Source organism: Panicum virgatum, chromosome 8K (genome assembly GCF_016808335.1).
Source record: "Panicum virgatum strain AP13 chromosome 8K, P.virgatum_v5, whole genome shotgun sequence".
Lineage (NCBI taxonomy): Eukaryota > Viridiplantae > Streptophyta > Magnoliopsida > Poales > Poaceae > Panicum > Panicum virgatum.
The window spans coordinates 38562572-38633599 of record NC_053143.1 but is presented as its reverse complement, the minus strand read 5'-3'; the positions used below and the strand labels follow the sequence as shown (position 1 = coordinate 38633599).

Genomic DNA, 71028 nt, shown 5'->3' with positions numbered 1-71028 from the left:
TCTCTAGTTGACTCTCAACTTCCGCTTTATAGATTTTAAAGTAGTCTAACGCTTCGTCCTTAGTTCGCAACAAATAAACATAGCAAAATCTAGTCGCATCGTCAATTAACGTCATGAAGTATCTTTTCCCACCTTTTGTCAACACACCATTCATCTCACATAGATCAGAATGTATGAGTTCTAGAGGTGCCAAGTGTCTCTCCTCAGCAGCCTTGTGAGGCTTTCGAGGTTGCTTTGATTGCACACAACTATGGCACTTAGAACCTTTGGCAATGGTGAATTTCGGAATTAAACACATGCTGGAAAGCCGAGACATCAAACCAAAATTAACATGACACAAACGTGAATGCCAAACACTCGCATCATCGCTAACGTTGCCACAAATATGGTTCACCGACTTATTACAAAATTCAGCAAGAGAAAAGCGGAACAAGCCTCCGCAATCATAGCCTTTACCAACGAATTGTCCATGTTTTGACACGACAAATTTATTGGACTCTAACACTACCTTAAACCCGTCCTTGCATAGGACTGACCCGCTAACCAGATTCTTGTTGATAGTGGGCACATGCGGCACGTTCCTCAGCTGCACGATCTTCCCCGAAGTAAACTTCAGATCTACCGTGCCAACACCATGAACAGAAGCATGTGAGCCGTTCCCCATCAGCACGGAGAAGTCCCGGACGGTCTGGTAAGAAGAAAACATAGAGATGTCAGCACACACATGAACATTAGCACCCGTATCAAGCCACCAACTCGTGAATTAAAAAAACTGAAAGAACTGTAGGTAAATTACCGTACACATCTCCAGTGTTGCTTATGGTCACCATGTTGACATCCTTGGACTCATTTGCTTTCTTGGCCCTGCGGTCTGCCCAATCTGGGCACTCCTTGGAGAAGTGTCCAAGCTTACCACATGCATATCACTTTTCCAAAGCCTTGTTCTTCTTCTTTTTGAAGGTAGTGGTCTTGTTAGGCTTGTTGTTCCCTTTGTTCTTGCCATGTGGGAACTTTTGGACCAGGTTGGCGCTGGACTGGCCTTGATCTCCTTTCTCAGGCACATCCTTCTTCCGAGCCTTCTCCTCAACATCAAGAGTCGCTATCAGATTTTCAACTGATATCTCCTGTCTCTTGTGTTTCAGAGTTGTGGCGAAGTTCCTCCACTGGGAAGGCAACTTTGCAATAATGCATCCAGTCACAAACTTGTCGGGAATAGGACACTTAAGGAGATCAAGATCCTTGACAATGCACTGCACCTCATGCGCCTGTTCCACTACAGAACGGTTATTCACCATCTTGTAGTCATGGAAACTCTCCATGAGGTACAGTTCATTGCCCGCATCTGTTGCATCATATTTTGCAAACAGAGCATCCCATAGCGTCTTCGCCTCTGTCTCATTAATGTACACACGGACTAATCCGTCTGATAGGTTACTAATGATACATCCGACAAAGAGATTATTGGCCTCATCGTACTTCTTCTGCTCTTCAGCAGTAAGTACGCCCTCAGGCTTGCCAAGTCTCATCTCCCAGATGTGCATAGCAGTAAACCAGAGGCGAACCTTGGACTTCCAGATTTTAAAGTTCACGCCAGTAAACTTTTTTGGCCTCAGTGAATCAGCGAAACCAGCCATTGTTAAATCAACAGATTGCCTATAATAAGGTTTTTGGATTGTTGGAAAAATAGACAACTATAAGTTTAAATTCCGAACTAGATTTATCATGACAAGAATTAAACCTAGCATGCATGACTCTAACATACTAGATAGTACGTATATCATAAACATGATCTCAGAAAACATGATTATGAAACAGATCTGATCACAAAATATGTACTGTGCGGGAGCCGCCGGGAAGACGAAATGCGCAGACGAGACGAAGATGGTCCTTCGAACGGAGCGCAGCAACCGGCGTTGCAGACGACGGTATGCTGCAGCTCCTGACTTGGACGGAGGACGAGCCGTGGCAAAGAAGATGAGCAGTCGCGCTTAGCGCTTCCCAAAAACCTTATTTGCCCTCTCCCGGTGCAGGATCACAAGAGCGAGCGGTTCCGGAGACCTGCTCTCCCATTCGCCGGTGCACGCCGGCGCTCGGGATGGAGAAGACTACGGTGGCGGCGCAGCAATGAGAGGAGGCAAAACCCTAACTCAGATTAGATCTTCTTATGAATTCCCAAACCTTGGGGACTCCACGTATAGCGATCTATGGTGCACTTTTTCCATGAGGGAGGTGGTCCGTATTTAAAGGGAGAAAACCCCCTACACCCTCGTCCATTAGCAATACGGGACTAATAGATGGTGTACCTCCTCTTAGCGCTAATGGGCCTTTGAGATTTATTAGGATTATTTATATGGGCCAAGCCCATAAATCTAACAATTGGTTGCCCTATGCATTAGTTATTTAGACATGATGGCTGAACCTTTTAGATCTGATGGTGACTGAACTCTTGAATAGTAATCATTGAGGTTGATGATGGCTGTAATTTTGGAGCTGATAGCAGCCAAGTAACATCAATATGTTGAAGAATGTTTGCTGAAATGAATTAATATTTTTTTGTTGTCAATATGTTGGTTAATTACTCTTTATGGTCAAATTTAAAATTTGGATTCAAACTCTGTATTATAATGTATGCTCTGCTTTGATAGGTTTGCTTTGACAAGTTCCTTAGGGCGTCCGCAACGGGAGCCCAAATCGCCAGCATATATATATTATTTTATGCCACCTGGATGAGAGAGAATGCAAAGAATGGACTCGCTAGCGAGTCCTAAACAGGGTTCTCCTTTTCGTTTGTTAACCGAATCCCGCCATCCGCCGGAAACGGAATTTCGGCCGAAATTTCGGTAAATTTCGCTAATTCCGAACGAAAAGGGATTTTGAATTCAAAAACCGAAATTCCGTTTCATTCCGACCGAAATTTCGGTTATATTGACCGAAATTTCGGTGATTTGGACAGAAATTTGGTTTTTGTCGACCGGAAAATGATGCAAATTAACAAAAAATGATGTCACTGTACTGTATATATGGAAAAATTAAAAATTTTGGCAAAATTTCCCCTGATTATGAGTATATTGACAGTTTATAATGCATAACATATATATAACTCCACAAAACAATGACAAATACACCATTTAACACATAACTCATGTCCAAAGTCCACACATACAATGCAATACATCCAAAGTCCATTAGAATTATTACAATCCAAAGATACAACAGAGGCAAAGGCATAGTCCATAATAATCCATGTAGCATATTCTCTGCATTTAAATATTTATGTGAAATGAATTGAATAAGTAGAGGAAGCAAAACGTATAGATAAATTCTGTTGATAGGATAAGTATCTGCATTCTTCAGTCCTCATATCTCTCTCCCGGTGGTCCCTCATACGGCTCGTCTGTTGGTGGCAAATACACGTACGTAGATGGGTGATATTGCAACTATGGAGCTCCATATGGTAGGTAGCCGTGATAATCCAAATAAGGCAATGCTGCAACTGCCTGCGGAAGTGGCGGGTTCACCACCCCTGGTGGTGGCCACAGAAAGTCCCCTGCAGGGGGAGAAGTACTGTACGGGTTGTAGTACTGACCACTGGAGGCAGAGTTTGAGCTATCTTCATCATATGCAAGTGGGGCCTGTCGACCATGTCGATGTGTCGATGTTGTTTGTCGTTGTGAAGTAGGTGCTCCATGATCTGTATCTTGTGTTGCATGGGTGAAGTCCTCCTCCCCAGTGAACCTTATAGTAGGAGCTATACGATAACCTGAAGTATCAGCTCCTCCACCCTCGTCGCCATCACTACCACCATTGTCGTTGCCATCATCGCCATCATTGGCATCACTGTCACTGCCATCATTGCCATCACCTTCACTGCTACTGGAATCATCATCATCATCATCATCATCATCATCATCACCAATCTCTTCACCAGCACTAGGCTCAGGTGTGGTTTCGTCACTACCTAACTCCTCCTCAGTGCGTGTTTTCTTCCCTTTTCTCATTTCGGGACCAATCTTAGTCTTCCTTTTTCCCAGATGTGTGTCCCCAATTGTTTCTTCGGCCCATGCCTCCACATCTTCATCGTGACCATGAGCAGAGCCTATGTCAGTGAACATCTGGCTCGGCAATGGAGTGTCAGTGAAGTCTGAGTCTTCATCAAATGTTGGGTCTCCATTGGATCTTGATTGCTTCATCCAATCTTGAATTGCTGATGACTGTCGGTACAAAGAAAGATCCATGAAACTGCTAACTGGATCATAGTCATATGGATCGACCCCTCTAGTAGCACGTTGCAGACGCAAGCGGAGGTTGTAGTTCACAAAGACCAATTTGTCCAATTTCTGGTGGCTCAACCTATTGCGCAGTTTGGTGTGGATGTATGCAAAGGTGCTCCAGTTCCTTTCACATTCACTAGAGGCTGCACACTGCGACAACAAGCATCGGGCGACCCTTTGCAACACTGTGTATCTCCCCCAAATGTAGCCCACCAAGCAGCTGGTGAAGTTCTCCGGCCAATGGCCATTCGCCTAGCAATGTCACTAGAGAACTCACCTTGCTTCGTCCTGAATATTTCAAATTCCTGCAATGCAATTGCTGCTGAATTAGTATTCAACATTTTCTCCAGACCATTGCGCATTACTGCCATGACTGTCTGTGATGTGCCCAAACTATACTGCACGTAAGGGTTAATAGCACAAGCAGTGGGCATATATGTGCCTGACATCAATGTGTTCATCCTTGCATCTATCACAGCCATGATCCTTTCAAACCGGGGGTAGTCACTACTGAACTTGCTGGCATATGTCTGCCTCATGCTTTGATACTCCATTGTCACCTCACTCAAATTAGGTGTCTTGTCTGAGTCAGCAAATCTCAGAAACATGTACAGAGGCTCAACATCATTGATCACAAACTCCATATTCGCCCACCATTCAAGACTTGTGATGCATTCGTAAATGTACCTTCCAGTTTCACTTTTGAAGTGGCGGGACCGTCGGAACTCAGGTGACACTAACCATGTCATGAACTGGTCCTTCTTCTTATACATGCTTTCAAGGAACATGTAGTTGGTCCCAAATCTTGTTACATTCCACTTGACCAACTCCCCACCAATGGCTTCCCTCATCATGCTGTGTAGATTGTTGGAGTTGTAGAGCCAGCTGCAAATTCGTTGCGCGCTTCAAATACAAGCATCATGCTCCGGCCACTTCCCTATGTCCTTCAGCATAAGGTTGATGGTATGGGCAAGGCAAGGCTGCCATGCAATGGTAGGGAACTCGTGACAGAGAATTTTGCGGGCTTTTTTTGTAGTTCGAACCATTATCCGTGACAAGCTGAACCACATTGTGAGGCTCCACTTTCATGACCACTGCTCTGATCTCCTGCACAACAATGCCAATGTGATATGCGTATGGTCCTATATTTTCTGCCAAGGTGAGAACAATGCATCGATACATCGACTTACCTTCAACAAGTATTGATGGTCCTGTATTTTGTCGGACGCATTGATGGACTTCAAGAAATACATGGTGCCACCGCTATACACCAAGAAATTAATGACCGAGTTACGCATTGGCCCCGTCCACGAATCACACATGACCGTGACTCCACATTCATCCCACTCGTTCTTCCACTTCTCTATCTCCTTCACATTCTCATCCAAATATTTTCCATCTATCTCCCTCCCTGATGGTATTTTGATTCCAACACCTGCGGTCATAGAAGAGAAAGCATTGAGATCACAATGAAGAATATGTAATGTAGCTCAAAATATACATTGTTACCTTGTTTCTGGGTCTCCACGATCGCAGCTTTAAAGTATGGGTCATCGACTTTCCGGCCGGGAATACCGACAGCATGGCACGCCTTCGCCCATGCCCTCCCTAGAAGCTCTCTTGATGTCCTCCCCTTGACAGTCCATGGGCCGGTATCAATCTTTTGCTGCCGTGGAGCACTGCTCAAACCTAGGTGGTAGTCTCTAACCCTCTCGGGGACTTGTGACTGGCTCCTTCTGAACATCGAAGGCTGCGGTCCACCACTGGCTCCAACACCACGACTTCTAGATCCAGAAGCAGCTCCAGATCCGCCACCCCTCTCGTATCGTGGACCAGCTTGCTGCATAAAGTCATACTCTTGGCGGGACTGGTGTAAGGCAGCCTGTAGCTCTGCATCCTCGTCGTGCCCCTGGCCACCCTCCTCCTCTAGGTCAATGTGCCCCCCCCCCCCCTTGCTGCTTGGTCCCTCAGCACCCTATCTCGTGCCCTTGCTTTTGCTCTAACATTGTTCCTGTCCAACTGCTCCCTAAAGAATTCCTTAACTTCGGTCGGAACCGAAGGGCAGTCCTTCACATCTTTACCCCTATGTGCCAGATGTTGTTTGAACCGCGTTGCCCCTCCCCCACCCTTCTCCTCCTTGCAATACTTGCATTTGAAACCACCCCGGGCCTTTTGACCATGCTCCCACACTAGGTCTGGCATTGTCCTACAATTACAGAAAAATAGCATGGTGTAAGTTCATGAATATCACATAGTATCTACAATTCGTGCTCTTTTTCATCATACAAACTAGCATAATGCAAGTCAATATATACAAATACTTTTAGGGTTACATACTATTCTATATCACATAGTACCTAGGGGACATGAATGAATCGGCTCTTAAATTCATCACTAATATTCAATACAACTCATATCCAAAATGTTGGAATGATTTTTTTCTATACATTCCATGCCAAATCAACTAACAAATCCTAACATTTCCTCTAACCCTAGCTTCCCCATTGCAAAAACAGCATGAAGTTCATCACATATCACCAGTAACTAACTTAGATCAACATCAACAAGCATCACCATCGCAAAATAACCTCTCATACCTTTCTTTCCCGGAGCCAGCGCCGAAATCCGACCCCAGTAGCGGTTTTTCGCCGGTAAAACAGCGAAATCCGGTCAGGATGCCGCGGTAAGCCGCCGCGCCTTCCCAGCAGCGGGATCCGCTACATACTAGTCGGAATCTGGTGATATTCCGCCGAAATTTCGGTTCCCGGAGGCGAAATCAGCTGCTGGCGGCGGCGGTTGGAAGGGGAACAGAGAGGAGAGCGAGGAGGGGATTGGACAAGTGACGAGCTGCGTCGGGGCGGACCCAGGTGAGTTGGGTAGGTTAAAATGCTTAACGGGTTTCTTAGTGGTTAACGGGTCCGAACCCATTTAGTGATTTTAACCAACCAAATCAACTTATTTTCCAATTATTTCAAGTGTTAATTGCTCAGAAAACACCTAGTTTTTTTATCATATTTTATACATTTTTTTTACTTTTTTTTTTGAATTTTTGAATTTTGAAACGAAATTTACCGAAATATACCTGTTATCGCCATAAATTAACAAGATTAATTTATGGGCCGAAAGCAAGATGGGATTAAAGCAGAAGACTAAGAAGACATGTAAATCGGCTCCTACGTAAGCATCTGGGCCACATGGGCCATGTATCCTTTGATTTAGTTTAAGATTAGAGATAGAGTCCGATCGGGACAAGATTAGTTTAGATTGTTTCCCAAGTCTCCGGACTATAAATATGTATCCTTTGTTATTCGTAAAGGAGAGCATCATCACGTCTCGCAAACAACAACTCTCAGCACATCCCCGCTGCCGTCGTCGTCGTTGTCGTCGTCGCTGCTGAAGCCGCCTTCAGACCCGGAGTCGCTCCAGCCGTTGCCGTCGCCATTGTTCTCCTCCTCGCTGTCCTCCTCGGAGGACCCGAGGAACCGGAAGGGCTTTCCGCCCATCGGCTCGTCGTCATCGGAGGGGGAGTCGATCTCCTCTTCTGAGGAAGAGTCGACTCCGTCCGAAGAGGGGTCTTCTTCCTCGTCCTTCTCCGACTCCTCCTGGAACAGGAGCCAGAGGTCTTCTCCTTCAGTTTCGGGCTCGTCCTCCTCGGAGGCGACCCCGAAGTTGAACTCCTCTGCATCCCAGTGCAGAGGAGCCAGCGCTTCGTACGCTGCGGTTGGGTCCCACTCTGGCGTCGGCTCCCGACTTTCTGGGATGGAGTCGACGGAAGAAGCAGGAAGGGGGGAAGAAGAAGGGGAAGAGGAAGAAGAAGGAGAGTCTCCGAAGGAGTTGGAGTCGGAGGAGGAAGAAATCGCCATTGCTGGTGCTGGAGGATTGGGGTTTCTGCGCTACTGGCTGTGGGAGGAAGAAGGAGTTTTGCTGTGAAGAAGAGCCGATTCGGGGTGAAGTTAAATAGTAAAAGATGGAAGATGGATCAGCAGTTTTCACGTTCTACGAGGAGCCAGTTGCAGAGACGTTGCGTCTTCCTTGGTGGTTGCAGTGTGTTTAATGAGCATTAACGGGAAGATGAAGCGACGGATTGGTTTTGGAACTATCATTGCCAAAACCAGGGGGCATGTGTTATCGCCATATATTAACAGGATTAATTTATGGGCCGAAAGCAAGATGGGCTTAAAGCAGAAGACTAAGAAGACTTGTAAATCGGCTCCTGCGTAAGCATCTGGGCCACATGGGCCATGTATCCTTAGATTTAGTTTAAGATTAGAGATAGAGTCCGATCGGGACAAGATTAGTTTAGATTGTTTCCCAAGTCTCCGGACTATAAATATTTATCATTTGTTATTCGTAAAGGATAGCGTCATCACGTCTCGCAAACAACAACTCTCGGCGCATCGCCACCCCTAATCCTAGAGTTTCATCCAAGTAAGTGTCATGCTGCCCCGATCGCTTCTTGCGATCAGGGCAGTATTGTTCTTGCTTTTACCTTGGTATTACTCGTACTGAAGCATTTTTTATGGCGAGTAGTACTAGTTATCCTGATGTTCGTAGCATGGCTTTTAGTAGATCTGTTATGCTTCGTTGCTTATCATCTACGAATATCATATTGTCTCTGTGCAGTCACGTTTCAATCTCATGCTAGTTCTTGTCGCATAGAATTAGTTGCACAGAGGCAATACCCTGCTTCTTTTATGTCTAGTAGATCTGATCTGTTATGGTTTGCTCTTATCTTAAGAGTTGGCGTAATATCTGCTAGGTTAGGCCTTGCAAACGGATTGGATGATCCGGTGGTGTAATAGATGCTTTATCTTAGCCTTGATAGGGATTGTTCCGAGAATCAACTCTTGCTAGTTCTTAGGCCTCTGTTTTGGGTTGTGGTTTAGTTGTCTGTTGTGTTCATTAGGCCTAGTCACGTGTAGGATGTTCCGATCTAGCAGTGAAGTTGTTACCATCGTGGATTAGATCAATTAGATTTAATTGAAGCAGTTTTATAGTTATTTGCTTTATTTATCATATCTGGATACAATCAGATCCCATCTGACACCGGGACTTGATCGGCTCTTTAAAGTCGATGCAAGAGTCGTCCCGGAGAGCCGACCACGGCTCGGATTTACATTTACACGTGTCTTTGTATGCAGGAAACTGTTTGGAGCACGTCTGCACCCTCCTGATCGGGTATAGGTCAGGTGGCACGCCCGGCTTTCACACATCCTCTGGGCACGTGACGTAATTGCGGGCCGTCGACGAGGGAGCAGTGCCTGCCAGCGCCCCAGCAACCTCCCGGCTCTTCGTGTTGCCCATCGCTGCTCGCCGGTGGGTTTCGACTGACAACAATACCGAAATTCCACTTCCCGGTAATTAGCGAAAACAAAAAAAACCCGAAATTTCGGCGAAATTCCACCGAAATTGTAAACACGGGTCCTGAAGCAGCTAGCTCGCACGGAAACCAAAAAGCTCTGAGTCTCTGATCCTCGGTCCCATCTCATCTAATCAGACTAGGGTATCGTATTCTTCAATATTTTAACTTTCTTTCCGTTCTCGTCGCTAGCGATTTCAACCGGTCCGTTGCGGAAGCCGCTATTTCCAGCAGCTACGGTATCTCGTTGCGGATGTGCATTTTGCGTGCTCGCGTGCTACTGTAGCTACTCTAGCAGGTGTCGTATCCCGCATCGTATTTTAGGATAGTATAAGCGAGGCAGCGGAAACTCACGGACTCTCTCTCCTCTGCGCATCTAGCTCACCAGGGCTCCAACTCAGACTGTTGGTTGAGGAGAGAGAGAAACGAGGGGGAAGTTGGTTGATGAGATAAGGCTGAGGTAGGGTCCACAAATATTTTTTATTTAGATGCGTACACGAGCGGCTGGATATGACCTCTTTTTGCGTTGCAAGAATGATTCGCATATAGCTGAGAATATGCATGCGCATCCGTTAACCTGCTGGAAATAGCGTAAGGGCATCACTAGTGTTGGGAATAAGGGGGTCGTAAGACCGACGTGGCTTACTTGAGGTCGCCCTTAAACATTACAGCATGGGTCGTAGCACAGAAAAACATGGGAGCGGGCCTTATGCTTGAGGTTGGACCTCAAGGAATAAACAAAACATAAAACTTGCGTACGGGATAGTAAACGAGCTGCAGCCCCTCTGCTTCCAAACTGACAGCAATAAAGAGTATATTTTTTCACTGTAAGTGGGGTCCACCTTAAGGCCGGCCAAGGTCTTAAACGTTGTAGAGGTTGGTCTTTAGAATACGCGGGACCCACCTTAAGGTCGCCTCCGTCACAAACACTACGGATGCCCTTAGAAAACTCAAAATTATAGGGAAAGAAGCTTTACACCTAAGATACACTGCCATGTCACTTGTTTCCCTAGGAGACCAGTTTCCTAGGGAAACTAAGGTTCCCTATGGTTTTCGCCAGAAAAATGTAGGCCGCAACTGGTTCCCGTCAAAGTGGACCCTAGAAATCTTTCCCCATGAAAATTCCTAGAGATAATGTCTCTATGGTTTCTAAGGCTTTCCCTAGGATGCCAAGTTACGTAGTAGGGAAAGGTGTGGTTTCCTGTAGTGATTAGACGACTCCAATGAACTTGCCCGCTTATTGGTTTCTTTAGACAAGAAAAGCATTTGACCAACAATCCACTACGAGTCAATAAATTACTCTCATAGTTTTTCAGGATTTATTTGTTATATCCCATGGCATGACAAATATTAATCAATCAAGGAGTACTGCGCCCGATCATCAAGTACAACAGCAACATGTCTCTAGAGCCTGCCTGCCTGCTTGTAGTTCTTGTGTAGTACAACCCTCTCCAAAGTCAGCAGCAACCACTTGTACTGCATCTGCATACCTCCATATAGCTAGTTTTTTTATACATACCTGATCATATCTATCTGTTAGTTTACAAATATATATAAATGCTGTCACCTACATGCACTAGTTTAATTTGTTAGAAGTTAATTTTAGCATCATGCATTCAGCAGACTTGAGCAATCCTCTAATTAATTAACAGATGATAAATTCTTTAGATCGATATGATTATTAATCCCCCAATCGATTGATTATATGTATATATACACTCACCCGCACTTGAATCAATCAATCTATTCTGCTAATAATAAGCAAAGTAAGCCTCTGAATTCATTCCATTCATTCTGATGAGGAGGGCATCGGTGCTCCTTTGCACCCTGCTCCTCCTCCTCCTCGGCTCCCTGCTGCTGCAGGCGAGCGCCCATGGCGGGATCGACGACGGGGACGGCGAGGTCGACACGCCGCCGCGGCCGGATTCCTCTTCCTCCAGAAAGGGCCTCATCGCCGTCAAGGTGTGGTGCCTGGTCATCCTGTTCGTCTTCACCTTCCTCGGCGGGGTGTCGCCCTACTTCTACCGCTGGAGCGAGGCCTTCCTCGTGCTGGGCACCCAGTTCGCCGCCGGCGTCTTCCTGGGCACGGCGCTGATGCACTTCCTCGCCGACTCGGCCAGCACCTTCCACGGGCTCACCAAGAACCGCTACCCCTTCTCCTACATGCTCGCCTGCGCCGGCTTCCTGCTCACCATGCTCGCCGACTGCGTCATCGCCGGCGTCACCAGGAGAAGCCGCGACCGCGACGAGAGGGTGGTCAACGACGTCGGCGAGGCCGAGCAGCAGCAGGAGGAGGAGGATGGACGTGATGTCCATGCCCATCAGGGCCAAGAACAGCACCACCGCGACCGGAAGGATCATCAGTACCCGATGCTGGTCGTCCGGACGTCGTCCTTGGAGGACGCCATCCTGCTCGTCTTGGCGCTCTGCTTCCACTCCATCTTCGAAGGGATCGCCATCGGCGTGTCGGCAACGAAGGGCGATGCGTGGCGCAACCTGTGGACGATCGGGCTGCACAAGGTGTTCGCGGCGGTGGCCATGGGCATCGCGCTGCTGCGCATCGTCCCGAAGCGGCCCTTGGTGGCGACGGTGGCCTACTCGGTGGCGTTCGCCGCGTCGAGCCCCGTGGGCGTGGGCATCGGCATCGGCATCGACGCCACGGCGGAGGGGCGCGCGGCGGACTGGAGCTACGCCATCGCCATGGGCTTCGCGACGGGGGTGTTCGTGTACGTGGCCATCAACCACCTCATCGCCAAGGGGTACCGCCCCCAGGAGCCCACCCGGGCGGACCGACCCTTGCTGCGGTTCCTCGCCGTGCTCCTCGGCGTCGCCATCATGGCCGTCGTCATGATCTGGGACTAGCATACTGATGGATCGATAATCGATGCATCAGTTTATTTGGTCGATCTCATGCGCGCATCTTTATTTGCTACATACCTCTCCACACACACACACATCATGCATCATGCATGTCTGTATCTATTTTTATTTCTTGTTACCTTTGTGAGTGTGAATGAATAAGAGCATCATCAGTTTATTTCATTTCATCTGAGATGCTGTACGGATCACTGTGTTGTGTATGCACATGTTACCCTTGGTTTCGTCGCTCCTCCTAGGGGCGGCTCGGGCGGAACTCGCCCCCCAGCGCTGCCGGTCCCCAGCCCTGGCCCCGTCTCGCAGCCGCCCGAGTGGCCGGAGGAGTGTGGCTGGGCTGGCGCAGCCCGGTGGTGCACTGGTGCCTGTGGCTGCCTCGGTCCGGCTTCGCGTCAGCGGCTGGCGCGGCATGGTGGCCGCTTCGACTTGCTGGTGGGGGCTAGGCCTCGAAGGTGGACCGCCAGCAGGCGCAGCCGTGCAGAGGTGACTTCGGAGAGCGCATGGAGAAATCTGGCTCGGCTTCACGTCGATGGCAATGGCGACGCTTTTTGTGCTAGTTCCCTCGTTGGAGGCATTGCTAATGCGCTTTCTTCTACCATGTGGTGCCATCGGGTAAATACGGGAAACCGTTCGAGGGGATCTTTGTACGGCATTACGCTGGTGTTGACATTGGTGACACCTCATGGAGCCACTCCCTTCTTGAAGGCGATGTCTGACATCCCCTGATACCTATGCGCAAGCCGTAAATTGACGAGAAGCCGTAAATTGATGAGCAGTGACAATCCAAGCATTAAGTTTCTAAGCACATGTGATTAAGTTTCTAAGCACATGTGATGTGTTGGATTGATGCCGCATGAAGACTCTACAAGGATGAAGCAGAACGAAGGAGAGGGTTGAAGCTTAGTCTTCTAGCTTTTCTTTGTTTTATGGCTTTACTTCTTGTTTGGGTGAAATCTCTTGTTTGAGATTTAGAGTCTAAGAACTCTTGTAACTTGTGGCTCTAGACATTCACTTGTGAATGTTCAAGGCTTGGTTTTTCCTATATCTAAAAAAAAGCTAGTTTTTTTTTCTTTCATGTCCAGTTTCTTAAATGCATACATGCATTTATTTTATTTTATACTTGCGATGATAACATGCACAAGTGTGAGAGTATACTTAACATAAATAATGAACATATATGTGTTTCCGATTTGATCCCTTGCACGCATCTCATATTTCTCGATCGCCTTCTCTTACGTTCTACAAACTCACCGGATGACCACGTCCCACGTCTCCGACATCTTTATCTTCGGTTGGGATAGCCAGATGTTGACGCCACCACCTCTGTTCTATTTGTTTGGCACTGTCATCTAGGTATTCTAGAAGTAGCTAGCACTGATGTTATTCCTTCTATCTAACGACAAAAGTGAGCTACAATAATCTTAATATCATGCTTATCTTTATAATAACGTTCCTCATCATAGGTATCTAGAATTTTTTATTTTTGATTTATTTTTTACTAATCGTATTCGGTATGGACCCTTTGTTCATATAACCTAGTTTTTTGCTATTTTAAAATCTCGAAACTAGCTCTTTAGTAATAATATTTATCTTTATAATATCTAGTCAGAACCGTAAGCTACAATCCTAGTATCATGTGTTTTATCTTTATAATAACATTCCTTATCTTGGACATCTAGCTTTTTTTTTTGAATTTATTTTTTTACTAATCGTAATCGTATTCGGTATGGACTCTTTGGTAATATCCTAGTTTTTTATATGTTCAAATTCCAAATTTAACTCTTTAGTAAAAGTATTTGATATGGACTGTTGAGTTAGTTTAGTTCTAATTTTTCCTATTTTTTAATTTTAAATTTAAAAGTTAGTAATAGTATTTATTGTGAACTCTTGACTTACTTTAGACTGGTGATCTTCATAAAATCCAACGGCCTAAATCCTTCTCCTTTTTAGATTAACGTGAGAATTTATAGACCCTCTCGGTAAACATGATGGCTTAGTAATAGTATTTATCTTTATAATATCTAATGACAATAGTAAGCTACAATCTCAATATCATGTGTTTTACCTTTATAATATCATTCCTTGTCTTAGGCATCTAGAATTTTTTAATTTTTTAATGCCGAATTTATTTTTTTACTAATTATATTAACACTTACATTCCGTCCCTTGATTTTTTTTGAGAAACACAGTACAGATGCAGACACTCACAAACACGCACGCACACTCATCCCTATGAATACACGCACGCAACCCTACCCCTATGAGCATCTCCGAGAGACTGAGCCGGCAAATTCTCAAGATTGACGAGGTCACCACAGGCGCTCCGCTGTCGACGGGAACGTCGCCTACAACTGAAAGCACAGATGCTATTAAATTCTAGAAAATTCGCACTCATGGAGAGTCGAACCCAAGACCTCATGTACTACTGAGACTCTTAGAACCACTAGGGTACAGGCCCTTTCGCACATTCCATCCCTTGATATTAGCAGCATGCTACTCGTCGCACAGCCTGTAACAGCCCATCATTGGCCCAATGCAGCAGGCAGGCAGAGCGGGGCAGCAGTTCACGGGCCTGGCCCAGGTGACAGGTACTAGGTTTCCTTTTCTGTTTTTCTTCCCGCTGCTAAATTTGTTATGTTATTAAAGATTATGTGGCACAGTATATCTAAATATTGTTGTGGTATAAAACATTTAAAAATACTAGGGTCAATATTTTCTCGAACCAATTCAACATTTCAAATAAATTAGTTCAACATCTTATGTGGAAATATTGAAATCTTATATTTAAAACGTTGAATTCGTGTACTTAAAATGTTACATTTTAAAAACTGATAATATATTTACTGCCCCCAGGAGCCCATCCGGGCGGACCGACCCTTGCTGAGGTTCCTCGATCGTCTTGCTCCTCGGTGTCGCCGTCATGGCCGTCGTCATGATCTGGGACAAGCATATATTGATGGATCGATTCATCAGTTTATTTGGTCGATCTCATGCGCGCATCTTTATTTGCTGCATACCTCTCTCTCTCTCTCTCTCTCTCTCTCTCTCTCTCTCTCTCTCTCTCTCTCTCTCTCTCTCTCTCTCTCTCTCTCTCTCTCTCTCTCTCTCTCTCCCCACACACACACACTTTGCATACATGCATGTCTGTGTCTATCTACATTTTATTTCTTGTTACATTTGTGAGTGTGAATGAATAAGAGCAAGAGCATCATCAGTTTATTTCATTTCATTTGAGATGCTGTATGGATCACTGTGTTGTGTATGCACATGTTACCCTTGGTTTCGTTTCAATGGTTTTCATCTTCTTGTTTTGCAACCAACTTGGTCTGGTCCATACCCTTTTTTTTTAAAAAAACCCTAGTTCATATTGGTTAGTTGGGTCTATATAGTGCAGTACATATGTTGTGCCCAATATATATTTTTTTCGTTTGATAGGTGTTTGACCCAACATTCTAGTTTGAAGAGAAGCGTAAAGCATAGCGAATGGAATACAAAAAATCTAAAAGATTCCCACCGCGCGACCGCGCTGGCCCGCCTTTGGCCTTTCTTTGCGTCGTGGCCCAGCAACCTTGCTGCCTTGTGTCTACAGACCAACATCACATGTCTATAGGAAATAGACCTTTTTTCTTTATAAAGCTATCCAAAAAAATATTTTATCTACTTCATATTTTCTCTGTTTTCACAACCGATAGCACCAATGTGTTCTACGCAACGAGACGAACAAAATTAGATCTCACTTGCATATGTTTTAATGATGTTTTACACTAGTATCAACTTATGTAATGACTTGCTCTCTTTTTTGTAGCAACTTATCTGTATATCATATTATTATAGAAACAATTAAGTATATGACCTATTATATTTTCATGACAAATTATGTTTTTGTGCCACTTTAATTTTTAATAACTTATATATATAGGACACCGCTATTCCATACCCTAAGTACGGAATAGTTATTTTGTACCCGAGCAATCCCGGCGCACCGACGACTGGCGCGCGCCCCCTTTCCCTCTCGCGTCACCGGTTTTTCTCAGGCGCGCAGGGATGGCCCTTCCTTTCAGTTCCGGTCCCCTATGTTTTTCCGGTTTTGTTTTTTTCTCTCGTCGCGAGGTATGCAGCACCGTGGAGGAGCTGTTTTATTTTTTGTTCGCTGTTTTTTTTTCTCGTGGAGGAGGTAGCACCGTTGCAGCTGTGTAGATGCTGTTTTGGCGGAGGACGTGAAAAGCATTTTCAAGCTGGTTAACTTCTCAATGGCTGAGATGAGTATTAGCCGTAAACAGATGCCGTCATATTATAAGCGGAAAAAAAATAATTCTCTTGAGCAGCACAAGCATGATTTCTTTGGAACACATCATCACACCACAAGGCTTAGAAAGAATAACATCACAGGTATGCAAATGGATGTCTCAGAGAGACATGAACCATCACTCTAACAAGAGTTTTATACATCGATCACTGCTTGCGGCTGGCCGGCCATGCCACAGGTGGTCTGTCGCTCTCCAGCAAGCAGCTCCTCTTGTGCACGCGATCTCCAGCAAGCAAGCAACTCCAGGCTTCATAACGGGTGATCTCCAGCAAGCGAGCAACACCGCCAGCACGTGCAATCTCCGGCAAGCAGTCCTAGTATCCAACTTGCTGCACAAAATACAGGCATGATTGATGAGCTGACAGTTACCCGTTGCTACTGCTACTGCTATCCTAGTGCACACAATTCAGAAAGAGATGCCTAGCTATCTGCAACTATTTGGCAGGCCTGCGATCCCTCTCCAGCCAGCAACCTTTGCAGATCCCATGTCGTTTCACTTGGCAACCTCCCTGATGGCCTTACAACATTCTTCTCCTTGCTCTACACATCTGTAGGTAATACTGAAATCAGTAATTTGATGATGAGAAAAACCTAAGGGATTTGAGACGTAGCAAGATTTCAGTACGAGGACATTTTTTAACTGATGCTGGAGATATGGTACAGAGGTTGGAATGGGCAAGGAGTAATAAAAATAAAAAGAAGCACTTTTGTTCATACTAGGAATATCTGATCTGAATCATGGGTAGCGTGCTTGAGATCTTTTAGTAAACTGTCAACTAAAAATGATTGTCAAGAAGGAAAAAAATCAGCACAGTATAATCAGTACAAACTACATGAACATGAGACGGAGCATGCAGAAGGCTTGGTTACATCGAGATCACAATTCAATGCTCATAGTAGGTAGTGTCAAAAGCATTAGGCACACGAGATTTACCCAAAACTGGGTGCAGTCTCGATTCAAGTATCAATGCATCCAAATAGATGTGCAGATACATTGAGCTCCAAGACCAAATGAGATCTGGCTCAATGTGCTTTCAGGGGAAAAGAATTAATCCAGCTTTCTACTAGATTACTACTCATCAAAATTGCTGTGAAAAGCTGAATTCGTGATTGTTTGACTGACCTGCTAGCTCAAATCCTCCATCCAGCATGTGTACTCGATCTCAATTGCAGACGAATCTATATGTGCATATGGAACAAAATGCGTTGATGCATCTATTTACCAGCGATTCAGCTTCCTCCACGCCGGACTGGATCTCGAACAGCTTTTGCTTCCTTCTCTACGGAGATTCAACCTAATCAGCGAAACAATCAACAAAAGCTGGGGCTCCCCAACGGAATCAAGATGGGGAATCAGATTAAACACGGGAAGCTTGCTTACCTCCATCGAGGGCAGAGGCAGCGGTGCACTTGCGGGAGAGGGAGGCCCATAGTCACAGAATTCGGGGTCGATGCCTCGTCCCACGACCCGGGAACGCCGTTCCGATTCGAGGGTCGGGGTCAAAGAGGGTCAGTGTCCCATTCAAGGTTGGATCGCGTCCCGGTTTGAGAGGGGTCGTAGCCCCATTGTTAGCAGATTTAATTGGGATAAGAAGGTTATTGATAGCGGATTGATGTGGTTTTTGTTAGATAATAAGCTGAGTACGTGTAGTATGATCTAGATGTACTATTTTGTATGTTTCTTATATGTTTGTGCAGATTAGTTTCTTCATTAGTAGCGCGCACGCGCACACACACACACACACACATATATATATATATAGTTTTTGTCTTTTTAAAGACGCATCGACCCGAAGATATCGACCCGGATGAATCAGAGTCGCGTTCCACATAATAATTTATCGTTCCATAGAGGTATACCCCCTTCGTACCACAATTTTATAAAGAGACGACCCTCGACCCTCGACCCCGTTCCTCGACCCGGTCGACCCAGGAACTTGTGACTATGGGGAGGCCGCAGCCACGCAGTATTGCCTCTCGCAGCCCTCGAACACCTTGCTCATGGCTGCTGCTCGCGGCTCGCCTCGATCTCGGAACGGGCTAGCGGAACGGGGTCGGGATGAGGGAGCACCGTCGGAGGAGGGGAGTGGCGTCGACCCCGTCCCCACGCCGCCGTTGGGCGTGGAGCTGCGACCGGCAGGGTGGTGAGGACGGGAGCTGGGCGGTTGGGCGTGGATCCGGCTCCTGCTGCTCCTTCCTCCCATGAATCTGATGCCTCCCAACGCGCCGCCGCCATCAGGTGCACCGGCGGTGGGGCCACCGCTGCCGGCGGGGGAGGAGGGGGCGGGGAGGCTGCGGGCGCCTTGTCGTCTCGCGCATCCGCGGCGGCAGGGGGGAGCTGGGCGGTTTTTTTTTGATGAGGGGAGCTGGGAGGTTGGGCGTGGGGACAGGGGTGGAGGCGGTGGGGGATGTCGCGAACCGAACGGATGAACCGGCGATCGGAGGGTGCGCCGACTGACTGGGGTATGGAATTGCTTATTCCACACCCAGGTTACTCAATAGAATTACTATATATATCTTATATATATGTGTGGCAACTTTTATTTTACGACAATTCTTATAAGTTTGATACTTGCTCTCCTTTTTTTACTATTTATGTGTATGATATTTTCTATTTGTCACAACTTATGTATATGATAGATTTTATTTGTGTCAACTTATGTTTATAACATATTATGCTTTTTTGTGGAAAATTTATTTTTATGACAATTTATATTTTTTATGATAATTTGTATTTTATATGTGTAGCAACTTATGTGTATGAACATTTTATTTTTGTGGCAACTTATGTGTGTATCATATAGCAACTTGTTACCAGTACAAAATATTCTCAAAATATATATGGAAGTGGGATCTAATTTTGACTGTCTCATCACGTAGAACACAACGGTGCAATCGGTATTTAAAACTGAGCTCGTACGAATGAGATAAAATATTTTTTACAATGCTATTTTAAGTAAAGCTAGATATAGATTTGAATGACACTGCTGCACATGGAAAGTAAAAGCGGAAGATGGGTCGCGCGCTGCGCCTGCCATGCGACGGGTCGCGCGTGTCGGTACCCAGGACTGGGGTACCCCTCTTGCTATGTCTAGGCAAGGGTCTCATAGTTATCTTTAGCTACGACCTGACGGCCGAGCAGCCGGACCCCTGTGGTCCGGAGCCCTACACTCCCGGCAAATGGCCTCGGACCCGCTTTCCGCTCGGGAAGGACCGGTGACGCCACGTGTCCAGGAAGGAGGTAGCCCTCCGCCGAAACCGCTGGGGTCCCGGACCCCAGCCGGGTCCCGGACCCCCATATAATCTGGACCCCTCAGTGGGTGGAACCGACACCCTGCCTGGGTCCGGAGCCACCACGTGTCCACAGGTACGGGCGCGCGCGCGGTACCGCTTGGCTTCCACTGGAAGACTCGCCTACCTACCGCATTCAATGCGGTAGACGGAAGTGCGCCTTGCCACAGCAGAGCCCGAGGCGGCTTTTGCCAGGTAGCGCTGTTGATCGCGTGTTACCAAGGCGCGTAGTACAGTCGCTAGCACCGTCCACGCTGCGTATGTCAGTCTACTATGCTAGTTGGACACGACGGCTCGGCTTCACCCGTTATGACGCCTACACGGTAGGCCCAGCAGCCTACGCCGCAAGCTACATCACCCCAACGGGCGCCTTGCCGATGGGACAATAAGGACTCCCCTCGGTCAGAGAATCTACAGGGCGATGAAGCATATCCGAGAAGAGATCCTCACCCGTTGTAGCTCCATTAAAGCTTCCTGTGCAGTATACTATACATCCACGTTAGACCCACCTGTCGGGGTCTAACGACTGTGTACGCGTCCCCTTGCTCTATAAAAGGGAGGTGCCTGTTAGGAAAGAACTCAAGCCCGAACGGGGCAGACGGTAGTCTCATTCATACCTAGTGCAATACACTACTCAGTGGATGTAGGGTATTACGCTCCGGCGGCCCGAACCACTCTAAATCTGTGTGTTCTTGCGTTCTTGCCCCCAAGCTAGATCAGCCTAATAGCTTAGCAGTTCCCCGAGTACTCCCCCTCGGGGAATAGGCGGGTGCGTTCCGCCACCCGGCTGTGGGTACCCCCAAAAGCCCACGACAGCGCGTTAACGTCGTCTAGTGGAATAAATGTCGGATGTGGATGTGGTATCTACGAGGACAACACGCAGTGGCGTGCGTAAAATTTTCCTTTAGTTCCATTTGGGTATATATTTTTTATTTGCATTTGTTTAAATTCACGTAGAGCCAAGGTATTTAAAAAGTATAATAGTATATATATTTATATACACGGAGGTGTGGGAATAAAAGAAGGGGATATCTATTTATTTAGAGTAAATTTCACCGGCGGTCTTTAAATTTGTTCCGAGTTCTCATTCCGGTTCTTAAACTTGTCTTGAGTTCTCATACCAGTCCTCATACTCTCAAAATGAACGTAATTGTCCGTAAAATTGTCAAACGTTCTTATCCCAGTTCTTAAACTTACCCAACACTCTCATCAAGGTCCATATCCTTCAAAAGTGCTTTATTTATTAAAAAAACTTTTGTGAATTGTTTCAATTTTTTGGATTTTAAATCAATTTTGATTCCCACTCAAAGTGGATCCAAACTTTGTGGATAAATTATCGCAAATTGAATGTGAAATATCAACCTATATTGAAATTATTTTTGTGATTTTCTCAAGATTGTTTAGATCAGAGGATAAATGATTTCAATAATATTTTAATCTTTAAAACAAAATCAACTATGAAATAAATATACTAAAATAACAACTCTAGAAATCATCAAATATTGTATCCAAGATGCTTGCCTCATGATTTTTTTATCAATTTTTAGTGAGATTAGAACTTGGTTTGAAATTCTGAAAGATTGAAACAATTTGTAAAAGTTTTTTCTCAATATTTTAGAAGTATATGGACTTGTTTGAGAACGTGGGACAAGTTTACGTATTATTATGTGCATTTTGAGAGTGTGAGGACCGGACGAGAACTCATGACAAGTTTAAGGACTAGAATGAGAGCACGGGACAATTTTAAGGACTATTATGTGTATTTTAGGAGTACCGGGACCGTGATTAGTACTGGGCTGGAATGAGAACTCGAGGCAAATTTTAGGACCGCCGGTGAAATTTACTCATTTATTTACATACATATGCATTTATGAAGAAAGGTTGGTATTTTTTGTGTCCCAACTTGGTTTATCTATTTTTGGTTCCCATCCATAGTGATTGATGTCGTCACCGGAGTTCAACAAGAAAACGTGCTACCTTGTCCAATAGATTTGCTGAGCCAGGCTCATCAGTGTAGGTAACTTTATTTCTTTCCTTGTCATTCCATTTGTCCCAGTAGTAACTCATTGATACTTAGAGAGAGAGAGAGAGAGAGATTGAGAGATTAAGCTTACCAAGTTGCAGACACTCTAGGGAGCACCAGTTTCTTCTCACTTCTCTTCCACTGTATCATACGTGGTATAGTTGTTAGATTATTAGTAATGCAAGTCCACAAGACTATTAAACGTGAGATTCAATTTTTCCGTACCTATAGTCCAGCCCTCTATTATTAACTTCTTGGTGGCCGATCAACCGTGGAAGGCAGTAAGACTTTCTTCTTAGTTTAGAAGTAGCATGAATTTAAGATAATACTATAGGTGATTCCCTGCGCGTTGATGCGGGATTTAAGAGAGCTTTTCAATAAACTATGATAAAAAATACAATAATTTTTTAAATAAAACGCTACGGAGAGTATGTAGTAAGACAAATAAGCGCTTAGATCGAGTTTGCTAAAAAAACAAAAAAGGTAAATTTTCAATAAAGAAAAGCATGTATAATTTTGGTTAAATTTGGAATAGTGTAAAATCACCTTGATTAGGGGGGCCAAGCCCCTGCCTGTCCCATGTCTCCACCCCTGCTCGCCCCCTGTCTCCGCCTCTGTAGAGGGAGGGCATAGCTGTGCCAAAGAAGAGCAAAACTATGGGGAATGTTAGGAAGGCCGCAAAAGCAACTAATAGCATCTCGTAGGTTAGTGCTGCCATGGCGAGGTGCAACGCGAGAAAATTTTATTATGTCACCATGCATTACTCGAACCAGCACACAAAACTACTTCCCACTAACATTATACGACACTGCTCAGCCATCAAAAGTCATTTCCCACTCACCTTAATATCCAGCAATCAAAAGTCATCTTAATGGCGTTAGCATAGAATATATGCCAGCCACTCGCTCACCCCAAAAGCAACCATTCCTGTTAAATATCAGAAAAAATGAAACAGTATATCTATCTCGCCCCGGCAAGTATGATGTGATCCTCCGGCCGGCTACAACTCCATGAAGCTAGTGGCGACGCACGACAGCTCCATGGAGCTGGTGGAGATCGCAGCATCGACGGGCGATTGTGAGTTGCCCCTCTCTCGAAAGCCATCCAACAAGACCTTTATTATTGTAACCATCCAATTAACTTTGTGCACGCCTTATATATATAAAATGCATGTCTTAATCATTTCTTTCTTCTTTAACAAAACTAACTCAAAAATCTATTATTTTTCATTCAATGGATTTCTCATATGGCTTTCAACATAATCTCTACAAATGCACCATTAATATGAGCTTTTCTTTACTAAAAAATCTATCATTTTTTCTTTGTTTTTAGCAAACTCGATCTAAATACTTATTTGTCTTACTACATGCTCTCCATAGCGTTTTATTTAAAGAATTATTGTATTTTTTGGGCTGATTATATTTTGGGCTCCAGCCTTCAGCTCGTTTAGCTCCCGAGCTGCTCACGAACCAGCTCGAGCTGGCTCATTAACATACCGAGCTAAAACACTGGTTTTGCTCGATAAAATTTCTCAACGAGTCGAGCCAAGCCGAGCCATTATCGAGCCGAGTCGAATGAGCTAACCAGCCACGAGTTTTTTCGTGGTCCAAGCCGCATGCACGTTTCCGTTGCCGCCACCCTTAGATGGAGTCTCCGAGCCTAACCGTCTGCCGCCCTCGCTGGCCCACCGCACGTGTCCACATCCCTGGCCCAAGCCTCAGGACGAACCGGCCCGCGGCAATAGACAAAGCTCGCTGCAAACCGCTTCCTCACTCCGCACCAACGCCTTCGTCCCTGCCATAGACTAATATGATTTTTTTGCCTAACTTGGTTTCTGATGCTTGATATGCAGAGTATGTACAGGTCGTTCCGTGTATCTGGCAGCGCATGGTGCTAAACACACTGGTAAAATATCGGCGATTCATTATTTTAGGTTAATTTTATTTATGAAACGTCAAAGTCCTGGCTGGTCTTTAAAAAAAAATAGAGCACTATACATTGACCACGTTTCTTTTACAAGTCTTTGTTGCTTTCTCATGGCATTTCTCATCCACTTATTAGTCATTGGCATTTCTCATCCACTTATTAGTCATCCCAACTAGTCTACAGAGCAAGTCAAGCTTGGAGTACACGAGTTAATTTTGAGTACGACAGCAGGGACGCATGATTTATAGCTTAATATAATCTACGCACCAAGAAATTCCAGGGACTACTCAAGCGTAGAGAGATGGCCCGTGTACTCATCTTCCTTCTCGTGGTTCATCAACTCATATTCCTACCCAATCCTGTTGCAATCTTAGCTGAAGAATCGACCAACAAATCCGAGATCGAAGCCCTCCTCTCCTTCAAACAGACCGTAAACGCCGATCCCCTTGGCGCCCTGAGCTCATGGACCATGGACTCACTCTACTGTACCTGGAAAGGGGTCGTTTGTGGTAAGACTCTTCCGATCCACGTTGTTTCACTGCAGTTGAACTCTGTACAGCTGAGTGGGGCATTATCGTCTTCTCTTGCTAACCTTACTTCAATAACACGGTTAGATCTTGGAAATAATTTCTTTACTGGAGGCATCCCTGAGGAGTTGGGCACACTTCCTATGCTCCAGGATCTGATACTTGCATACAACAATCTTACTGGTGTAATCCCCCACTCCTTGGCAACTAGCTCGTCGCTCACTATGCTAAACCTGACAAGTAATAGCCTCTCTGGAATTATCCCTACTAGTCTGTTCAATGGCTCATCTGAACTTGTTGTTATTGATCTTGGAAGGAACTTACTCTCTGGATCTATTCCAGATTTTTATAAGATGGCAACTCTGCAAATTCTTAGCCTTGCAGAGAACAATCTTTCTGGAATCATACCTCCATCACTGGGAAATGTTTCTTCCCTCATAGAAATAGATCTTCACACAAATATCTTAGGTGGGTCAATTCCAGAAACTCTAAGTAGAATTTGGAACCTTAGTGTGCTAAATTTAGGTAACAACCCATTTGGGTATATCCCAGCCCAACTTTATAACATTTCATCACTCAGAACCCTTGACTTGAGCAACAATAATATTACTGGAGCCATACCATCAAGAATTGGCAACTCGTTACCAATCCTTGAAAAATTTATCGCCTCGGGTAATAGAATTAACGGATCCATTCCAGTATCACTAGCTAATGCATCAAAGCTCCAAGTGATTGATCTTTCCTATAACTCATTAACCGGCCTACTGCCACTTCTAGGATCTTTACATGACTTGCTTCAACTAGATCTACGAAGTAACTTACTGGAATCTGATAACTGGCAATTCATTGCCTCTCTTGCAAATTGTCCCAAGCTAAAAATGTTGTCAATGCGTGAGAATCGGCTTGACGGAAGTCTGCCAACATCTGTTGGCAATCTTTCATCAAGCCTGCAGAGATTAGACCTTGGAAATAACCGAATTGGTGGCACACTACCAAAAGAGATAGGCAATCTTCCACAGCTCCAATTGCTTGCCATGGACCAAAACTCGATAGTTGGAGAAATTCCTTCAAGCATTGGCAATCTAAGGACCCTGGTAGTTCTAAGACTATCCCACAACATGTTGTCAGGTCAGATCACACCATTAGTAGGTTATCTTCAGCAGTTAACTGAGCTTTCTCTTGATAGCAACAATTTAAGCGGAGAAATACCAGCAAGTTTAGGACAGTGCCAGCGATTGACATCGCTAAACTTGACTCATAACAACCTTGACGGATATATACCAACTGAACTGCTAAATATTAAAACCCTTTTTAGTTTGGACTTGTCAAAAAACTATCTTACTGGACCAATACCAAACATTGTCAATCTTATGAATCTTATCATTCTAAATATTTCCCACAATCTCTTGTCTGGGAATATTCCACCTTTACTTGGCCAATGTCTCCTTCTATCCTCCCTCCTCATGCAAAGCAACCAGCTGGATGGCATGATTCCTCAATCTTTCAGTGACCTGAAGGCCATCCAGAAGATTGATCTTTCTCGGAACAACTTAACAGGACAAATTCCAGATTTCTTCAACAACTTCAGTACACTGGAGCAACTTGATCTATCAGACAACAACTTTGAGGGGCCTGTTCCGACCACTGGCTACTTTCTTAATAGCAGCGTAGTTAATCTGTATGGAAACTCTAAACTATGTGCAAGTGTCTCCATCCTTGCATTGCCAATTTGCCCCACAACATCAACAGTGAAAAGCAAGAATGCTCGCTTATTGTTAATAGTAATTGCACCCATTACTATCGCCCTTTTCTCCATCTCAATCTTTATGGTCACACATCTGAAGAAAAGAGAACCCACAACTCCATGCTACAAGGAGACGATGATGAAGAAGGTATCCTATGGTGACATCCTTAAAGCTACCAACTGGCTCTCTCCGGTCAATAAGATCAGCTCAAGCCACACCAGCTCCATCTACATTGGCCGGTTTGAGTTTGACACAGATCTCGTGGCCATCAAAATATTCCATCTCGATGAGCTTGGTTCACTAAACAGCTTTCTTATGGAATGTGAAGTGCTCAGAAACACCCGCCATCGCAATCTTATGAAAGCAGTGACCTTATGCTCCACAGTGAGCTTGGAGAACGATGAGTTCAAAGCTATAATTTTCGATTTCATGGCCAATGGAAGCTTGGACATGTGGGTGAACCCAAAGTTACACAAAAGTTCCCCCAAGAGAGGTCTAAGCTTGGATCAGAGGATAAGAATAGCTGTGGATGTGGCTTGTGCTTTGGACTACATGCACAACCAACTGACGCCACCTTTAATTCACTGCGATTTGAAACCCGCTAATGTTCTTTTGGATTACGATATGACAGCCCGAGTCAGTGATTTTGGATCTGCAAAATTTCTCTCTTCGGGAATTGCTAGTAGTTCAGAAGGTTTTGTTAGCGTGGGAGGAACTATTGGATATATCCCACCTGGTGAGTTCATTTTTTCTATATCTTTCATAATAACTTCTGAATTCTGATATACATGCTAACATGGAATAGTTTCTTTTGCAGAGTATGGAATGGGGTACAAAATCTCAACTGGGTGTGATGTGTACAGTTTCGGTGTGTTGCTACTAGAAATGCTCACAGGAATTAGACCAACTGATGCAATGTTCACCGATGGCATGAGCCTTCACCGGTTGGTAAGCTCAGCATATCCAAATGGACTTGGTGAGGTTTTGGACCCGTATATGTGCCTGGAGGGACACCATAAAGGTTCGACAATAGCAATACAGAAATATGTGATGCCATTGGTTGAAGTTGCTCTCTTATGTTCCTTGGAATTACCTAAAGGTCGACCAGGAATGAGAGATGTTTGTGCCAAACTATTTGCGATCAATGAGGCATTCCACAAGCCCACTGGCGGAGCTTAGTGTTGCTTAGGGGTGGCCATGGCCCCCCCCTGATTAATGCAAATTACCACTAAATGAACAGTAAATTGGATACTATTCAATGATTTTCAGGGAAGATTACCATAGCTGGCCCCCCCTCGTTAACTACTCAAGCTCCGCCACTGCACAAGCCGCAGTGATTTTCATGTATTCCGTTGAACAAATTGGGCAATGTGGCCAGCTTTGTTATTAGTCGCAAAACTATGACAACTTTAATTTGAGGGGAGTAAAACGGCACTCATAGTTCCGTGATATCCTCCCTCTTGCAAAAAGTATAATCTTTTTTTATCCAATATTATACATAGAAATGAATTGTAAGAGCACCTTATATTTTTATAGACGGTTGAGAAGTTCACTCGCGCCTAACATTGACTAGGGGCACTATGGCATCCGACCCATCACTGGAGATAGATTTGTAGGGACGAACTACGCTGGTCAACCATTTCTGAAAATCACCATAATTTCTAGGCACCTCAAGGGGAGGCTTGCGTTTACATCCACCCCTAGAACTCGTAGTGCTTTTCAAGGTGGTTTATCCCGTCGCAAATGAAGTGGCTAAACTTGAGGAAACAAAATTATTACAAACTAGCACTACTAAGAAAAGGATTTTTGGGATATGTAAAAACACATTTGTAGGGGTGGTACCTGCTTCTATTTCTCGCAGCTAAAATGCTATTTTCATATTTTTAGGAACGGGTAAAGTGCCCGCCCCTATGACTAGATGACTATAAAATTTTTAAAAAATTTGTATAATGGATATTTTGATTAGAAAAATTCCTATAAAATTGCATAGTGACTTTAATGACAAGAAAAATTCCAAGAAATTTGTATATTTCATTCGCACACAATTTGAATTTCAAAACAATGTCATATTTCTTAATTGTTTTATTTGTATTCAATTGTTAGTTAAAATGGACCCAGGACGTGCCATGGATGTTGAACAATTCCAAATGGATATGATTGCATCCGGTAGCGACGCGGTTGCTCATGACGAAGAAGCCGGTGATGCTAGCAATACCGACATATGTTCGGTGATGACAGAATTGAGCAACCTATAAGAAGAATTTGCTGAAGAACTATATCAAGAAAGGAAAAACGCCAGAAAACTCTGGAGACCTTGCAAAGCAGAAGGAACACTGGAATGCATTTGTGCAATACAAGTATTCGGAGCTTGGGAATCAGATGGTGGAAAAAATCCAAGATAAATGCTTCGAAGAAAGTATATCATCACACTCTAGAACAAGGTGCCTACAAGCTCGCTATACCAAAATGGGAGAAGATAGAGCAGGATTTGACTGACAAAGGTATCACACATGCAACCATCAACTGAACGTTCAAGGAACTAGTACTATGCTCATGGTGGAAGCTTGGACCCAGAGACAGCTTGGACCCAGAGACTGGGGCATACATCTATGGCCAGAATATTCAACAAGCGGACCAAGACTACAGGAGGCCATACAAGCAGTTGCCCAAGGAACATTCTAGCCCTATAAAAGAAAAGGACGAGCTGACTTACGCCCTTTAGAATGCAGAACATCCGAGGCGCACAATGGGCAAAGGAGTGGTTCCGTGGAAGTTTAGTTTCAGGGATTACATCGATTCATATAGAAGCCAGCAAAGAAGGAAGAATGAAGAGTGAGAGCACTTGCGAAGGCTAGAGGAACAACTCCTCTCACACGATGAAAGAATGGCGGATGAGGTTAAATGCGAAGTGGCATTAGCAATAGTCCAGCAGCAGCAATCACAAACCGTGCATCCAGAGCCCAATGTCGCCACGGATCTATCTCAACCGGAAAGTAACTATGCTTCCACGGAGCACCCTGCCAATACGGGAGTTCCCGCAATTGAAATGATGACCCAGCAGCGCTATCCAGTGGATGAGATCACCCAGTGGACAACCCGTTGTTGGTGCCTACCAACATTACAGCTTGGATCGGGTGATCCCGCCCGATGACGATCGCAGACGAGGGGGTGGTAGGTATTTCATGAACCATGAATAAATCCGCAAGCGTACAGAATATTGCTATAGTAATTTGTCCGGGAGTATATAGGGGTGTCATTTATATTTCTGTAAGGAGTATTCAATTTTTCCATACCTCCAGTCCTCTATTATTAACTTCTTGGTGGCCGATTAACCGTGGAAGGCAGTAACACTTTCTTCTTAACTTAGAAGTAGCATCAATGATAATACTAGGTGATTCCCCGCGCGTTCATGCGGGATTTAAGAAAGCTTTTCAATAAACTATAATAAAAGATATAATAATTTTTTAAATAAAATGATGTGGAGAGTATGTAGTGAGACAAATAAGCGCTTAGATCGAGTTTACTAAAAAAGCTAGATTTTCAATAAAGAAAAACTCGTATAATTTTGGTTAAATTCAGAAATTTATAGTGTAAAATCAAGGAAGGGGCCAGGCCCCTGCACGCCCCCTGTCTCCATCCTTGGAGAGGGAGGGCATAGGTGTTCCAAAGAAGAGCAAAATTATGGGAAAGGTGACGAAGGCCGCAAAAGCCACTAATAGCATCTCGTAGGTTAGTGCTGACATGGCGAGGCGCAATGCGAGAAAATTGGAGGCAGAGTAGAATGGTTCGGGGGCGGATGGTTTCCGATCCTCCTCCAGCGATATAGATGTTTTATAGAAAGCTGGAAAGGCGGATGGTTTTCGACCCCGACCACCCATTTTGTTGCCTTTGTGACCATTTATTTTGAGTGGAGCATTTGATGTAGAGCAAGGAGAAAGAAAGACATGAGAGTCAATTTACTTTGAGTGGAGCATTTGTTGTAGAGAAATGAGATAAGAAAGACATGAGAATTAAATCAAAGAGATTATTTATTTTGAGTGGAGCACAGAAGATGCGTGTACTACGCGCACAAGCAAATTGGTATAAAGATAATGTGACGTGATGTTTATGTGTAAGCTAATTAAGATTTTGTTTCAGTTGCTTTGCTTCCTACATGCATGCATGATGATACACGTGTGACTGTGAGTAATCGACGTGCAACTTTTAGGTTTGATTATATTGATTGCTACGAGCAGGTGGAAAAAGTACATGGGTTTTGTGTGTGAGTGGAGCACTTGTTGTAGGAGGAGACAGAAAGATATGAGAATTAAATCAAAGTGAATATTTATTTTGAGTGGAGAACAGAAGATGAAAAGACATAAGCTAGAATGATGAATCAACGGTCATGATTAAACTTGGGCTTAAGATCGAATGGACACAATTTTGTTGATGATGTGGCGCAATATGAGTTGAGAGAAATAGAAGTTAATGGTTTGTAGTGGGGACCAACTATATAGGTTTTGTAGATTAGACATTGTACCTGTTAATATTGGAATAGAATAATTAGAAGAAAAAATAAGTTTACTTTGCAATATTACAGATCATAAAAGAAGAAACAAATAGCAGTAAAACCAGGCTACAAAATATAAGGATAGGAGGGGACAAATAGTCTAAGATCAGTCCAATCCTATGGAAAAATTGAGCAAAGTGGAGGTGTAGCAATACGTGAAAATAAGGTACAAAAAACCTGAAATTAAGTTGCTCAATAGTTGATTGCATCCTTATATTCAATGGCTTTAGTTCATGCGGAAGGATATACTAGAGAAAATGTTACAAAGAACTTCATTATTGGTCCTAGTGTAAATGTTTTGAGACTAGTATGTAATTAAACGTAGTTACCACGAGCTAGCACTTGAGTTTGCATAGACTAAGTCTAATTAAATGCAGTTACCAGGAATTAGCATGTGAGTTTGCATAGACTAAATGAACAGTCACTGTGAATAGGTTAAATTTGAGGGTTACATCAGCAAAACTGCTGATTGTGGATTTGATCGGAAGATTCCTAATTTTCCTAGGCAGTTCATGCAAAAGTCTTTAGGCACAGCGGTGGACGGCAGTTTAGTTTCATTATTCTTAAGGACTCTTTAGAAAAAAAGAACAAAGGGTTACTCTAGATCTAATCGTGGGCGCCGGATGCGAGATGGATGGATGTGGAGAGTTCAGATTACGGGTTTATTTCAATAAACTTCAAGGGTTTTTTTGCAAAGTTGCCAACTTCTTGAAAGATCTTAGCCGTCCATCACTCAATCCAACCGACAGGATTTGCGAGCGATGTGGATGACCTATCTTGCTGCCAACCCTTGAGGCTTTCATATATAGAAAAATGTGCTTTATGAATTACCGATCCACCATCTGAAGGAGACAGTTGGATGTAATTATACCTACAGATTACTCCCTCTATTCCTAATTATAATTCATTTGATCCTTTAACTCCAAATTTGACCACTTGTTATATCAAAAAAAATTTGCAAACACAGTCAAATTTAAGTCACTAGTCTATCAACTTGTGCTCAAGCACGGACTAATTAGGATTAATAAATAAGACTTATAGCTAATAATTATAACTCTCTACCCCACTCCCTCTTTCATCTATTAAATATTCTAACACATACTCTAAAATACATATTTATCAATACATATTTATCATTATCTATTTGCAATGATTTTCATTTTGTATCGCACGTCTATATGTGTTTGATATATGTTAATTGAAGCATTTATTTGCAAATTAGTATTCTTATCTCTTCCATCATAAATCAATAAATGGTGACACATATTGTGGGTAGAATATTTATATAAATAATATATTAATAAGGTAAAAATAGTAATTTAGATTTTTATATTGGTGCACTAATATTTTGTTGTGCTTATATAATTTAGATTCAGATTTGGGTGTTGCTTTAACTTTTTATGATGACATAATTGGATAATTTATATGCAAAGTTATGAGATTATTTATATTATTTTTATAATGGCATAGGTAGGTAATTTATACGAAGATTAGGAGGTTACTTTAGATTTTTCTTTATAATGGTAGAGGTAGGTAATTTAGATACATGTTTAGGGGGTTACTTTAGTCTACCTTCACAATGATAGAGGTGGGTAATTTATTAGAAAAGATAACAGATCCAACGACTATTATGATTAGAGTTATCGGATTGATGGCTAGATGTTTCTGATTTTTGTGGAAATTTCTAGGATTTCTCTATTTTTCTATAGTGTCCACCTATGATCATAGATGGCTTTATGTGCAGGCTTTAAAGGAGCCTCCAATTAGTAATATTAAGATTCTTGAAATTTTTTTATTAATAACGCAAGCCACAACAACAAAAAATGATATTTGTTAGAAATAAACAGGTGTGATCTTGTCCACCGGGTGTCCGTTCGCTGATGTCCCTTTGTAGCACCTCTTCCTCGTGTATATATATGTACAAATTCTTGAGATCAATACAAGGATTTCATTTCTCTCTCATTTGTGTCTCTCTCATTTCATTTATCTACTCGCGAATCTGATTACTATAAACACGTTATCAGCACTTTCGCTCTCTACCGAGGGTGTAGATGATGCCAAGAACAGAGGCAATTTCTGCCTCGTCCGACAAAAGATTGAGAAACGAGCTGGGACTGCGCTGTGGCTATGTTCTGGAATTCAAGCGACAAGAACTTTGGCAATTGCAGAACTCTGGGGTTAAACTTGCCGCAAAGTATCTTGTCGATGGACCATAGCCACGGTGTTGATTTTTTTTCTTTTCTTCTTTTCGAGAAAGACGGGTCACGTGCTCATCATGGGAGCTCCTATGTATTTGTTTTTTTAGAAACCGGGTTTATATTTTAAAAAAAGTCATCCAACACTTACATTCGATCCCTTGATAGCAGCATGCTACTCATCGCAATAGCAGCATACTGCAAGGAAGAAGAGGCCCTTGCGTTCACTGGCCGCCTTCCGCCCGCCACGTGTGTACCGCAGCCCGGTTACAGCTCTACGCTGAGCGTGCCTTCGGAGAAAGCAGAGTCCGCCAAGGTCGATCGCTCGGTCCTCCTGCCGCCCCGCGGACATGTGGGCATGTGGGCACTGTGGCGGCATCAGCAACCTTTCCCTCTTTTTGGACAACAGACCAGTCTCCCTCCTTTCCAACTCTCTCTCTTCCGTTCCCACACTTTTCTCATTCTACACAGCTTGGCGGAGGCGACGCATGGCGGACGATGCTGAGGGTTAGGGTTCCGTGTAGCAGAGAACCAGTCCGGCGACCCTGCCTCTCGGGAAAGCGGATCAGCCCGACGACAACCCTTGCCCATCCAGGGGTGGGGCTCGGCGCCGGTGCCGGCGGAGGGCTGGCGGAGAGGCGAGGATTTGAAGGACCGAAGTAGGTGAACAGAGGGGGTGAATGGGAGCCGATCAAAATTTCTTCGAAATTTTGAAACTGTCGGCCGATATCCCAAGGTCACCGCAAACCCTCAAACCGAGATCAGTGAGAATAGCTATGGACAAGCTATCTCAACTCCGAAAACTCGGATCTCAACGTGGAAGCAAAAGCGTGAGAACCAACTCAAAACGAAGCAGCTCAGGCACAGACCGGTCTGACCGGTCAAGCAGTTCAAAAACAGGCAGACCGGTCTCTCCAACCAGTCTGACCGGTGGCGTCTAGAAAACCCCGAAAAATTAGTTCCAAACCGTGAATCGAGAGCAAATCGCGTCCAAATCGGATGAAACTTGGAGGATAGCTTCGTTCCTACCCCAAGAGTGTATCCCCAAGAAATCTCACCCAAAAGATATCCATTGCACGAGAATTTCGGGATGGGATCAAAGGGGGTGGGGTTTTCTCTAGTCTCCAAGAAATCGAATTTGGACGGGCTAGTGATTCTAGAGGGTTCAAGAACAACATAGAGGCATGGGAATCACGGCAAAGAACTCGTGGACACCTCGCAATCAAGTGCACCAAAAACGAAATCGAAATTTCATCAAACAAGGCACAAAACGAGGAGATGGATTGATTCAAACCGCCCAGAGGGCACGAGGAGGTTAGGGCCTCCTTTCCCAATCAAATCCACAAGAGTTCTCACACAAACAACATTCAAATCTACCCTAAAGAGATGAACAGGGAGAGAGGAACACAGAGGCGGCGGCCTGGGAGTATAGACAATTCACGGACACAATTACAAAAGCCGCACTTGACCTAACACAAGTGAAGGGGTATTTATACCCGCGGGACCGGTCAGACCGGTACGCTGGACCGGTCAGACCGGTTGGTTAGACCGGTCAGACCGGTGCCAGGGACCGGTCAGACGGGTTGGCCTGCAGCACCCCCTGTACACGATCTCATCCGACGGCCGAGGTTCTTTCTTCGGAACGAAGTCTTCTCCACGATGCCACCGTCTTGATGAAGATCCAGTCCGCGGTTTTGGAGGGTCCGCGAAACCCGGGTAGGTGGCCGGTTTTGAGAAAACCGCCAAAACCTCACGCACGGGAAGATTCCCGCCTCCGCGCCGTGGCCCTAGACGCCGTTCCCGCCTCGGCCTTCTGACGGCCCTAGACGCCGCCCGACGCCCGTCACCTCCTCGCCTGCAGCGAGGCCCTAGACGCCGTCAACGCCCATCGCCTCCGTCAGTCCCGAGATCGACGCCCGTGCCTCCACGACTTGGCGTCTTCAACCGTCATCTGCCTCCTTGGTTTTGTGGCGCAAACCAAGAAACCCACCTTCCGTCGCCGCTTGCGCCCTCGATCCAGGAGTGGACGCCACAGCTGCCGCTCGGTCCGAGCTCCGGTCCCGGCTGCCCTTCACCGCCGTCCACCGCACGGTCCATCGGCCACAACACCTCCACGGCAGCTCCCCGTCGACACTCGACGCCCGTGTACCTGCAATCCAAAGACCAAGCGCATGATCACACCGCACGGTTGACAATTCACTTATCACAAGCAGGATAGAGTACTCTCGTTCCTCAATCTCCCCCTTGATGAGTGCATTGTAAACACACCATTAATGAACCAAGAGAAGTGAAACCAAAGAAGAACAAAGAAGCACGAAAGAGAAGAACTCAAGCAAGTGACGAAAATCTCAGAAAGGCAAGAACAGTCACTTACTCAAGCAAAGATCGATCCCCTAAGACAAGGGCAAAAGCTCGACGCAATCGATCAAAAGGCACAACATGACTCCTCAAATACAGAGGTAACGCTCGACGCAGTCATGCAAGAAGCAGAGGAAAAACGAGGAAAACCAGGAGCCAAAACCAAAGCAGAAACTCCACAAGCAAAGTTTTTCCCTCTCACAAGTGCAACTCTCCCAAAATGATGCACTCTCAAAACCCTGTGCACAACAAGTTTTTCAAAAATCAAACAAAACAAGTCTCCCCCTTGTTCGATCACTTCTCTCAAAATTCTCCCCCTTGTTGGCACATGCACACATCAAGTCTAAAAAGACCTAAAGCTCCCCCTGAAGCTGAAACTCCCCTGAACAGATGTTATGCAATGAATGCGATGCAGGAGGTGTAAGTGAAAACATTCAGGGATACAAAGATATGAGCAACATCTAATCACAAGCACGTGTGCATCCATAAACTAGACCTGCATCTAGCTCAACAGGGTATATCAAATCAGTCTAGAGCTTGACAAGTTCAGTTTAGGAGAAATAAAAGCATCACCCATGATCTAGCACTAACAAGTAGGAAATGAAAAGCAGTGCTACTCAAACTCATACAGTTGAGCCAAACCAGCCAAAGATGTTGTTAACATTCATTTTTCCATCAAATTTATAGCAATCAATTCTTAATGCCATGGGTTGAAAGCTTGTCATGCTTTACTTAGCAACAAGGCCAAGCCTATGCCAAAAGACAACCAGAAGCTTAAAGCACTCGTTTCAGTCATGCATAGCCTTGCCCGGGTTCTCACAAGTGCAGTGTGAGCCGTCCCGAAAGCTCGATCAGTGCGACAAGCAATCCCATCTGGATCTTTTCAATCCATTTCAAGAACAGTTCAAGAAAATTTATCAGATTTAGATCATTTCAAGTATGAATTGCTGAACGAAAAGCCACACTAGCATGAATAAGATAGCAAAGCATATCAACATGCCCTAACATGCTAGTAGCCAAGACAGGGTGATCATGTTTTCAAATTTTCAAATCAAAATAGCTTAACTCAGATGATGTCATATACACAGTGGAGCAAGTTATACAAGATCAAGTTTATCAACTCACACTAGCAGGCACTAGAAGATCATAGCAATGTATACAAGAATGCTAGTGCAAGTCAGACAATGTAAAATGCAAAATGTACAATGCATATGCACAATATAACTACCAAACCTAGAAATCAAAGAGAAGCAAATAAAGCCTACAAAGCTAACCAAAGAAAAATCAGCGATCAAAAGGGGTAACAAACCCCAAGCTCCCCTCGCAAGCGAGCAAAAGTGTCCTGCTCAAGCGGTTTAGTGAGAATATCTGCGGTTTGCCTCTCTGAAGGACATGGATCAGGTCTATGTGTCCTCTCTCATGGTTGTCTTATAGGAAATGAAATCGGATGTCTATGTGCTTGGTTCTGGAGTGTAGGACAGGGTTCTTTGCAATGCTAATGGCTGACATGTTGTCTACAAAGATGGGAACCCTACCAAAACTCAATCCATAATCCTGCAAGATTTGTTTCATCCAAAGTATCTGGGAGCAGCAGCTAGCAGCGGCAACATACTTAGCTTCTGTGGAAGAAAACGCTACGCTAGCCTGCTTGCGAGAGGACCAAGACACCAAAGATGTACCGAGAAATTGACAAGTGCCGGATGTCGACTTGCGATCCAACCGACACCCACCGAAATCGGCATCAGAAAAGCCCACCAAAACCAGAGAAGAATCCGCAGAATACCAAAGACCAAATTCAGGGGTGAATTTCAGATACCTGAAGATGCGTTTCACCACCTGCCTATGGGAGGTGAGCGGCGAAGACTGATACCGCGCGCAGAGGCAGACGCCGAACTGGATGTCCGGTCGCGTCGCCGTCAGGTACAGGAGAGAGCCGATCATACTCATGTACTCCTTCTGGTCCACCGCCTCACCGTCCAAGTCCTCATCAAGCGCCGTCGATGTGCTGATCGGAGTCGGATGAGGAGACAAGTCGCTCATGTCGAACTTCCGCAGCAAGTCTCTAGTGTACTTGGCTTGATGGAGAAAAGTGCCCTGAGGAGTTTGCTTGATCTGCAGCCCGAGGAAGAACTGCAGCTCACTTATCATGCTCATCTCGAACTCCCTGGACATCTGCTCAGAAAACTTGGAGACAAGAGCGTGAGAAGAGCCACCAAAGATAATATCATCCACGTATATCTGAACTAAAAGAAAATCAGTGCCAGATCGCACGAGGAACAAAGTTTTATCAACACATCCCATTTTAAAGCCCTGAGCCAGCAAAAAAGTTTTCAATCTATCATACCAAGCTCTAGGTGCTTGTTTCAAACCGTAAAGAGCTTTTTGAAGTTTATAAACACGGTTCGGAAATTTGGGATTTTCGAACCCAGGGGGTTGCTTCACATAAACCTCTTCTTCGATAAAACCATTCAAGAAGGTAGATTTAACATCCATTTGGAAAACCTTAAAACCCTTGGAAGCAGCAAATGCAAGAAAGATTCGAATAGCTTCCAAACGAGCAACGGGGGCAAAAGTTTCCTCAAAATCAATACCCTCTTTTTGACAAAACCCCTGGACAACAAGACGAGCCTTGTTTCGAACAACCAAACCATCCTCACCCTGCTTGTTTTTGAAAACCCACTTTGTTCCGATGGGATTACAAGCAGGTGGAGGCTCGACTAAAACCCAAACTTGGTTTCTTTCAAAATTTTCAAGTTCCTCATGCATGGCATTGACCCAATTAGAATCAGAAAGAGCGTGTCCAATATCTTTGGGCTCAAAAGAGGCAACAAACGCTGAATGAGCAAAGCCAGCGATACTTGTTACCTTGGACCTGGTGACTCGCTCGTTGAGATCACCTAGCATCTGTTGAGGTGGATGGCGACGCTGAATATGTCGTGGTGCTTCCCGTGTTGAAGTCGCCTCCTCCTCAACCAAAGTTGGTGCCTCCTCAGGTGCAGCTGGTGTAGCCTGAGTCACCTCCTCGAACAACCCCCGAGAAGTAGACGTAGTCGGGTCGGGGCCGTCGTCATCGTCCGAGCTCGTAGCAGAGATAGCTGGGTCCACAGCACGCGTGGTAGCCTCAGCCTCGCCATCTGCAGCTTCTTCCTCCTCATCTTCAAAGATGGAGGTGCCGAGCTCATCATCTCCTGCAACTTCAAAGACAGAAGAATTGCACGGTGTAGTCTCGTCGAAAGTGACTTCACAAGTCTCTCTGACAATGTTAGTATCAATAATCAGCACACGATAAGCTCTAGAATGAGAAGCATAACCGAGAAAAACACCGTCAGACGAGCGAGACTCAAACTTATCAAGATTTCCATCTTTCAGCACAAAGCACCGGCAACCGAAAACTTTGAGATGGTCAACACGGGGCTGGCGTCCAAACCGCAACTCATAAGAAGTTCTGTGCATGAAAGCACGCAAGAAAATGCGGTTGGATACGTAACAAGTGGTGTTAACCGCCTCAGCCCAATATTTGCGAGGAGTCATATGCTCATCGAGCATCGTCCTCGCCATCTCAACCAGCATCCGATTCTTCCGCTCTACAACTCCATTCTGCTGTGCAGTGTAGGGAGAAGAATACTGGTGTTCGAGCCCTTGATCACTGCAAAAGGCGTCAAAACGAGCGTTTTTGAATTCTGTGCCATTGTCACTACGGATCGCTCTCATGGCCTGGGGTAACTCGTTTTTCAACCTCAAGATCAAGTCTCGAACAAACTCGAAAGCCTCATCCTTGGTTCTCATGAAAAAGACCCAAGAATAGCGAGAAAAGTCGTCCACAATCACAAGCACGTACCACTTCCCACCAATAGACATCACCCTAGAAGGACCAACTGTGTCCATGTGTAACAACTCTCCAGGGTGAGCGGTCATCACCTGATTAACAGGTGGATGAGAAGCGGCAATTATCTTCCCGAGGCAACACAGATGGCAAACAAGGTCCTTCTCAAACTTCAATTTGGGCAATCCTCGGATCAGGCCAAGTGAGCTCAGTCTCGACAACAAATCGAAGCTCAAATGTCCAAGTCTCCTATGCCACTTCCACAGATCAAAAGAAGGACCAGCCATCAAGCAATGAGAAGGGCCAAAAGGAGTTCCAGAGAAGTCAACCAAGAAAACCCGATCGCGAGGTGTAATCCGGCAAACCAAATCTCCCCTAGAATCCAAAACACGCGAGCAACCCTCCTTGAAGCGAACCTCAAACCCCTCATCAAGAAGTTGCGAAACAGAGAGAAAATTAAAGCTAAGATTTGAAACCAAAGCAGCTTCTCTCAGGGTAAAGCGATCAAAAACTCGAACAGCGCCAAGTCCACGTACCTTTCCTCTTCTATTATCCCCGAACACAATATACTCCTTTGAGCGCATCGGGGTGAGGCTGGAGAACCATTTGTCATTTCCGGTCATGTGGCGCGAACAATCGGAGTCCATGATCCACCTGTTCTCCAAGCCTCCGACCTGCACATCAGTAGTGAGACAAAGGGTGAGCAAATGTCTCAACACTGGGGTTAGCAAAGTGAGAAGCAAACCAGTGTCGAGCCATTTGCTCTACAGAAGGGTTAGCAAAACCAGACAAAGCGTATCCCTCGTCCCGTCTACTGCGTGACTGACGAACACCACCGCGAGGAAAGCGTGGAGCCTCAAAACCTCCTCCAAAACCTCGGTCCCGTGGTTCATAGCCGTACTGAAAACGACCATGAGCACGGCCGGCAAAGCGACCACCCGCTGGAGCACGGTAACCACCACCATTTCCCTGACCTCCACCTACACGACGCGCCCTAGCATCTTGCCTACCACCACGCCGAGAAGGACCATGCACCCGAGCAGAGTATATGTCCGCGTTCTGTCTCTCCTGCTTTCTCCTCACAGCCCGCTTCCTCCTGAAGCAAAACTCCTCCAGGTGACCTTCCCTGTCACAGAACTCGCAGTGGTACCTCACCTCACGCTTGGGAGGTGGAGGCCTAGCCTGCGGACAGGGAGGAGCAGCCCTCTTCTTCTAGGCAACCAGGACTGTGGCAATAGAGAGCGTGTCGAGGGGATTCCTCAGCTCATTGGGCTTTGGAACCCAAACCTGCTTCTGCGGAGGTGCTTTCGGTGGTTCTTTAAGCACACCATCCGCGGGGTCAACAAGCGAAGGCTACGTGCTTGTGCTAGCAGTGTTCCCAGCAGCCTTGCCAATCTTACCATACAACCTATCAAAGTCTGACTTTGTGTATGTGTAACCGACCCCAAACCCATCACCACGCTTAAACTGCTTGATCATCATGCCCAACTGAGGCTCACTGCTAGAAACCCAACTCAGAATTGCCCTAAGGTATGTGTTCTCATTCTCCAAGTTGACTTTTTCTACCGCAAGACTATCCAAATCAGAGATCAAACCAGGGCAAACAGAGCAGTCAATAGGTGGGCTAGACTCTACGACCTTAGTCTTTCCAAAAGACTTGATCAAGGCATTCTTCTCCTCTAGCTCCAACCTAAGCATGGGATAAAGCTTACAAGCACCAAGCAAAACTGGCCTAGACTTCATCTCCTCTAGCTCGCACACAACAATAGCAAATTTGGACTGCAAAGAAGCTAGATCAGACTTGAAGATATGACACTCATCGCATTCAAGCACATCACTAACAATGGGAGCGTCCTTGACAAGTTCAAGCTCATGTTTGGCCTTGGCTAGCTCGTGAGACACGTCAAAAAGCAAAGTCTTAACAACATCAAAGTTCGCGACATTCTCATCATGCTTGGCACGGAGAGCAACAAAATCATCCATGTGAGATATGCAGCCAGCACACTCATCCTCACTAGATTTCTCCCTAGCACAAGCCAGCTCAGCCCTAAGATTTCTACGCTCTCTAGCTGCTTCCTTAAGCAGTCTCTTCTGGTTGTCGAGAGCGGCGTACAACTCCCTAACCTCTGTATCAAGCAGGTCGATCGTGGAGTTTACCTCTGAATCGCTCTCGGATCCAGGAGAAGAGCCGGAGTGCGTCGGTGTAGCATGTCCACCTGAAGACGCACGAGCACCATCGGCTTCGCCCGCCATGGTGCAGAAGCTCTTGCGCCGACCGGCCGCAAAGCAAAGGCCGATGAAGCCGGTGGCTTCCTTGTCCCGCTTCTTCTTCTTCTTGTCGTCATCGTCGAAGGTCGGTGAAGAAGAGCGGTCGGTGTCGGAGCTCTTGTCGAGGTCGCTGAGCTGCGCCAGGAAGGCCTTCTCCCTCTTCTTGGCCTTGTACTGGAAGAGCTTCTTGAGCGACTCCTTGTCGAAGCGTCCTCCCCGGTCACGACTGCGGTGCTTGTGGCGCCGACGCTCCTTGTTGGAGCCTCCCTGGTCGCGGTCGTGGTGGCGGTAGTAGTCGAAGGAGTTGTTCTGGCCACCGCCGGACTTTTTGGGACAATCGGTGATGAAGTGGTTCAGATCGCCGCAGTTGTAGCACCCGGGGTTCTTCTTCCTTTGCCTGTTGTGGTAGACGCGCTGGAACTTGCTGATTAGGAGGCACAAGTCGTCGTCGCCCAGCGTCTCCAGCTGCTCGTCTGAAACAGAAGGCAAAGAGGCAAGAGAAAAGCCAAGATCAGGATTAGCATTAGAGCTCGATCCACCTGGGCCAGTCATAAGAGCGACGCTCTTGGAAGGAGGAGCACCATTGAGCTTGGCTCGTGTCTGGTTATCCACCTCTGTGGCCTTGAGCTTGCTGAAAAGCTCGTTCACGGTCAGAGTCTCATAGCCTGCAGACTCAATGATCGTGTTCACCTTGAGATCCCACACAGAGCGGTCAAGTGCGTAGAGCAAGTTGAGGGCCTTCTCGTGCTCTGTGTACTCAAGGGCACCAGCAGATCTGTTCGCATTGACTTTGTTCACAATCGACTGAAAACGACTGAACATCAAGTCAATGCTCTCACCCGGCTCCTGTGTGAAGTTCTCGTACTCACGCCAGTGAGTCTCGAACAGTCTGGCCTTCACCTGAGGTGTACCCTCGTGGTAGTTCTCAAGGCACATCCAAATCTTGTGGGCTTCCTGAAAACCCTGGACGCGTGAGAACTCCGCACGAGAAACGCCAGCGAACAAGGCATTGACGGCCTTGGCGTTAGCCTCGTGCTGGGTCACCTGAAGAGGCGTGGTCCGATCAGCCAGCACCTCATAAAGCTGGTTCGTGGTAATCTCCCAGACATCGGCTCCCATGCCCTGCAGGAAGGCTCTCATGAGAACCTTCCAGTAGGCATAGTCCTCGCCGGAAAACACCGGGATCTTACCAAGACTCACCATGGTCACCGAGTGGTTTTCGAACCGGTTAAGGTACTGAAAACCTCAACCGAGCTCTGATACCAATTGAAGGACCGAAGCCGGCGAACAGAGGGGGGTGAATGGGAGCCGATCAAAATTTCTTCGAAATTTCAAAACTGTCGGCCGATATCCCAAGGTCACCGCAAACCCTCAAACCGAGATCAGTGAGAATAGCTATGGACAAGCTATCTCATCTCCGAAAACTCGGATCACAACGTGGAAGCAAAAGCGTGAGAACCAACTCAAAACGAAGCAGCTCAGGCACAGACCGGTCTGACCGGTATAGAAGACCGGTCTGATCGGTCAAGCAGTTCAAAAACAGGCAGACCGGTCTGACCGGTCTCTCCAACCGGTCTGACCGGTGGCGTCCAGAAAACCCCGAAAAATTAGTTCCAAACCGTGAATCGAGAGCAAATCGCGTCCAAATCGGATGAAACTTGGAGGATAGCTTCGTTCCTACCCCAAGAGTGTATCCCTAAGAAATCTCACCCAAAAAATATCCATTGCACGAGAATTTCGGGATGAGATCAAAGGGGGTGGGGTTTTCTCTAGTCTCCAAGAAATCGAATTTGGACGGGCTAGTGATTCCAGAGGGTTCAACAACATAGAGGCATGGGAATCACGGCAAAGAATTCGTGGACTCCTCGCAATCAAGTGCACCAAAAACGAAATCGAAATTTCATCAAACAAGGCACAAAACGAGGAGATGGATTGATTCAAACCGCCCAGAGGGCACGAGGAGGTTAGGGTCTCCTTTCCCAATCAAATTCACAAGAGTTCTCACACAAACAACATTCAAATCTACCCTAAAGAGATGAACAGGGAGAGAGGAACATAGAGGCGGCGGCCTGGGAGTATAGACAATTCACGGACGCAATTACAAAAGCCGCACTTGACCTAACACAAGTGAAGGGGTATTTATACCAGCGTGACCGGTCAGACCGGTACGCTGGACCGGTCTGACCGGTTGGTTAGACCAGTCAGACCGGTGCTAGGGACCGGTCAGACCGGTTGGCCTGCAGCACCCCCTGTACACGATCTCATCCGACAGCCGAGGTTCTTTCTTCGGAACGAAGTCTTCTCCACGATGCCGCCGTCTTGATGAAGATCCAGTCCGCGGTTTTGGAGGGTCCGCGAAATCCGGGTAGGTGGCCGGTTTTGAGAAAACCGCCAAAACCTCACGCAAACTAGACGCCGTTCCCGCCTCGGCCTTCTGACGGCCCTAGACGCCGCCCGACGCCCGTCACCTCCTCGCCCGCAGCGAGGCCCTAAACGCCGTCGACGCCCATCGCCTCCGTCAGTCCCGAGACCGACGCCCGTGCCTCCACGACTTGGCGTCTTCAACCGCCGTCCGCCTCCTTGGTTTTGTGGCGCAAACCAAGAAATCCGCCTTCCGTCGCCGCTTGCGCCCTCGATCCAGGAGTGGACGCCACAGCTGCCGCCCGGTACGAGCTCCGGTCCCGGCTGCCCTTCACCGCCGCCCACCGCACGGTCCATCGATCACAGCACCTCCACGGCAGCTCCCCGTCGACACTCGACGCCCGTGTACCTGCAATCCAAAGACCAAGCGCACGATCACACCGCACGGTTGACAATTCACTTATCACAAACAGAATAGAGTACTCTCGTTCCTCAGGATTAGCTCGGAACTGGGGGTGTGCCTCACCGCTGGTTGGGCGGCACGGCGGCCGCACCAGACAGCCTGACGCTCCCGTCCTCTTCTTCTTGTGTGGTGAGTCCGGTCTCTCCTCCATTGCAGTTTCTCTGCACAAGAGCTACTTTTCCTCCCTCTGATTATGCCTCTTTCGTTTCGTGGTGTTGTACCGATCATCTGTGGTGGTCACTCGCGGTCCGTGCCGGTGCTTTTTCGTCGTTCCGGTAAGTTCCGCACCTCGGTTCGTGTACATTATCAGTGTGCTGTGTTTGGATCGATGCCTGATGTTTGTGTCCATCTCCTATGCATCTCATCGTGTGCATCCGTCCGTTGCTCCTCTGTTTAGGCTGCGAACTACTGCTCGCTGTTGGTCGCCACATTGCTTCATAAAGTTCAGTACTTTCCTCCTTAATCTTTGATTTGTTGGTGTGGGTGCTTCGATGTATGCTTGACTTTTCCCTCCTCTGCATGTCCGCCGGTGCCCGTCGGTCCTTACAGTGCCTATGCTCCACCTCCCTCTCAAGCGTGCTTACAGGTTTGTGGTTGCCCTCCTGTATCCTCTCTGTCTGTCTTTCGTCCTACCTACACCTGTGTGTACGCTTAAAATGAAATGCGGGTTCAGTCTGATAGGATGGGGATGGCCAGATGCTTGCAAGTTCAACTGTAGTGCTGGGTTTTGTGTACCCTATTTCCTCGCAGCCCTATTTGGGTTCGTTCATACAGAGATGTGTACTCTGGCTAATAATTTTTGTATGATGACTCTATTAGTTCCTCTATAGTATGTTAGGCTGATATGTTGCCCATATCTGACTTCCTGCTTGGCCTGAGATTCTCGAAATCGTTCCCTTTATGAATTCTACGACTACAATGCTGAATGCCTGATTAGGCTGCATCCTATTTCCTGCCAGCCCTGTTTGGGTTAGTTCCTACAGATACAGAATATTCCTAATTGGTTTTTTACATGGCCTATTAGTTCCGGTGTGCTATGTTTTTTTACATGGCCTATTAGTTCCTGATTGCCTTGTTTGTTCTTCATGACTCTGAAATTCCTTCCCTTTATGAAATCTGCACTGCTTCCTGTGTCCACAACTGTGACTGCCCTGCTGTCAGGTGCTCTGGTTTAAGAGACGTGCTCCGCGCATTTTTCCAGAGCCTCGGTACGGAACGGCTACGAAAACGCACCAAATCGACACAAACTAACTGACATTTCCCAACCGATGGACACTGATCCCGCCAACCTGACGGGCGCGGCGAGACGCGCTGTCTACCTAGTATTCTTTCAAAGCATGTAGGATCAGGCTCACCTCACCACGATTTCCCATTATGGATTGAATGAGGGATAGAGTGTAGAACAAGGAGGCAGGCAGCTGCAACAACAGTGAAATTTCGTCGAGCACCTTATGTGCGGCTCTTGAACGTCGTCTTGCAGCTACTCCTCCTGGTGCTGCAGCGTATCGTGCATGCTTGACTCAGGCAGCAGCCAGGCACCATGCCATCGTGCTGTTCAGGTAACTGCTGCAGCCTGCAAGGGAGGAGCCCGGCGCGGACTAGGCTGTCGCCGCACTTCCTAGCCGCGGCATCTCTGACCTCCATGGCGTGCCCTGGGCATCAACTTATGGGGGCGCCGCCCAGGGGAGGTGGGAGCCGTCGGCGTGGCACGCGGCGGGGCGCTCTCCTCGGCCAGAACCGTCCCGACCGTGGCCGGAGGTGGCGGGCCAGGTCGGGGACCGGGTCAGCGGCCACGATGCAGGGCACTGAAGAGGGCAGCAAGGCACGGGCCGGGCGCGGGCCTGCGGTGAGGGCGCCGGGGACGGCGGCGCGAGCCGGCCAGTTCTCGGGCGGAGGCGGCGAGGCACGGATGGAGGCGGCGAGGCAGAGGACCGGGGGCGGGGACCGGGTCAGCGGCCACGATACAGGGCAAAGAGGGCAGCAAGGCACGGGCCGGGCGCGGGCCTACGGTGAGGGCGCCGGGGACGGCGGCGCGAGCCGGCCAGTTCGCGGGCGGAGGCGGCGAGGCACGGGTGGAGGCGGCGAGGCAGGACCGGGGACTCGGGGAGGCAACTTCGCTCGAGGTGCTTCTAGAGGATCCGCGGGTCTGGTACCCGACCCAACTCGGATCCGACGGCCAGGACAGAAAGCTTCGTGGATCAGACAGCTAACGGGTTAACGGGCGACGTAGACCCGCTCCCCAGCCTGGGAATTGCAGCAATTTCGTAAGTTAAAGATTCAAACCTACTGTCTGGAGCAACATTGAAAAACTTACCACCTTCCTTTGGATCTAGGTACCAATTCCAAGTTGTTTTCCCCTCTTCCGTTCTTGAATGAGACAGTGCTCCCGATCAAAAGATATGCCCATGGCAGGACGAGCAAGGTTGACGAGGTTGCCAAGAACCATTGATCTCTGCTCTCTTCTCGAGGAACTGTTCTGTTGATTAGGCTGTGTAGTAGCTGATATTAGGGCCTGCTTGGTTGGTTGCCAAATCTTTGGCAGGCCAAAATTTTGGCAAATTTGACCATGTTTGAATTTAGGTAAAAAATTAGTTAAACAATAAAATTTTAATGTTCATGGGTTTTTTAGGCCCTAAATAACTCATCCGAATGAGAAATTTGTTTTTTACATGATTTTTAGTTTAGATTCAAATATGGTCAAATTTGCCAAAATTTTGGCCTACCAAAAGTTTGGCAACCAACCAAGTAGACCCTTAGTTCGGAACATTTTGCCAAAAAAAAAAAAATTGCGCCATCTTCTCAAACTCTTTTGCTGTGAACAATTCTACAAGTCTCGAACACCTGTTCAATTCTTCTGGTCTCGGCCATTGTGCTCCCACCAAATGACTGCTTGTGCTCCCCAACCAGTCACAAAACACCAAGCTCCCTCTCGTTCTGTTTCCTTTCCAAAGAATGTAGAGTACATCACTCTGGATAATGCAACAGATTTCACTTCCCCCTTGATTCCTCTACAGACCCTGTTAGGCAGCAGAAAAACCAATTTCTCCCCACAGGTCACAAGGTTTCCTCTCTAAACAACAACCAGCAACATACGAGCTGCCTTCTTCTCTCCAAATGGCTCACCAGGTAGCAAAATGCACAAAGGAACTCCCCTTGTTTCCCTTCTGCAGCTCACACACGAGCACACGGTTGTGCTCTTCACCACTCTCCCCGTAAAGCAAATCAGCAGCAGAATAGCACCCGTACCTTCAATTTTCAGATCTGCCGTGCCGCTGGCTCAATCACAGGCTCACAGCCGACCCAACACAAGCACACCTCCGTGAACTCGCCTCCTCTGTTTCTACCACTGCAGCTCCTTCCACCTACAGCAAGGAAGCACCTTTAGCTCTCGTGCTCACCCTTTCACCTTCTCCCACCAGGCAGCTAGCTCCTCTGCTCCTGTCCTCCACCGTCGTCACCAAGGTCGCCGGCTCGCCGCCCAACCTGGGCTCTGTTACCATGTTGTTTAGAAAAGGATATTCTAGCATCTTCCATAGTATCTCTTTGCTGTATATGTACACACTGATATGGGCTGGGCTAAAACAACTCAACAAGAACATCTCTAAGAGACCTCCTATTCTCATATTTAGAATTTTTTTTCAGAAAAACACTCCTCGAACAACTCTATGAACAGCATCCTACTTGCAAGGATATCCAAAATAACTACTTAGACCGTCTCAAATGTAGGAACGAAAGGCAACAACCTATATTATGTACTCGCAATGCGTGTTTTCTCAGCTCGAAGGTTAGCTTGGCCCGTTTGAGCCCAGCGCCGGATCTTGTGAGACTCACGCCCATCCTATCCCCACCACCGTCTTCACTCGCATGCGTGCACGCGCCGCCCAACGTTGGCAATGGTCAACCAGGGCCAGCGTCGCTGCAGGAACACAAGCCGCCTCACCTCACTATCTCAGTGGCAGCCCTATGGGCTGCGTATGTGCCACACCTCCATTCCGCGATGCAGCACGCACTCAGCAGGACACGGGCGTTTCCTTGATGTTGTGTCCCTGCCTGTGGGCTGTGGCATCGAGGTGGAGAAGAAGCTGAGCAGCAATCATATGTAGTCCGATGGAGGAGGACAGCTTCGCACCGGGGCGGTCCTGCTTCCACGCTGACATCAACAAACTCCGTCCAGGCCTCCGGGAGGCTATATGCATTACAAATAAAGTGAACACACTCATGCACCAACCGAACCACCGAAATGCGCAAGTGTTGATCGATCACTCATCATAAAACTGACTATAGGTCTGCACGGAAGAAATGGTTTCTCCACGAAGATATTATTTCTTTCTCTCTCCACATTAACTCTCTTGCCAACCCAGCTTTTCGCTGATGTGTCACTCTATTTAAAACTATGGAAACCATCTCAAATTCACCATTCGGGCTGCCCTTACTCAATCATCACACCACATATATACATATTACACAGTCACACACACACTGTGTACAGTACAGTACATGATTCACACCTGGCACAATATACACAGAGAGACACACACACACACCGCAAACCACGACACAACAACTCACGAGGACGCAGCTTGCTAGGAACACACGTTAGCTAGCCAGCCGCCGAGCATCGCATGCACCTCTGCGCAGGTCATGCAGATTTTATTACAAGCATGTACATGCTGTCCATGTACTCACACACAAGCGCGCGCACACACAAACCACAAGGGCGTTTTTTAAATTGACCACTCTCCTGTAATAGCAATCGATCAAGCTGGTACCTAAACGACGAGGCTGGGACGGTTCTTATGTTTCTTTAGATCTTTCTGCCACGTGTCGAGCTTCTTCTGGTTGAAGTCGTTGCCTTTGAGCTCAATCGCTTTGAGACCTGGAAGCTGGCTGCTGATGACCCCAGCGATGAGGTCGTCGTAGTTGAAGCTGCCCGACGCCCAGACAGTGATCCTCTCGAGGACAGGAGCTGCGCCGTCAACGAAGGCGACGCTAGTGATGGCCTCGCCCTCGAGCACCAGGAACCTGAGAGCCCTGAACTGGCCGCTCCTGAAGCGGAGCACGCGCGAGCCGAACGAGCTGCGGCGGAGCCTGAGGCAGCGCAGGCCCGGGGCGTTGCCGAGCCTCCTCAGATCTTCCTCAGTCATTTCAGTGGCCTCGTGTAGGGTGATATTGGCGAGCAGGCTGGCCTCCTGGATCCATGACGGGACACTGATCTTTGTCCCCTTGATATCCAGGTTCTCGAGGGCCAAACGGGAAGCCTGGAAGGAGGTGGCCTGAACCTGTACGGAGATGTCAAGAGCCCGGCCGCTGCCGTCGTCTTCCACCCAGATTGACAGGGAGCGCAGGTGCTCGCCCAACCTGCTCATTACATGGCACAGATGCTTCGCAGTGGTGCTGTTGCCACGGACGACCACGACGCCAAGCTTCCTCAGACGCAGCAGTTTGACAACCTCTTCCAGCTCCGCGCCGTCGCCGGAGACCTGGAATCGGGACAGTGTCTCCACGTCCGCCATGGCCCCGACTGCGCGAGGCATCTGCACGGTGGAGATGGACACCTCGGCCAACGTCCTGGACGTGCCGGCGTCAGCGCCGCCGGCCGTGAAGGAGTAACGGCCGGCGAGCAGATGCTTCAGCTTGGGCAGGATGAGGTCCTTCAAGTCGCCGGCTGGGACATCTGTTCCCCGGATGTCCAGTGTCTCCAAGTGCTCGAGCTTCTTCATGTGACGCGCCTCCGGAAGCTGCGAGACATCTGTGTTCCGGAGGCTCAGATACTTGAGCAAACCCACGGTGCGACTGCGACAGATGCTCTCCAGGTGGCGCTTCTTGAGGCCTTTGCAGCCTCCTAGGTCCAGCACGTTCAGCCGGTACATTTCAGGGAGTTTTGTTTTGAGGAAAAGCACCAGCTCATCCATGGGATCCTTCAACAATTCTGATGTTGCTGTGTCCCCGCCGCTGGTGCCACAGCAGCAGGAGAGTAATCCTGCAGCAGCGGCACGCCGCCGGCCGACGATGTTGTTACACCAACCATCGGCTTGGATCTGCTCCGGCGGCGGCCGTGGCTGCAGAACTATTTCTCTGATCTGAAGCTGGCGCTGGAGGTGAGACGGCAGCTCAGCCAGGAAGTTCTCGCTCTGGGTCATGCCGAGGATGAAGTCTCTGATGGAGCCGTCCAGCTGGCAGCTCCTGACGGTGGTCGCGTCATCGCCCCGGCGGACAGGGAGGACGAAACCTCGGAACACGAGCTCGTTGAAGCACCGCTCGCCGACTTCTTCCGGGGTCTTGTCATGGTCCTTGGCCACGAGGCCCTCCGCGGCCCACCGCCGGACCAGGCTCGTCCTGCTGATTTCTTTCTCCTTGGTGAATGCAGTGAGATACTGCAGGCAGCTCTTCTGCTGCGAGGACAGCATGCTGTAGCAGAAGATCCTCATCTCCTCCCTGGGCTCCCGTCCCCCTCCATCCAATTTGTTCTTGAGATTGCCCAGCTCCTTACTGGTCGGGTAAGGGTAGGCCCATAGAGCGCAGAGGAACATCTTGAGTAACTCGACGTCATCCGGGGCCGCGCAGCATTTCTTCAGAATAGCACGGATCATGCCACCTTCAGATCTGAGGCAGTCAGCAAGCTTGGGAATCGCATTGCTGACCGCCGGTTCTGACCCGGGTGGCCCTGATCTCCACAACACCAATAATGCTGATGATGCTCGGCGCCCCTTGATGATGTCATCTTCGAGTGCGTCTCGAAATGCCTTCCTGCTTGCCTCTTCCTCCATTTCGCCCTGGCCAGGCGGCTTAACCGCCTGCCTGAGCACAGGCGGCGCGGCGGGGACCTTGACGTCGTAGCGCAGCCGCCTCTCGCCGACTTCCTTCACGCGGACCTTGAGCTCGAGCAACTTTTTGGCGAGGTCGCGTTGCTTGCGGTTGCGGGCCGTCGGGAGGGCGTCGAGATGGTCGCGCAGCCAGGCCCAGCAGCAAGGCCTGTCGCCGTCGTCCTTGGGCGGCGGCGGTACGTCGCGCTTGTAGCGCTCGATATAGTCCCGGGCGATGTGGGCGACCTCGAGCACCTGCTTCATCCAGGCGCGGAGCTGGTCGTCGTGCTCGCCCTCCGTCTTGGTCAGGTGCAGCAGGAACCCGTTCATGCTGTCCATCTCGTCCTTGATGAACTGCACGTCGCCGTGCACGCCGCCTAGAAGCTTCGCCTCGTCAGTGATCGCCGTCTTCAGGAAGCCAAGCAAGTTACTCACGACGCTGAAGGCTGTGTCCGCCATCTCAGACCGATCGATTCTTTTTCTTTCTCTTCTCTTTTTTTTTCCCCCTGGTCAGACGACGCGAAAGATGGGAGTGGACGGAATGGGAGCCCAAAGCCCCAAATGGAAGGATGAGATGATCAAGATCAGTTGATGATATATCATCAGTTGAGGAGCAGTGGAGATGGAGGGAAGGTGCACGCCATGCATGTCTTGGGTAGGGTTATTACACCTCCGACGATTGCCATGGTTATAATGCGTGTGAGAGGTACGGCGCACATCGATCTATTCCTACGCCGCACGCAAAATATAGAGGAAAGGAGAACATATGCATAGCCGGAGGCCAATGCAAACAGTTCGAATATTATTTTTCTTTTCCTATTCTCAAGGAACGTCACGTACAGCGAATTGAACCTTTACTTGTCCCCAGTCCCCATATATAGTGACAACCGGCCACCTTCGAATCGAAATCCATATGTTTGTACAACACTCACGTATTAGGTGCTAACACATAGTGTCATGTATTATCCTACAAAAACTTGAACATGAAATTAAATTAGCACAAAGAGAAACAAAAATAACAAATTGCACTAAGGGGTGAATTAACCAATTTGCATGGTGTAAGAAAGTAAATAGAGCAACATCTTATATTGGGGGCTGGAATAAACAATGTAAATTATTCCGGTAGTAAAATAGAATCAACTGTTGGGGTTTTTTTTTAATCCAACTAGCTTAGTAGTAACTAAATGAATTCCCCGCGCGTTGCGGCTGGATGTTTGGTGTAATTTTTAATTATTATTTTCAGATAAAGTCACGAAAGGGAACATTTTGATAGTTTTATTTTTAACACAAAAGCAAGTATTTGATCAAAAGATACTTGGTCACAATAGAGATGTGGTTATCTATGAAATAAAATTTAGAATTATTGAGAAAATAAAATAGAATTGTAATAGAAGAATTACTTTTTATTTATGTTCCTAGAGTCCTCCTCACTGAAAATAGAATACAAATATAGTTTTCCCTTTCCTATGCATGCAGTGAATAATGGCCGTGTGGTCGTCATTTGGCAGTTGTGTGGTTATGTCCTCAACCAGATATTTACCTGTGATATTTAAATAAACATTTGACCTTCTAGCATCCTTTCGCTCATTAATTGCTCGAATATGTGTACCGTGTACTGAATTAGGAGAACTGATTGGAGAATCAAGAAAATGAGGGTTTTGTTCCATCCTAATAGAAACTAAATTAGTAATATTGCAGTTATTCTGTTACTAAAATAAAGTAATGATGGTATTTACACTATTGTAGTTATTATGTATAAAACTGTTCGTGAGACAATAATGAAATCAAGTAAATGATTAATGATCATTAGTGGGTTGTAGATGATTAGGATTGGAGGTTTGTTTAGATCAGACTGTGTAGATAATTAAGGTGATGTGGCTTCATCATGAAAGAGAGAATTAGGAGTTAATGATCCTTAGTGGGGTGTATCTATATAAGATTTATAGATATAGATTACAACTTCTGGTCTCTCTGTCTCTAGAAACGCACATTGCTGACTTACAAATTTCTAAACAGCTAGACACCAGGATTTATTTTGAACCTTAGTTCGTTGGTTAATTATAAATAATAATGCACCACCAGGATAACATGAATTTTGTTTCACCAACACACGCACTACTGAATGTTGCTTTGCACCAATAACGATGTTGGGACATGGTTTAGAATTTAGGAAGCTCATTAAGAGAGATGGACGGTAGGAATCCATGTTTCAGGTTGTAGAGAAAGTGCCAATTGAGCTAGGTATATATCTGCGCTCGGAATACAATACCGTATGGTCTCTATTGGTACGTACGCGTCGATCACGCATGCATGTGAGCATGTCAGAGCTCGCATCTTGTTCTATGCAAAGCAACACACAACAATAAAGAACATATATAGCAGAGGCGAAAGACTCGAATAGTTTACCTTTTATTTCACACAAGCACAGCGAACGAGTTGGATCTTTCAATCTTTTTAGTTTAGGGCCTGTTTGGAACATAGGAAATGAAAACGCAGGAATAAAGGAAGGCACAGGAACTGTAGATGTAGTTTTGGGGAAAACTCCAGAACATCATGTTCATTGTTTGCTAGATATTCATATATACATACATGGCATATGGGCTCACGGGCCTTCCTACATACACAGTCCAACACTCCCCCTCAAGATGGTTGATAGATATCTATCATTCCCATCTTGTTACAAGCTAGATTACACTGTTTTACTCCTAAGCCTTTAGTTAAACAGTCTGCTACTTGGCAACCTGATTTTACATGACTTAACTCAATTGTTCCATCATCCAATTTTTCCTTAATAAAGAAATGATCTATCTCCATCTATCTCCACATGCTTTGTTCTATCATGCTGAACTGGATTGTTTGCTATGCTGATGACTGAAATATTATCACACATGAGTCTTGAAGAGCCTTTTCTTAGCCCATTCAATTCTGATAGGAGATATCTTACCCGTAGCATTTCGCTAACTACAAGAGACATAGCTCTGTACTCCGCTTCAGCAGTTGAACGAGATACAACTGGCTGCTTCTTGCTCCGCCAAGACACCAAATTTCCACCAACAAAGACACAATAGCCTGATGTGGATCTTCCATCATCAAGACAGCTAGCCCAATCAGCATCGCAGAAACTGTCCACATTTAGGTGACCATGGCTCCTAAACATTAGCCCCTTTCCCGGACTACTCTTTAGATATCTTAGAATTCGTTATACAGCAGCCAAATGCCCACTCCTGGGATGATGCATATACCTGTTAACGACACTTACTGCATAAGAGATATCAAGCCTTGTGTGGCATAAGTAGATAAGCCTCCCAACAAACCTCTGGTAGGTCTCCTTGTTCACCGGATGACCTGATTCAATGCACTACTTGTGGTTTGGATCGATGGGTGTTGATGCAGGCTGACAACCAAGCATGCCAGTCTCACTGCCTATCATCCCAATGCAGCAGGCAATTCCACCAAAAAATAAATGCAGCAGGCAAGGCCGAGCGGGGCAGCAGTTCACGGGCCTGGCCCAGGTGACAGGTACTACGTTTCTTTTTCTGTTTTTCTTCCGGCTGCAAAATTTGTTATTTTATTAAAGATTTTGTGGCATAGTATATCTAAATATTGTTGTGGTATAAAACATTTAAAATACTAGGGTCAATATTTTCTCGAACCAATTCAACATTTCAAGTAAATTAGTTCAACATCTTATGTGGAAATATTGAAATCTTATATTTAAAATGTTGAAATTCGTTTATTTAACATGTTACATTTTAAAAACTGATATAATAAATTTATGTAGGATATTTTTTTGTATTTATTATAAGCAGAATTGTGGTTCAAACGGATTTTAAAATGGACTCTTGACTTGAAAGAAAAATACGTCTGAAGCTTACATGTAAACTGTAATTTGACCCGGCCAACCATTAGGCGGCACCTGGCACCCTAAATGCTTCCCTGGAGCAGCAGCGTCCAAGATTTTGCCATATGATTTTGACAACATGTAAACTGATTACGTTTGCTCTTTCACTCGATCTTTTATGTTGCGTTTGCTTTAGAAATTGGTTGATTTTGTTATCTAGTTCACTCAACTTTTTATCACTAGAAAGCTGATACATGGCGCGCTTTAATAGGTCCCAGAATTGAGTAGGATATAAGTTGAAAATTACTCGAATGTTGTAGTCATTTCGTTTTCTTCCGAAATATGCATAAAATTTCCGTACGGGGATGATCTGGGGCGCCAGGCTTGTACCTGCTCTATGGGCCCTATCACCACTGATGGTCCTTTTCGCCCATGCCGTCGTAGGAGTGGGCCGTCTAGGCCATTTTGATCTAACCGAAAACGGCAAGGAACGCTACCCTTTTTTTCCGCCCCTCTACAACTTTCGGAAAAAAAAAATTTCCCACCTTCTAATATTTAAGATTCGTACATACAAACTCAGCACTTGGATACATCCAAACCCTAGTTTTCTCCCTCTCCTTTCTCTCTCCCCACACCCTACCGCTGCCGCCGGCCACTCACCCCGCCCCCGCCGCTTCGCAGCTTGAGCTCGAGTCGCCCCGCCTGCTCCGCGAGCGAGCCGCCACCTGCTGCTCCGCCGCCGTCGGTTGTGTCCCACGCGCATTGCTACTAGCCACCGGTGCCGAAGAAGATGAGGAAACAATGTTGGTTCAACATTTTTAGAATATTAATTCAACATTTTTGAATTGTTGAATCAAAATTTTTGAAATGTTGGTTCAACATTTTTGAAATATTGTATTTTTGAGTAATTGGGCTTTATAGATAGGGAATATATTATGTGCAAAACAATCTCTCCGTGCAAATTATGCAAACTTTAATCTGGGCCATCAGATCAACATCCAAGGGGCATGTGGTGATTGGATAATTTTACAATTAACCGCCCGCCCTTTGGATTGGGTAATCACACTTTTGCAAATCACCCCTCCTACCCTTGGTGCCCCTCCCCTTGGATGTTGATCCAATGGCCCAGATTGAAGTTTGCATGGTTTGCACGGAAAGGTTAATTTGCACCTGATATGTTCCCAAATAGATAAATTGTTAAACATTTTTTACAAGATGTATAGGAGCTCCACATTTTTTTTGTTCCTCTGAACCCATGGAAGTATGGAACGCAAAGGCGCCACCAAACCAAATGGATATTAAATTACAGACATACCAAAATATAGGGGAGTTTTTAAATTTTAGCACACGTCTGATTGAAAACCAAAATGTAGCACATCAAACTCAACCAAAATGTAGCACATCAAACTAAGTATTATTCTAAAATTATTAAGATTTTAGTAAAAAATTGGTATGCTCACATTTAAGTATACTTATATTTTGATATGCCCACGTTTTGGTATGTTTATATTTTAATAGCCAACCAAGCAGATCTTATTGTTCATATGAGTTCAGCTGTAACCAAACACCACGCGCTAGGGTGTAAATGATCGGATAATATTTGTTCAGATTGGTTTCGAGTGGTTAATATCCATCCGTATCCGAGTCCGAGTATGCACTATCCAACGCCCTATTTGAATTCTAATACTGAAACTTAGATTTTTATGATGTAGATATCTATTTATATCTTATTCAATACATTTGACACTACCCTACTCGATCGAAATTGAACAAGAAAAAATAACTATTAGTATTTGTATCCGATACGTTTATATCATCACCAAACACGGTGTGTCAACGTCAGCCTACCGGCTAGTGACAGTGGTAAAATACCAGTAGTGCTAGCTGCAGGAAATTGCAGCTCGAATAAAGCAGAAGGGCAGTCTCAATGTATTTTTTAGATTAAAGTTAAAATCGGCCTTTTATAACCACATGGTGGTTATATAGAGCCAAAGATGTTTGAAACTTGATGTTTGAAATGTCCGTTGCTTGTCAAATTCTTCCACATATAAACCACATAAATAAATCCACTCAATAATGAATTTAGGTGCACTGTACCTTTCAGTCAATGCCTCCGGTCTCAGTGCATAATTTAATGGCACAATTATCATTTATTAAGACTGAAAACTAGATAAATATACCGAAGTTTATGATGATGAAATTGAAACTCTCAACTTCTCTTTTTTTTCTTTGTGTCAGCAAAAATAATAATATGGTATAAAATTTAATATACGACTCTATCCAACTGCCATTGAGACTGGCCTTGGTGAGACTTCACTCGCCGTATGTCGTCCTCTGCTTCCTCTGTGCATTCCGCAGTCAGCAGACGGGCCAGCTAGCCAAAAATTCCTCCTCCCCACGGCCAAGAGGCAGCAGGGCAGCAAGCTGCAGCTGCGCGCCCCATCCCCGACCGGCCACCGCCTGTCCGCCGCCCCGTCCCTTCTCTCTCCTCGGCTCCACCTCCACCCCGCGCGCGCGCGTGCGAGCGACAGGTGCCAGGCATGCGGCTGCCACGTCCTCCACGGCCGCCGCCACGTCTCCCCTCCCACCACCACCGCCGCCAGCGCCTCCTACATCTCCTCGCCGCCCCAATCCTCTGCTTCGCCTTCCTGACGCCAGCCCTCGCCGCCGCCGGGGCGCCTCCAGCAGCAAGATCAGCAGCGGCGGCAGCAGCAACAGCGGATACGGGCGAAGGCGGGATCATCAGGACCAGGGCCGCCGTCGCCTGGCCCGCCATGGTACGCCATCAGTCCTCGACCTCAGGCTCTGCTTCAATGTGGTATCTTTTTCTGGTTGTCCTCAAAAAAAAAAACTTTTTTTTTCTAGCGTTCAACGGTGTTGGCTGAGGCTGATGGTTGAGATGGACCGAAACCATGCCTGCTGAATCAACAACGATAGCTAAGCGTTCATCCAAGACCTTTGCTCCTGCAGCAACTTTGGCACCAATGTCCAATGATTTGCTTTCAATCAGTTAGGATATGTTGCTATTGCGCCGCGCCGTTCACGGCAGCTTGCTCGGCGGAGGCGGCAGGTGACATGGTTGAAATTGCCATGGAGGTGCGCCAGCTATAAGCATTTTGTCGCCTCGTGTCTGTGTAGCGTTGTAGGATGTGGAGAAACTGACAAACTCGGCAGTCAAAGTTAGCGGGGCCATGGACAACGACAATGCCTACTACAAACATACTTGGACCTGGTAGGCATCGAAAAATGTTGGACCTGGTAGCTTAGTTTAATTGGTGTGCTAAATGTTCTTATCTGCGGGGCCTCTCTTTCCTTCGCCCCCCCCCCCCCCCCCCCCCTTTCATTAGCAGTAGGTGACTGCAGGTGTGACAATGGTACAAATTGGAACGGAATGTGTCGAATACCCATTTCCTGTCAATTATGTTGATTAAGTTTTTTCAGCGAATTGGGCTGTATCCACTGGTAGAGAACAATCATGCTATGCATTTTATAGTCTTATGCAAGTGATTACACGTTTGGTACCACTTTAGTCAGAGGTAACCGCATTTTTAATAATCAGTTTTCAGAAAGTCATTCGCCAAATCTAATGACGACAAGTGCCCCTCTGCAGTTTCTAAATCTAGCTGTAGGGTTCAAGGGGCACATAGCTAGAACTTGTATGTTCATATTCGAAAGGCCATAACTAAGAGTTTATTGTTCATTCATTGTGGAACACAGGTGTGTCCATCAAAATGTACATGGTTGCCCCTGCCAAACAGTGGGAGGTGTCATTCATATACTCTTGTTTCCAAATACCACAAGATTTGGAAGGCATGGCCTTTTCTACTGTTAAAAACTTTAATCTACTACTATTAATGTATTCTGTTCTTGACTGTTGGACCATCTTGTTCTTATCTGTTCATCTTCAGGACACAAAGGGAGTTATTTCTGCAACAGAAGTTTTGAAGAAAGAACCAGTTAGCGATGCGATTGCTTTAAAGGATTCCATGAAGTATTTCGATGCAGATTTCTTCAATGATTCAAAAGTAAATTTGAACCGATGATCTCTTTATAGCCTTTACACAAAGTTGATGTATTGGCATTGTCAATTAACATACGCTGCTCTGCTTCTTCAGCTGCGTGAGATGGAAGATGGTGCAAAAGAATTTAATATACCTGCATTCAGAGAAAACCGGAAATTGGTCACCTCGGAGAATGGTGGATTGCATAACCCTTCTGTTCTACTTTTCAAATCATCATGGAGTGGTGACAGCATGAAAAGTGAGGCCAAAACTTTCGACTACCCTCGTGCATCTGCGGTACATCGTCCAAGTAATGATGAAGATATTGCTTTTATGTCGGTGAGTTTTCTGAACCATCTTGTCACACATCGGTTATACAAATTTATTTATTCTTGAATAAGATAAGTAATGCTAACATCAGGTAATCGAGCTGGGAGAGCTTATTAGGACAAAACAAATAACATCGCGTGAACTTACAGATGTATTTCTGAGGAGATTAAAGAGGTCAATCCGCGTTCCTGTTTTCCATGCATTATTCATAGGACTTGCGTGAACACAACATATGGCTCATGATTATATCATCTCAAAAGTTTTATATGTTTATTAGGTACAATCCTGTTCTTGAAGCTGTTGTTACTTGTACTGAAGATTTAGCATACAAACAAGCAAAAGAGGCAGATGACTTGTTGGCACAAGGAAACTATCTAGGTATATAATTAATCTGCCTGCAGTTTTTAAAATGTTATCTCCACTATTGGCTATATCTTTGGTCTACCTTTTCCCTGTGCTTCATCAGGAATATTATCTGGTATATTTAGCTTCTTATTACAAGTAACATCACTTGGATATCATCTCAGTACATCTTATCGCAGAGTTCGTAGTTTCAAGTTTTTGCTCATGTAATGTGACTATTAGTTCTGAATGCATAACAGTCTGTGGAGTAAACTGCGAACAAGTGCCTTTTTTCATCAATGGGCTAGTTATGCCCTTTTTTCTTTCCATAGGTCTAGTTATGCCCTTTTTTACGAATATTGTGATATTCAAACTGAAGTTTTTACTGCCTATTCAATGTTATGCTAAAAAGTCAAAACTGATTGATACCAGGTCCTTTGCATGGTATTCCATATGGCCTGAAAGATATAATTGCAGTACCACGCTACAAGACCACTTGGGGCTCATGGACCTTTAAGAATCAAGTCCTTGATACTGAAGCATTCGTGTACAAAAGGTTTGTTCATTTCCCAGGTTATGCATCATTCTTTAAGCTATCATGTGAGATCAGTGCTGATTGCCTACCTTTCATCTGTGCCATTGTCCATCAGATTGAAGTCAGCTGGAGCAGTCCTTGTAGCTAAGCTTGTTACAGGTTCACTTGCCTATGATGATATATGGTTTGGTGGAAGGACACGAAACCCCTGGAACATTGAGGAATTTTCTACTGGTTCATCAGCAGGTCCTGCGGCTAGCACCTCTGCAGGTTAGTCTATATAATCTGTATATGTGAACTAGGAATTTATAAATATATGCTGCTATATGACTATGTATATTTTTTCCCTGCGCAAGGAATGGTTCCATTTGCAATTGGTTCAGAAACCGCAGGATCCATAACATACCCTGCTGCTAGATGTGGAGTAACTGCATTGCGCCCAACATTTGGAACAGTTGCACGGACCGGCGTCATGAGCATCTCTGAGAGTTTGGTATTTACATGCAACACTCATTGTTAACTTATCAAGTTTTGTGCCAATCTTTGTAGTAATGAGGATCTGAGTGTATAATTCCAGGATAAGCTTGGTCCATTCTGCAGAAGTGCAGTAGATTGTGCTATTGTACTAGACGCAATTCGCGGAAAGGATGCCAGTGATCCGTCATCTCGTGAGGTTGCTTTGGGCGATCCATTTCATGTCGACATCACAAAACTCACCGTTGGCTATCTTGATGATGCTGAAATGGAGGTACTACAGAGTTTTTGTCTGTTCATGGATATGCGGTTTATGCGTTTGTCATTCCTGATTCACTCCTCAAACACGGCTCTGTTGTTGTGAGCATACCAGGTTGTTGATGTTCTTTCCTCTAAAGGTGTCAAAATGGCCCCCTTCAAGTTGAACTACACTGTGGAATCAGTTCAGTCCATCCTGAACATAACAATGGACGTTGATATGCTTGCGCATTTCGACAACTGGCAGCGGGAAGGACATGATGATGACTACGAGGCACAAGACCAATGGCCCGTGGAGCTTCGCCGTGCACGGTTGGTCCCAGCAGTTGATTATATACAGGTGCTATAGAAATAAAATTTAACTGCACATTTGTCGGTGCTTGCTTATTCATGGCCATGGGATCTGAGATTTATTGTTTCAATCCTGGACATCCTACAAACAGGCACAGAGAGCACGGGGCAAGCTGATCAAGGAAGTCAGAGATAGCTTCACCGTTGATGCCTTCATCGGCAACGTGACTGACTGGGAGCGCGTCTGTCTCGGAAACCTTGTTGGTATGCCGGTAGTCGTGGTGCCTACGGGCTTGAAGAGCATAGCGGACCCACCGAAAGGTGGCACAAAGAGAAGAACCACTGTGACAACGGGCATATATGCTCCCCCTGACCATGACCACATTGTAAGTTTCTTCCTCCCATAACATACCAGATGTCTTAGCAGTAAACAGGCATTAATACCTAAAGATCAAGAAACTTGTCTCTGCGGTTTGCAATCGGTTCAGAAACTCCCATTTCCTCGCAGGCTTTGGCGCTGGCAATGGCTTACCAGTCTGTCACTGATCACAACAAACAGCGGCCGCCTATCGACGATCTGGGGCCGAATGACAGGATACACAGGTAGGGCAACCTGCTCATGAGGTGAGATGATGCTGGCAAAAAGGGGGTCTCCACGGAAGGAAGCTAAAAACGGTAGGTCCATAGAAAGATCCAGATGGTTAAAGGCCAGAAATGTGTGTTGTCATCTCGCGTTTCAGTGGACCTGACTTTGCCTGATATTGGGCCAGCCAGAATCGTAACGGGCTAATGGCTGGGCAGCCATATTGGGCCGGTGCCTGCGGTCATTCTACGCGTAGGCTCTTCTTTTTATTTTTCTTATTTTGCACTTCTTTTAGAATCTTGCCTTTTACAGTTTTACCAAAGGAACAGAAAACATTGACTCTGAATATCGTTGGTCCACCATATAGCGTAGATTTCTTTATTTTTGAGTGGTTTGCTGTGTATAAGTAGTTTGAGCATTTTCTGGATTAGGGCTGGGCCTGTGAGTTAGCAAAGTTGGGTGGAAACCAGACCATCCTGCAGCCCAGTAACGGAAACAAATTGGCGCAGCCCTGAACCAAAATTCAGTGAGAGATCGCAAATTCATAAAATAAAATAAAAAAGAGGACAGGATATTTGACCGAGATCGCAATTCGCTAATTCGTTCACGGATGGAAAAAAAAAGATGAGCATTTCGGCATGCAATTGGGCCTCCTTTTGTTCACGAAATTGACAGATTGAAAAAAAAAACAGTTAAGAGGATGTTTGAGAGGAATTCTCTTAAGACCGCTTTACTAGTGAAATCAAAGCTGCTAAAGCTAGAAAAATTGGTTTCACCTTATTTCTAATTTATTTTAGCCTGGATTTATAAAAATATTGCTTCAGGCTTCACGGTGTTTCGATTTGCGTATACATACGAAGCCGAAGCAAACAAGCCATCAGTCGTGTGTGAAACAAATCCGGTGGCGCAAAATAGCGCCAAACTAAACAAAGCAGATTTCCCGGCTTCATACTGAACCGAACTGTGAGCACGATAAACGGCCGTGCCCTTCGGCGTCCAGCCGTCCACGGTGTTGGAACATCGTTCCAGGTGCGCCCACAAGCATGAAGCATCTGGAAAAAGGTTGAAGAAGAACACTGCACTGCTGCAGAGCGAAGCCAGCAACTGTCCAACTAGCCGGCGCCCGGCGGCGACCTGCGCCGCCGGCCGGGCATGCAGGGACGCCACCGTCATCCCGTATACGTCCGGCCGGTCTCCGTCTCCATCAATGCTCAATTTGCTGGAGAGAGATCGCGAGCTCTCAGTCCAAGCACATGCCTTGGAACGTGGACCAGCACCGGCCGAGAATGAGCAGAGAAGACGACTGGTGGCGGCAAGCTGTTGGAACGATCGCAACCACGCTAACAGCCGGTCGGTCTATCCATGGAGAGCGACAGCGATGATGGCCGCAGCGGCGGTCGCGATCACGGCGGCGTCACCGTCGGCGCCTGCGAGGAATAGTCCGCGTGCATGCGGACGACGAATTAATGCGGTGGTGATTGACTGCGGCCGTCGCCGGAGAGCTGAGGCGCCTTGTAATTGACCGGTCGGCCGGTTGCCGCCGCCGTCTCTTCTCCGGCCTGCGGATGCGGCCATGCAGGGAGTGGCAGAGTGGTGTGTGTCCAGTGTCCTCGAGCTGAGGTGAGCTGAGCTTAGGTGTGTGAGGTTCACTGGTAGTCCAAAGAGTGCGTGGTGTTTGTGTGGCCAGGCGAGGTGCCGGGACTAGGCAAGCAAGCAGATGGCAACGAGACGAGGATGAGATGAGCAGACGGTAATTGGCTAATCATATCGTAAGTCAAAGCTGCTGCTGTGTGCAGCACTGTTTTAGTTGGTTTAGTGGAGCAGTTTGAAACGTCAGGGAAAGCGTACTTGCTTACTACTAGTTGAAAGTCTAGACTCTAGACTTAGAGAGATAAAGAGGCACATAAACAGTTCAACACGTCCTGACTCAGAAGGGTGTTGTTTAGTATAGCTAGCTGAAAATGTACTCCTTCCTTTTTCTTGAAATGGCCGGTCGAGTTTGTGGAGCTTTGGGACCTGGTGGAGCAAGTGTCACTGTCAGATCAGCCGGACCCTGCAATGCAAATCACTTGGAGATGGACAACTGATTGGAGTGCCTTGCCAAATCTGCACATGGAAGTGAGCAACAGTAATTCTTCAAAAAGAAAAGGTGAGCGAAAGAATTCTCGATCTCTAGGGCCTATCCCCTGTCCTTATCTCCTCATCTGCTCTTCTGCACCACCTCATTTAGTTTAACCTCTTAAACCTCAAACAAGATCTCACAGCCAATGAAACCCTCCTCTTCCTCGTTTCAGACCCTGAGCCCGGCCTGGCACACACCACAGCCATGAGCCATCCTCTCTCTCTCTCTCTCTCTCTCTCTCTCTCTCTCTCTCTCTCTCTCTCTCTCTCTCTGGTAACGCAAAAGATTCCTTGGCCTCGGTTGAACAAACAGGGCGACGCAAGCAGACAAAAGGTTGGCACACGCTCGCTCGCTCTCCTCCGCGTGCAACACGCACACACACGCGCGATTCTCTGATACAAAATACACAATCAAGCACCATCCATCAGCCAGTACGCGGTGAGGTCATGCGATGGCATTGTGATGTGTGTCGTGCGTGCCTAGAGACTTGGCAAGGCCTGCCGCCCTGGGGAGGAGCAAGCTCCTTGTGTGGCTCAACATTGGGGTTGGGGTCTGAATCGGAGTGGATCTGAAAAGCAGAGGATGGGGTTGTTTAGACGGCCGAGGAACTGAGCGTGTATGCGTGGATGCAGTGCCGCTACCAGCGTCAAAGATTCAGTGGGTTTCATATCTGCTCCCTCCGTCCAAAAATAATATAATTCTCACGTTTCGATAAGTTAAACAGTTTGAACTTTGATTAAAGTTATATAAAAATAATAATATTTATGATATAAAATAATTTTATTTGGAGACATATACACTGTTAGTATTTAGTATAAATTTGGTCAAATTTAAACTAGTTTGATTGGCACAGATTCTATAATTACATTCTTTCGGGGATGGAGGAATAGATTCTTTGTGTATGACGCATGTAGCAGGATGAGAGTTGAGAGAATTGCGAAGCTCACGAGAAGAGATAGAAAAAACTAAAAGAAGATGAGAGCAAATTAAAATGCACGGTTTCCAGGGAGAACGTACGTGTACGTGTGTGAGGGTCAGAGGGTGACACTCGTGTGGGCATTTGTGTTCACCTTTCCTTACTGTGGATGCAAAGGCTTGAGTTAAAGTTGAACCCTCGAGGTTTGCAGTGGTACTCCCCAGTTTGAACATCTACGTGTTGATCTGAAATGTGGATTATCATCAGCTCCCATTTGGGTGGGTAAAAATAGAAGTGCTAAATTTAGTTCTAGGTGTGTAAGTGGGCTAATAAGGCTGATGGTTTTTAATCGATAATTAGCTTTGTCTGTGTAATTAGCCCCTATTTAGTCCTCCTATTTGGCATCCAAATAGAAGGACCAAAGTTTAGTCCCGAAACCAACTCATGAAAGTACGAATAGATATGTACATTATCGTTACGATCTCAATTCGTAAAAGATTGGTCTTTGCGTTACCATCATGTAAACGGCCCGTAGCATAGCATATGGGAGTCATCATTCTTCTCATAATAATGAGACGCCTAAACATCTCGCTAATGAACGACTGTGCAACGCCATGGGCATATCGATTTGCCAAGAACACATTAACATACCACGCTTTCAGAAAGCAATGCGGTGTGATAAACATTTTATTCATTTCAACGGACAGGAAGCATTCGAAGTAATAGTAGCTCCAGACTTTTGAGAATAAGATTTTTGACATGTCCAACACCGAGATCAAATGAAATGGTATAATAACTCGTAATTCAATAAGATAGCGAAAATTTAAGATCTTGTGTTTATGAACACCTTTTATTTATTTGTGCATTCTCATTGATTATTGAACCAAAAAAATTTTACAAGACATGGAACGTGAGGAAAAAAATCAAAGATAAAAGAGTCTATTTGTGTTTATTGACTCACTTTTACGTCACCTATTATTGAGTAGGTATGTTAACATGGCATGCCATACAGGACCAGTGATGAAAATGAGCTGAAATAGAAGTTTGAGGATTAGATTGGTTCAGTACTTCATCAGTTCATAGTTGGAGGATGAATTTGAACCCAAGGTAAAACCGTAAAAGTTAAGGGATCAAATTAGCTATTTTCCCTTAAAAAAATGAACTACAGTACTTGAGAGAGAGAGATTGAAGCCGTACTGTTGCTTCGTAAAACAGCCACGTGCCGTAAAGCGTAAACAAAACTCCAACTACAGTAAAATAAAGGCATTACAGTTTCTTCTCTCTTTTGAAAATGAAGCAGATCACTGCTGATCCGGTCCAGCACCAGCGGGCTAGCGGTAGGGAGTGGGGCAGTGGGCGCGCGCGCGCGCGGATGCCGACGCCGCGGCCGTGGCCGGGGCCTGGGGAAAGGCAAGGGCTGGCCGGTCGCCGCCGCCGCCGCCGCGCCACGCGGACAAAGGCGTTCAAAAAGGGCGCTGGGAGACCGGGCGCGGTGTCGCCGCGCGCGCCGGCCGGCCGGCCACCACCCTCTCTCCTCCTCGCGTGGGTTCTCGCGCAGCCTGCCGCCTACTGGTCAGCCTCCAGTCCCCTCTCCCGCAGTAAAAAAATAAAAAAAAGTTGCCTTTCGTTTCGTGCAGCCAGGCCCCCGCCGAGTCACGTCCCGGTCCCGGGCTCGAAGCTAGCGGCACGGACACCCATGCACTTGCACGAGGACCCGGACCGGACCTGGCTGTAGCTTCTTCTCATCTGGGCACTACTCGCCGCATTGTGTCACGCGCCGCCGCGCCGTAAAAAAAAAGCAAGCAGAGTTCACGTAGGCCTAGCTTGGCTTCTCGACGCGATGCGGGGCGCCGCACCGCGCACGGCGCCGGCCGGCTCCGGGTCCGGGGAAGAAGAGAGAGGCCGGCGGCGGCGAGGTGCCAGCTTGGTGCCGGCCAAACCGAGCGGAGCCGCGGAGGCCGGAGGGGACGAAGGGGGTGTGGTGGGAGCGAGCGAGGGGATCTCGAGGCGCTGCTGCAGAAAAGGAGGAGCTTTGCAGTGTCGGCGACGCCCCTGCAGAGTGCAGACCGCCGGTGCTTGTTTTGAAAACTTCCTCTTTTTACTCCCACCTTTGGTTCTCTTTTTGTTCCTTCACGGCTCGTTTTGAAGGGACTGCTGGTGAGCGTAAAAGTGACACGACGACCGTGAAAAGTAAAAGGCCAGGGCGCCCAGAGGATGGTATACGAGTAAAAGAGCAGACTCGACGACACTGGCTTGTTTGAGCAGACTCGACGACACTGGCTTGTTTGATTTTAGGAGCTAAATTTTAGTCTACGTCACATCAAAAAGAATTTTAGTATTTAGAACCCTGACTAAACTGCAAGACTAATCTAATGAGGTATATTAATCTATGATTAGTGGATGATTACTATAGTATCACTATAATAAATTATGGATTAATTAGGTTCATTAGATTCGTCTCGCAAATTAGCACTCAGCTATCAAAAAAATTTATAAACAGATTTTATTTAATATTTTAAAATAGTAAGATTTTTTTTGATGTGACAGAGACTTAAAAAAATCTCTGGAAACAAACAACACCTTAGCTTACTGACGATGCTTACCACCGATATGATGAGCATCTTTTCTATCGGTTTTGCGAGGGAGTGTGTTGTCGGGTAGGAGTAAATTATTTCTTCACAATCGGCTATTTGTTCAGCGATAGTTACCACGGTGTAATTTTATACCTAAAAAAGGTCCATAGGGTGCTGGTGAGTGGAGGTCAATTGCTATAGAGCGGTGTCAAGATTTTTGCCGGCTTCTCCTTCCCCTTTTGGTTACCTGTTTTGTTTAAGGCCAGTCTCAGTGTAAGTTTTATGGACACAGTTACTTAGAGTGAGAACTACTCCCTCCATTCACTTTGGATAGCTATATTTCAAAAACTTAAATGTTCAAAAATAATAGGTATATTTACTATTGGCATGAGTTGTGGCAATAAATAACACTAGTTACAAGGAGTTCCCAATTAAACCATCGGAGGACCAACAAATTATTAGATTGATAAGTACACTTGTGATGCCTTTGGCCATTGTGCCATATGAAAATATATCAATCAAAACTGAATAGAGGGAGACTGTGCCATATGGGTTTCGTGATGATGAAACTCTCCTCACATCCTATAAAACTCTATCATTCTCTCTCCTTGACATATCACCAAAATTAATGGTATTTAATGTCATAAAATCCGGCCAGTCTCAGTGGGTGTTTCATGGAGAATTTCATGACATTAAATATCATCAATTTTGCTGACGTGGCAAGGAGAGAGAATGATAGAGTTTCATGAGATGTGAGGAGAGTTTCATCACCATAAACTCATCTGGTACGGTTACCTAGTTTCCAGTCTAGATATCTGTGTCCATGAAACTCCCACTGAGACTGGCCTAAGACAACGACTAGTTTAGATGCTTCTATTCTTATATGTAATAATAAATACAAGTATAATACACTACTCCTTTTTTCCTCTCATTTGTGATAGAGTCATGGATCGGAAGTGTCGTGGTGTGGAAAACCACAGCCGGGTGGCGAAATGCACCCGCATAATCCTAAGTGTAGGATGTGCTTGGAGGCAGTCAAGGAATGCTCGATCTAGAGGCGTAAGAACACGGAAGCACACAAGGATTTAGAGTGGTTTGGACCGCCGGAGCGTAATACCCTACGTCCACTGTGTGATGTATTTGCTGAACTTGTGTGCAAGCTGGGGGAGGAGCTATGCCTGTCTCTGCATGTGTGAAAACTTGTGGAAACCCCCCCTTTTCTATCGTGCATGCTCTCCCTTTTATAAGCCCAAGGGGAGCAGTACACTGAGCGGGACCCCGACAAGTGGGCCCGGTGATGTATTATAAACTACACTTTGGCCTTCAATGCCTCAGATCCGGAGATCTTGTCGTCGGCTTCCGTGCGTAGCTTCTGACCAGGGATGGTCTTGAGCTGTCCTGTCGGAGTAGAGTCTAGCCTCTGGAGCCGCGCGTGGAGGTCATGATGAAGTGCCGAACTACTGACTTAATCCACTGTAGCAGCGTGCACTGTTGCTCCAGTTAGTAGCTGGTCATCATGACTCGTCGCCCACGCGCGCGGCGCTGAGACACTGCTGCGTGCCTCGGTAACAGACGAGCCGCCTTGGAAATAGGCGGGCTTACCGTGTTGTCATGTCACGCCTGTCCAACCCGTGAGTGGGTATCCGATGCCCTGCTCTGGCAGCGCACGCCCCAACCACCAGCATTTAATGAGGCAGGAGGGCTGGCTTCAGGCAGAAGACTCGTGCCTGTGGGACACGTGGCGGCACCGGACCAGGGGGTCGGCGGCCGCGCCCACAGGGGCTCGTGGCGGTTCTGGACCCCTGCCCAAGCGGGGAGCGGAGGTCCGGAGGTCGGCCCTGTGGGACACGTGGCGGCGCCGGACCCTGGGGTCGGCGGCCGCGCCCACAGGGGCTTGCGAGGGCTCCGGACTCCTACCCAAATAGGGTGCTGGGTCCGGGTCCCTTGGCTGGCTCGATGACTTAGGCCTCTTGGAGGTCTGGCTTCCACTTGTAGAGGCCCAGGTCCGGCCCGTGGAGGTTCGGGACCTGTCCGCGGGGGTCCGGACCCGTGGTCCGTGGTTGCCGCTCCTGAGCGCCTTCGTCCTTGTCTTGTAGCAGAGGGTATTCCTGTCTGAGTGTACCGACAGGAAGTTTGTGCCAACTAAAGCGTCATCACTAGCTGAATGTTGAACAGATAGTACTACTATACACTAGTGTCAATAAATACTAATATAGTCCTTTGGGTCACTTCTGTGTCTTACTAGGCATGGACGATGAATGGCTGTATACCCCGCCTCCCCTTAATCCCTGTCAGCGCACGCAACAATGCTACCTAAACCTTGGACCCTCTCTTGAATATGACCACCAGCCCTTGGTTTCACAGGACTGGCTCTACACACAACGACACTGATCAGCAAAGAGTGGTTGCCAAGACGGCTGATCTGGTTTGGTGGTTGGGCGAACGTGAACCTTGAGGCCGGGCCTGCCTGTTTGGAACAGATCTACCAAACGAGCAGCCTGCCTGACGACTGATGACGAGGCGTGATTGGCCGGTGGCCCAACGACCGGCCGGACGACCTACCAAACGAGCAGCCCCTGCCAGTGCCAGCCTTACTTTCTCCGCTGCTCATTGACGAATGTTTTGGAAGCAAGCGTGCAGGACTGCAGGATATGAGTGAGAGAGTGATTCGAGCTAGCGGCCGGGCAGCACGCACGCACGGTCGCCGGTCAGTCAGAGCACACGTTCTACATACATACTCTATCGGTCGACCGGTCCGCTTTTGCTGTGTGGCTCGGCGTGGGACCCACATGCGGTTGAGAGGTTAGTTGTCGACTGCGCGGTGGTAGAGTGGTGGTGGTGGTGGTGGTTCACTTGCTTTGGAGAGCTCAGCAGCTGTTCTGGCCTTCTAGAAGGTTTTACTCGTGGTGGAATGCCAAGATTAGAGTCAAGATTAATACATATCGGTCCCTACTGGCACACTATCGTCGGATTTTGGATTAGTTTTGCTCGCAGAGTCATAGTACAGTACTCCGGCTTATTGTCCTTTTCCGGAGTATCATGTCCCTCGCGAATTGCCATCCAAGCAACCTCAATGGCACTTTTGTGTAACTAGAGATCCATATCAATGCAAATATTAAATATCCACGAGAGTCATTTATGGAAAATGCCAGAATTTACTAATTCGATCGTCATGCAAAATTGGAGAACAACAGAAGGTCGAGTTGGATGATGCGCGCAAAGTTCTTTTGCATGCAAGCAGGAAGGCATCTGAATTGACATGGACGATAAAATTTCTATATGTGGCGATAGAAGCCGCGCTTTGGTTGAGCTGAGCGGCACATGCATTTCTTATGTGCATGCCCATCAAAATAGCTAGTGGTTCTTCTCTGCCAACATAGGATTGACGCAAAAAAATGTTCTCATTAACTGCGCCAAAATAAAGGTTGTAGGATCGTCCATGTATGAAGTTCTCTTGCATGCTTATAAAATGTAACCAGGATCGACACACATGTACCCATATAATTCTTACTCGCACCAACAAAAAAAATAGTAAGATTGACAATGTATGTAGTTCTTGTGCGTGCTAATAGAAAATAAAAAAGATCGACGCACACAAAATTCTTGTTCGTGCCAACAAA

General features: G+C 46.4%; 4 protein-coding genes and 2 long non-coding RNA genes across 10 annotated transcripts; 4 read left to right on the top strand and 2 right to left on the bottom strand.

Annotated features, from left to right (window-relative positions):
* Positions 1–11179: 11179 nt before the first annotated feature.
* LOC120644589 (zinc transporter 1-like) lies at positions 11180–12677 on the top strand. Its single transcript, XM_039921237.1, has one exon. The coding sequence runs from the start codon at positions 11428–11430 to the stop codon at positions 12490–12492; it is 1065 nt and encodes a 354-aa protein (XP_039777171.1). The 5' UTR covers positions 11180–11427; the 3' UTR covers positions 12493–12677.
* Positions 12678–16770: 4093 nt separating this feature from the next.
* LOC120644588 lies at positions 16771–18238 on the bottom strand. 4 transcript variants are annotated; one of them, XR_005663834.1, is made up of 3 exons: positions 18192–18238; positions 17934–18105; positions 16771–17358 (listed from the first exon to the last, which is right to left on the bottom strand). It is a non-coding gene; the product is annotated as an uncharacterized LOC120644588 (long non-coding RNA). The 4 variants fall into 4 exon arrangements; XR_005663833.1 differs by having other exon boundaries at positions 17934–18090; positions 18192–18236; XR_005663835.1 differs by having other exon boundaries at positions 16796–17358; positions 18034–18105.
* A 5731-nt stretch (positions 18239–23969) lies between these two features.
* On the top strand, positions 23970–27857 carry LOC120644587 (receptor kinase-like protein Xa21). The gene is made up of 3 exons (XM_039921236.1): positions 23970–27058; positions 27140–27477; positions 27645–27857. The coding sequence occupies exons 1-3, from the start codon at positions 24352–24354 to the stop codon at positions 27657–27659; spliced, it is 3060 nt and encodes a 1019-aa protein (XP_039777170.1). The 5' UTR covers positions 23970–24351; the 3' UTR covers positions 27660–27857.
* A 16624-nt stretch (positions 27858–44481) lies between these two features.
* LOC120644586 lies at positions 44482–45193 on the top strand. The gene is made up of 3 exons (XR_005663831.1): positions 44482–44614; positions 44737–44781; positions 44889–45193. It is a non-coding gene; the product is annotated as an uncharacterized LOC120644586 (long non-coding RNA).
* A 3693-nt stretch (positions 45194–48886) lies between these two features.
* LOC120644584 (disease resistance protein PIK6-NP-like) lies at positions 48887–51791 on the bottom strand. The gene has a single exon (XM_039921232.1). It carries the CDS (start codon positions 51599–51601, stop codon positions 49109–49111), a length of 2493 nt encoding a protein of 830 aa, XP_039777166.1. The 5' UTR covers positions 51602–51791; the 3' UTR covers positions 48887–49108.
* Positions 51792–57281: 5490 nt separating this feature from the next.
* Positions 57282–62183, top strand: LOC120644585 (glutamyl-tRNA(Gln) amidotransferase subunit A-like). 2 transcript variants are annotated; one of them, XM_039921233.1, is made up of 13 exons: positions 57320–57760; positions 58701–58793; positions 58892–59008; positions 59099–59323; positions 59406–59488; positions 59592–59692; positions 60089–60212; positions 60307–60461; positions 60548–60684; positions 60769–60939; positions 61039–61263; positions 61367–61600; positions 61723–62183. In XM_039921233.1, the coding sequence occupies exons 1-13, from the start codon at positions 57524–57526 to the stop codon at positions 61819–61821; spliced, it is 2001 nt and encodes a 666-aa protein (XP_039777167.1). In that variant the 5' UTR covers positions 57320–57523; the 3' UTR covers positions 61822–62183. The 2 variants fall into 2 exon arrangements, with proteins under 2 accessions (XP_039777169.1, XP_039777167.1); XM_039921235.1 differs by lacking the exon at positions 58701–58793 and having other exon boundaries at positions 57282–57760.
* Positions 62184–71028: the final 8845 nt, after the last annotated feature.

Coding starts and splice junctions, on each gene's coding strand:
- LOC120644589 (XM_039921237.1), top strand. CDS start 11,428: ATGAGGAGGGCATCGGTGCTCCTTTGCACCCTGCTCCTCCTCCTCCTC.
- LOC120644584 (XM_039921232.1), bottom strand. CDS start 51,601: ATGGCGGACACAGCCTTCAGCGTCGTGAGTAACTTGCTTGGCTTCCTG.
- LOC120644585 (XM_039921233.1), top strand. CDS start 57,524: ATGCGGCTGCCACGTCCTCCACGGCCGCCGCCACGTCTCCCCTCCCAC. Junction 60,462..60,547: donor TGCGGCTAGCACCTCTGCAG/GTTAGTCTATAT, acceptor TCCCTGCGCAAG/GAATGGTTCCATTTGCAATT. Junction 61,601..61,722: donor CCCCTGACCATGACCACATT/GTAAGTTTCTTC, acceptor ATTTCCTCGCAG/GCTTTGGCGCTGGCAATGGC.
- LOC120644587 (XM_039921236.1), top strand. CDS start 24,352: ATGGCCCGTGTACTCATCTTCCTTCTCGTGGTTCATCAACTCATATTC. Junction 27,059..27,139: donor TATTGGATATATCCCACCTG/GTGAGTTCATTT, acceptor TTTCTTTTGCAG/AGTATGGAATGGGGTACAAA.